The following is a 72,089-nucleotide window of genomic DNA, read 5'->3' as shown; positions in this document are numbered from 1 at the left end:
CGTCGCCTGCTTTCTTCTACGTGCTTAATGTTATGTGCAATTTTTCCTGAGTACTGCCCTTTGAAATAGTCTCAAAACATGGATAAAAAGGAGCATTTTCTCTAATTGGCTTCCACCTAATTTAAGCTTGAACTTTGAACGCGGCGTCCTTTAAACATGAATCACTGCACAATACAGTGCTGCCTCTTTTTAACACTGAGTGCTTTAAATACATCTTAATTGGTCCTCAGCATCCTTCTGCACTTTATTTGCAGCTAGGGGTCGAATATGGATAATTCTTTTTTACATCAATTTCAAAAGAACAGAGAGCTGGGTGTTGCGTTCTATTGCTCCTTTCACTCAAAACTGGGCTGCGCTCTTATGTTGAAACCAATGCAAGATAGAGCCATTGAAATGGATGATTTACATGGACTGTGCCTTATAAACTTTGCTGTGTTGTTCTCCTAAGAATGATGCTGTGACTGATCGTTAAAATAGAGGACTACCTTGCTCTGCCTCCATAACTTCTCTGCTTGGTTCCAAGCAATCGGATCACTTATACAAACATAAAAAGGAAAACGCTGACATATATACAGACACTAATATACAAATATATACACAGGGGCATTGTATCCATTAAAATGGATCTCGATATTGTTTCAACATTCGGCCATTCACAGGGCCTTCTTCAATTTCACTGCCATCTTCAGGTTTGAGAAAATAGGTGTTATTGCCTTGCATAGCACTGATAACAAATGGGCCTTTCCATAGAAAATCAATTTTTGCATGCTTTCCCTTGTCTTCTCTTCGTGAGTCCCACCTTAGAACTTTGTTGCCAATGCAGAAATCCTCAGCCTTGGTCCTTTTGTCAAATGCTTTCTTCAGCCTCTCTTGCACAATTTGAGCTCTGTCATACACTTGCTCTCTGGTTTGCTGAAGATGAATGGTCTGATTTATTCTTCGTCGAATATTATTTGGTTCTGCCTGAATCTCTTGTAACAGCTTCATAATGGAAATGCCCAAAGAAGATGGAAACCTAGCCTCCATGCCATACACCAGCTCAAAAGGGCTCATCCCAATGGATCTCTTTGTTGAAAGTTTGTCTGCCCATAGGGCATTTGTGAGATTTTTATGCCAGTTCTTCTTGTTTTCTTCTAAGATCTTCTTGATAATATTAATCAGGCTCTTGTTGGATGATTCGGCCAAGCCATTACCTTGAGGGTAATAGGCTGTGGAGTGGCCTAAGGTGATATGAAATTTATGGCAAAAATTGATCATCTTTTTGGATTTGAAGGCAGCAGCGTTGTCAGTGATGATCTTCTCACGACAGCCAAATATAGAAAGGATGTTGCATTCGAGGAATTGGATAATGGTGGTGTCATTAGCTTGCCTACATGGGATGGCCTCAATCCACTTGGTGAAATAGTCTATGGCTGTTAGAATCCATTTGTGCTGGCCTGAGGAAGAGGGATGGATTTCTCCAATGAAGTCAAGAACCCATTGTTGAAAAGGCTTTTCGGTTGAGATGGGCTTAAGGGGAAAGGGAAGCAGCTTTCTTTTGCCCTCAAAGATTTGGCATTTGTGGCATGAGGTAGAAAACTTCTTTACATCTGCAAACAAAGAGGGCCAATAGAAACCAGCCCTTAAAATTTTATCAGTAGTGGACTTCCAATATAGATGTCCTCCACAGTCCCCCGCATGGAATTATTTCATGACATTGTTAGTTTCATTCATGGTTAAACAATTAAGAAATATTCCTTCATGATTTTTCCAAAATAATGCACCATCTAAGACACAAAACTTTAAAGCCTTCATTTTAAAAAATATTTTCTTGGTTCTGGACAATCCTGGGGGAGCAAACAGGTTTAACAATACAAAAAAAATATCAGCATACCATGGGGATTGCAAGAAGGCTTCACTGATCTGTGGAGTTGCCAACTCCTGTTCATTGTCCAGTTGGTTAATGTCTAGGGTTTGAAAATTTGTTTCGGACATCAGTTTGGCTAAACCTTGTCCCTTTATGAGCTTGGTTGGCTTTATCTCAATGTCATACTCAAGGATATTAGCAATCCACTTGCCTCTTTTTCCTTTTAATCCCTCTTGGGTTAATATGTCTTTTACAACAGCATTTGGGACATAGGCAATCACATGTGAATATAAAATGTAAACTCAGAAATCTTTGATTGCTTTAACAAGGGCATAGGCCTGCTTCTCCATGATTTGGTACTTAAAAGGGGCATCCCTAAGGGCTCGGCTAAAAAATGCAATTGGCTTTTCATTTCCATGATCATCCTTTTGTAAAAGGACAACAGCTATGGTGTGATCAGATGCAAAAGAAAAGATGATAAACTCTTTGTCAAATTGTGGATTGGTGAGGACAGGGGCTTGGGTTAAGGCAACTTTGATACTCTCAAAGGCTTGCTTGGTTTCAAGAGACCATTTTACCTTGGCATCCTTCTTAAGCATGTTGTTTAGCATTCTTATTAGTTCGGCCAAGTTTGGATGAATCTCCTTAAGAAATTGATCTTTCCAAGGAATGCTTGCAATTCTTTTATGTTTCTTGGATATGGGATTTGCAAAATGGCTTGCATCCTTTCCGGATCTATTCTAATACCATCTTTTGAGATGATATGGCCAAGTAGTTTTCCTTCTTCAAGGCCAAAGATAGGCTTCTTGGGATTCAAGGAAATGCCATATTTCCTACATGTCATGAATATTTGCCTAAGGTGTTTAAGGTGCTCTTGATCATATTTCGAGAAGGGGGTTAAGTCATCAAGGTAGACAACTAGGAAATCATGGATTTCCTTGGCAAATGCAATGTCCATTGCCCTTTGAAAGGTTGCACTAGCGTTCTTTAGTCCAAAAGGCATTTTAACATACTTAAATGTTCCCACGGTGTGGTAAAGGCTATCTTGTCTTGGTCATCTGGGTGAACAAATATTTGATTAAAACCTGAAAAGCCATCAAGCAGTGAAATTCTTGATGACCCCACTACTCTTTGTAGAATGTGATCCATTTTTGGCAATGGGTAGTGGTCTTTTAGGGAGACTTGGTTTAAGTTTCTTAGGTCCACACATAGCCTAATCTCACCTGTCTTCTTTCCTATGGGAACAAGATTCGACACCCATTCAGAAAATCTAATGGGTGCTATGATACCTGCTTCAAACATCCTCTTGACTTCCTTCTCAACCAAGGGAAGGAGCATGGGATTGATTCTTCTAAGTTTTTGTTTGAAGGGCTTTTGGTTTGGTTTTAAGGGAATGGTGTGTTGGATCACTGAGGTGTCATAGGACTTCAAGTCCTCATAACTCCAAGCAAACACATCTTGAAACTCTTTGAACAAATCCACATACTTTGGTTTTTGATCAGGTGGCAGATTTTTGGACAATTTAATCATTTTGGGCTTCTCTGCTGTCCCAATGTTGTGTTCTTCTATAGCAGCGTTTAAGGGCTGCATTTTTGGCTTTTTGGGAACATCATTTGCATCAAACATATCTTCTAATGGAGTGAGGCCAGCAGGGAGAAAGTTATCCTTTAGATCAATGATCTCGGCCTCTGTTTTGGCTATTTCCTCCAAATGCATTTGTTTCAGCTCTTCTATGTTTGCATTGTCAAAAAGAGTTGGGTTTAGGATTTGTTTGGCTAATACAGCTGTTACAACCTGTTGATTTTCATTTGTTTGCTATTGGGAGTCGTTCATGGCATCCATGTCAATGTTTATATTTGAAAACTCATGCTCAAGAGTGAGGAAATTGTTAATTTGTTCATCGCTTTCAAACACTTTCCAATCTTTAATGTTATTTGGGATAGTAGGCCTATGTTTTATTTCAGCATTGAAATGGTGATTTGGCTCAAAGGGAAGGTTGCATGTGCTAGCAAAGGTGGCTAGACTGTGAGCATGAATGTTATGATTTCTTGAAATCTTGGCAAGCTTGGATTCAAAGAATGCATTGAGTATATTAGTGGCAGTTGTCCTATAGGGCCTCATTCTATTGTCATTAGTAACAAAGTTACCTTTCATTTGTTAGATTACTAGGTCGGAGTCACCTAGAATAGACACTTTGGCCGCTCCTAAAGCTTTGAGCAGCTTAAGGCCTAAGAGGAGTGCCTCATACTCGGCCATGTTGTTGGTGCATTTGAAATTTAGTCTATATGCATGACCTTGTGCATGATTGTTATGTGTGTTGTGGATCCATATTCCAGCCCCTACTCCTAACTTATTAACTAAACCATCAAACTCTAAATACCATGTGATTTCTTGCTTGTGGTTAGTATTAAGAGTTTCAGTCATTTTAGGGTTGGGCGGACCTGAATCTTGTGTTTCGGGAGGTTCTTCTTGTGTGCTGGTTGCATTGGCTGTTGTGAAAGTCTCATGGGTATGTGCAACTAATTCTTCATTGATGTGTGGTTGTTGTTCTAGAGCCAAAGGCTTGACATCAGTTAAAGGGCAGCTATCATCATTAAACAAAATAAATGAATCCATATCAGTATGGATTGAGTAGATGGGGAAGTTTTGAGGCTTATCCTCGCTACTCACCATGTATTTCATGAGTGTTTCTCTATATAGTCTTTTTGGTTGCCCAAAGACTAATATAGTGGCGTAAGAGAGGTCTAATTGGAGGGATCCTTGGAGTTTTGCTCCCCAAGATCTTGATAGGAGCATGCCATACTTTGGTGGAATGTCAGCAACCACCACATCCATGAGGATTGTCTTATTAGGATATTGGACTAAGTCTTTGATTAGGCCTAAACACTTGACTTGACTTGAGTCAAAGGAGAATAAATCTTTGTATGGCCTGGTTATGTCAAGGTTTAGTCTTTCCATTACCGATTTGGGCATAAGATTGTGTGATGCACCTGAGTCAAACATTGCATTATGTAAAATTTTATCATGGATATGCAAACTGATATAAAATGGAAAAACTGCTCCATTGACTATTTTCCCATTGACTTCTGGGCCAAAGAGCAGCTCTGGGGTATCATCTAAAATATTTACATCATCCTTAACCTTTGGCATTTGTAGCGATCTTTGTATTTGCTGCCTATAAACATCATGCTTGGCAAGTTCTGGGAGGGGGATGGATATCTTAAGTTTTCCAATCTCTGCCTCTAAATTAAATGGCTTTTCCAGTGGAGTCTTGGTGTTGATGATGGAAGATTTTTCTTTTTCATTTGAATTATCAGCAATTTGCTCTCATTTTCCAGCGTTATGGAGAGTGATCGCTTGCGTTTTTTCAGTTATGGGCAGGCTTTTTGGAACACTGTGTGCATTTTCCTTTGAGGAAAAAGGCACGATAGGCTGTTTTTTAGAAGGTTGTTCGATAGTTATATCATCTATGGTTATGTACTGTGGGTTTGGGACAGATTGTTCAACGTGTTCTGTTATAACAACCTTGCCTTTGATTTTATTGGGCGGTTGTTTTTCCTTTGGTTTGATGGGCTTGGGCACATCAATCATTCTGGTTCTTAGCTTATATTTCTTATTTAGCTCATAAACGGCTGGGTCATAGGCTTGTTCAAAGTCGAAAGACTCTTGGGTTTGGGTTTGGAATTGATGCATATTATCGTTATTTTGGTCTTCTTTAGTTAAGAAGACATGTTGCTTGTTCTTCAAACCCATTAGGTTTATGTGAGTGTCTTCTATGGGCTCATTAGCTGTTGATGTCTCCGCGTAATTTTCCTGGAAAGGAGGCCTTATTTCATGGTCTGGGCTCGCTCTTCCAGCGTTTGGGTTTTGATTCCTTCTGAAGTTCAGGTTCCTAATAGCGTTGGTTTGCTGCCTGTCCCATGATGATTTTTTCTCAACGTTGTCCACTCTGTCTACCAGCCTATGCATGCCACTGATAAGGGCATCCAGCTTTTGGTCTATGGCTGAGGGTTCTTCCTTAAAGGTTGTTCTCCTCTCTGTTCTGGGTCTATTTCTTTTGGCAATTAAATTTGCCTCCATGGTGACAGCCACATTTTGCATTTCGGCAAGGCTGTTAGGGGCTCTTTCTTTTAACTGGTAGGCCATATCTGGGTCGAAACCATCAGGGAATTTATACAAGGCAAGGTTAGCTGGAGGCCTTAAGTTCTGTGGTATTTCATTGTAGACATTATTGAATCTTGCACAATAGTCCAAAACAGTCTCTTGAGGGCCTCTTTTAATTGTATCGTATTCAGCTAGTATGTGCAAGGGGTCTTTCTTTTTCTCCCATCTGTTGATAAATGACTGGTATAAGGCTTATGGATCTGCTATGGTATTAGCTGGGAGTGCTCTAAACCAAGTCCTGACATCGCCTGTCAAACTTTGGACAAAAATCTTCATTCTCACCCCATCATCGTCAATCTCATAGCTTTCAAAGTAATCCTGCATTTTCTTTGTATGCTGAAGGGCTGTGCAGGCACCTGTGCCATCAAAATAAGTTATTTTAGTCTGGTAATCTTGAGGCATAGCCCCGAGGTTGGCAGGTAGCTGTAAGGGTGAATATCTATTAGCCATATTAACAGGTATAAGTGGAGAAACAGGGATAAACGGAACAGCTGGAACAACTGGGATAATAGGAGTAGCAGTGGTAGTATGCACAGTGAACGAAGGTGTGGAAAAGGTGCTTGGAGAGGTGGATGAAGAACAAGGGGAACTAGGGGTTGAACGAAATAAAACTCTGACAGGGGTTGGAACACAGCTTGGCTGAACTATCTCAGGACTAGAATCAACAAAATCCTCTTTTTACTCTAATTTCCTGAGGTTTCTTGGGATTAAATTCAGATTTTCAAAAACAATTGGTGGATTTGGGTCTAGTTTTGACCTGGTATTATGCGTTTTCTTCTTAGGAGCCAGCTTCTAACTTGCTTTTTGTAATTTTCTGAATAAGTCCCCAGTGGAGTCGCCAATGATGTTATCACTCATGTTGTGCCTTGGCTCCTTAAGGGATACGGCCGAGGTAACCACAAACCAATCCTTGGACTGCAGTTCCTAGCCTACCTGCAATCAGAGAGGGCTCTCTCTTTCTGATTTAACTTTGTTTTTGGGTTGATTTTAGGCTAGTTATGGACTTCTTTGGATTTTGTTTAAGTTTTGGTGGGATGATTGATGTTTTCAAGTAGGGAGGCATGCATCATGTGAGAGGTTCAAACCATTGGGCATGGAGTCGTGGAGTAGGGCTGCTGGTGCGTTTTCTTGGTCACAAGAGGAATATAGAGTAGGATAGCTACACATGAAACAATCTTTCAAGTTAAAAGGATGAAATGAAGGCTAAGGAATGAAAGGCAACTAAGAATCTTTCATTCAGCTTAACAGAGGGAAGGTGAGTGAACTATATCTAGGAGCAGTCAAGAATTCCTAAATAACATTCGTACATGAATGAAATAGAGCAAATATGAGCCATGAGGAATTCATATTTATGCCTAAATCAGAAGAAAACATATAGAAGTCACAGAAACTGAGCATAGAGTGCAGCCAAGCAAATTCTAAGCTAATCTTTCTTTCCTTAACTTGGATGGTGATATATGTATGATATAAACATATATGAATTTAAAACATAGGTAAGAAACACTTATTGGGCCATGTAGCAGTGCAAGAATTCTATATATCACTCTTTAGCCATTAGTAACACAACAGACAGTCCATCCTCCAAACTTTTCAACAGTCTTTGATTATAGAAATTCTCAAAACATACAGTGCGAGTCCAGCATGAGGATTATCAACCAACCAACCCTTTAAACAATGAATTAGGGTGGTTTATATAGGGAAAATATCTAAAAATATCCATTACAGAAGATCTTAAACAGATCTGAGGGAAGTGAGTTCTTTAATCTAATATTGTCGTGGAATTAATGCAAGAAGATATCTAAGTGCTGCGCTGGGGTAGCCGCCTCAAAAATGAGTCGAAATCTGTCCTTATGGCTCTTTACTGTTCATTTAGCCATAACTGTGCTTTGAGCTTTGATCCCCTGCTCTTGAGTGGTTTTGATGTGCATTAACTATGATCTGAGAGCCTTTAAATGGCTTTACCGCTTTCTTTGACTTTGCTTGGGGGCCTTTAATGTTCACCCGCTTCGATCTGATACTCTTTGCCGCTTGCTGATACTCTTTAATTTAATCGAGGCTTCATCTTTCCTCTGATACTCTTTACACTTGAATCGGGCCACTTTCTCTCCATTGACGTGTTTGAAACTGTCAAATCGCTCCGTTTCTGCCATTTAAAGGCAAAAATGGCTGCTGCAAATGATTTCCGTGGCCTCTGGAATGCTACCAACGCTAGTCGATTTGAATACAAACATAAATGAAGAAATCCTGTCAAAACTGTGAATTTTCGGCCTGCTGGTAGCCGAGCGATATGAAGCCTTTGTTGAGATTGCAACAAGATGATGGAGCTTAGTGAAAAGTGTCGCCTTCACTAAGTGGGCCCGCAGGCAAATTATGACGCAAGTTCTATTTTTGATCTAAGTGTGGATGATCACAGTGTGGGTGATCACAGTGTGGGTTATCACAGTGTGAGTGATCACAGTGTGAGTGATCACAATGTGGGTGACCAAAGTGTGGGTGACCAAAGTGTGGGTGATCAAAGTCTATTTTTAGACTGGCTGTCAAAAATAGAAAAGTCAAATATTATTGTCTCATAATAATATTTGGACTATAAACTTGATCTTATTCTCTTGGAGCACTTCAGTTTGAGCTACAGATGTGGCCCATACAGCTGTCAGAAGGAAGTATGCTTTTCTTATGAGTCAATTAAGTTGTTGCATGCATGACTTCAGTTAGAACTCAATCAGTTGAGTTTGGTGGAGTTGATTGTGGAGTTGTGTTCAGTTTCACTTGGTTAAACTAGTTGTAGTTAGTCTAATTGCAAATAGACTAATGATGAGTTGTTAAACTAATTATTAACTCATAATACAACTATAGAATACACTAGTTAACTCAGTTGCATGTCAGTGCATGTTCAGTTCAGCAGGGACATGTGTTAGAGAATCAGATTGCTATCAGTTGTGACTATAGTTGTGCATCAGATCTTGCACAATCAAGGGATTGAGTATGCCAATGAGTTTACTCATGTATTTGCCCAGTTTGTAGCTTCTGCTCACGTCTTACACATTGTGAGTGATTCTTTGGAGGTGAAATACGAGTTTGGTAGACCATTCTCATTCATTCTTGAGCAGGTATTTAGCAGTGGAGGTAGGCAAGCAGTGGAATAGATTTGGAGATCGGATCTTAGCTCTATTGTGTGTAACAGGTGGAGCTGGTACTGGATTGCTTGTGATAAGCATTGTACTTTGTAATGTTACATGGTCTCAATCATTAATATACAGATAGTGTGGGGTTTTTAGCGAGATGCTTTCCCCGGGTTACATACTGTGTTAATGTGTGAATGCTCTTGAAGTTTTATTGTTATTGATGCTGCTATATTGATGATCAACGTAGAGGAGCTTATGTATTGTGTATGTATTTCGCAATAGTACATGATCAGGATAATCTCTGTTGAATATGTGTTAAATTATTCAAAATTTCTACATGGTATCAGAGCTGTTGATCATTAGATCTACTATTCAGGAAGTGTTTACATTCTATTTCTTCAGGCAGAGTCTGTAATCGGGCCAGGTAGCCTCTGGATTCATCCTTCCTTTGGAAGGTGATATATCCGGTGAATGCCCATACAGTCAATGTCTGTGCGAGAAATATTGTGTTCTCACGAATCTTAGATCCGAGGCGGTTGAGTTGGTTGCTGGTGGAAATCGAATTTGCAGCAATGTTGTTGAAATGTCTTTCAACGGATTGCAAATGTTATTCCAAAGCAAGAGCGACCTGGCGCTCAAGGATAAACTCAGTAACAATAAGTATGAGAATGGATCTTCATCAAAGGTATCTGATGAAGAGAATTGCGCTTTGGCTGCCAAAGCAAAGAAGGGGAAGAACAAGAAAGCTTCTCATTCCGGTGTGAAAGGCAAGAAGCAGGACATGTCCAAGGTGAAGTGTTTTCAATATCACCAGCACGAACACTATGCTACTAATTGTCCGCAGAAGAAGAAGAACAAGCAGGCTGCTGGATCTTCAGCAGGAGAGGCTCTAGCCTCACATTTTGAGATTGATTTTTCATTGATCGCATGCTTGGTTTCAAGTGTGATGGGATCAGTGTGGTTCTTGGACATTGGTGCATCTTTTCACATGACGGGAGATAGAGATTTGTTCTCTGATCTGGAGGACAAAGATCTTGGAGTACACATCGAGATGGGCGATGATGGTAGATACAGTGTGACCAGTCTCGGTACCATTTCCTTTGAGAGGGAGTCTGGTAAACCCTTCGTATTGAAGGAAGTCATGCATGTTCCAGGATTGATGAAGAATCTCATCTCAGTGGCGATGTTAGAAGACAAGTGGTATGATGTTTTTTTCAGCGAGGGAAAGGCTTTCTTGTGTAGCAAGACAACTGGTGAGACCCAGAAGATAGGGGTTCGAGTGAGGAACCTTTATCAGTTGCATGTAGATGGATGCACAGCAATGGAAGGCAAGGCAGAAGGATTGGCGAGCCGGGATAATGGCGAGTTGTGGCACAGGAGATTGGGTCACCTTCACCATGGAGCCTTGAAGATACTTCAGCAGATCACTACAGGGCTTCTTAAAGGCACACTTGCGCAGTCAGATCAGTGCAAGGGGTGTACTTTGGGGAAGTTTGTGAAAGCCACCTTTCACGAGAAGGATAGTCGCGCCACGACGATACTTGAGAGAATTCAAACAGACGTGTGTGGACCTTTCTCAGTTGCTTCGACAACAAAACACAGGTATTATGTGATTTTTGTTGATGATTTCTCTCGTAAGTGCTGGATCTTCTTCATGCAGAAGAATAGCGAGACATATTCAAAGTTTTGTGAATTCAAAGCACAAGTCGAGAAGGAGTCGGGGAAGAAGGTGAAGGCTCTTAGGAGCGATAATGGTGGTGAACACATCTCGGACGAGTTCAAGGATTTCTGCAAGGCAGAAGGGATTCGTAGAGAGCTCATAGCTCCCCATAACCCACAGCAGAACGGGGTAGCTGAGCGGAAGAACAGAATGATTGTGGGTGCTGCACAGGCAATGTTGCATGATCAGGGCCTACCCCTTCACTTGTGGGCGGAAGCATGCAATACAACAGTTTATGTGCAGAACCGTTGTCCTCTTAGGATACTTGGCATGATTACACCTGAGGAGACTTATTCTGGTAAGAAGCCTGATCTTTCTCATTTGAGGATTTTTGGTGCTAACATTTACATGCATGTGACAAAGGATGCTAGGAAGAAGTTGGAGCTGACCGCAGAGGTTGGGATATTTGTGGGGTACACTGATACGCCCCACAACTATCATGTGTATTTTCCAGACAGTGGTAAAACTTTTGTGCGACGGGATATAAAATTTCAGGAGGAGAAAGCCATGAAGTGTTTGCTTGAGAGGGAGCTACAATTGCATGCAGATGAGGAGCTATTAGTTCCTAAGGATGAGCTTCAGAATGTGGATCAGCCACAGGACTAGGTTCATGGAGTGGAAGAGACCACTCATGCTGCGCCAACCATCAGAGGGCGAAAGCGCTTGACAGAAGCTGAGCGACTGGCTCAAGATGCAGAGAAAGTTGTAGAACCACCTACAGCCCAACGCAGGCAGAGACAGCCACCTGATCGGTACACTGGATACATGGTTCTAATGAGCAAGTGTGTTGTGACTGAGCCATCCTCTTTCGAGGAAGCTGTGGAGGATCCTGCGTGGTTAGACGCCATGGTGGAAGAGTATGATTCTATTGTCAGAAACAGTGCATGGGAGATTGTTCCTAGACCGGAAGGGAAATCAGTGGTGGGTTCGAGATGGATCTACAAGGTCAAGCAGGCAGCTGACGGGAGTGTGGAGAAGTACAAGGCAAGATTTGTTGCCTGAGGCTTTTCACAGATAGAGGGGATCGATTATGAGGAGACCTTTGCACCTGTCGCAAGGTAATCTTCCATACGGACGATTCTTGCTCTCTCAGCGCAGATGGAATGGCACATTCATCATATGGATGTGAAGACTGCGTTCCTCAATGGAGTCATTGAGGAGGAGGTGTAGATTGAGCAGCCCGAAGGCTTTGAGGTCTTCAGCAGTGAGTTGCATGTGTGCAGGCTCAAGAGAGCGCTGTATGGGTTGAAGCAAGCACCACGTGCTTGGTACACACGAATAAACAGCTATTTCATAGGACTTGGATTCTCCAAGAGCGAGGCAGATCCTAACCTATACCAGATTGTGGTGGAGGCTAAGTTGCTTATCATTTTATTGTATGTTGATGATTTGATTCTAACGGGTGATGAGCTGTTGATACTGTCATGCAAGAAGGATCTTGCTACAGAGTTTGAGATGAAGGACTTGGGCCTCCTTCACTATTTCCTAGGATTGGAAATATGGCAGTGCAGTGGTGGACTGTTTGTTTCTCAGGGCAAGTATGCTCGGGAGATACTGGAGAAGTTCAACATGCATGGCTGCAAGCCTGTTGATACTCCTCTTCCTAGAGGTTGGAGGAAGGAGGATGCCACTTCGGGAGAAGAAGTGGATGCCACTGTTTATCGACAGTTGGTGGGGTCGCTGATGTATTTGGTCAATACACGACCTGATATATGCTATGCAGTTAACCAGCTTTCACAAGGTATGGTTAAGCCTACCAAGCTCTTCTGGAAGGCTGGCAAGCATGTATTGCGCTACTTGAGAGGCACATCGGGATATGGTTTGTGGTACAGACAGGAGGATGAGGTGAAACTATGTGGCTTCACGGATGCAGATTGGGCAGGGAGCCCAATGGAAAAAAAGAGCACATCAGGAGGGGTCTTCAGTATTGGATTGACAGCTATTTCTTGGTACAACAGGAAGCAAAGGTCCATGGCACTCAGTTCAGCGGAGGCCGAGTATATGGAAGCAAGTTTGGTTGCATGCGAGGCTATATGGATGAGGAAGATCCTGGTTGGTTTGTTCGGTTCTCATTTGGATCCTACTGTGATTTACTGTGATAACCAGAGTTGCATTAAACTCTCGGCTAATCCTGTATTTCATGATAGATCTAAGCATATTGACATCAGGTACCATCATATCAGAGATTGTGTTCAGCGGAGGATCATGTTGCTTTCATACATTCCAACAGACGATCAGGATGTTGATATTCTGACGAAGGCTCTCACCAGGAGCAAATTCAAGTACCACTGAGGCAGGATAGGGGTTGCTGATAATCCATATCTTGTCGAGAGGGAGTGTTGAGATTGCAACAAGATGATGGAGCTTAGTGAAAAGAGTCGCCTTCACTAAGTGGGCCCGCAGGCAAATTATGGCGTAAGTTCTATTTTTGATCACAGTGTGGATGATCACAGTGTGGGTGATCACAGTGTGGGTTATCATAGTGTGAGTGATCACAATGTGGGTGACGAAAGTGTGGGTGACCAAAGTGTGGGTGATCAAAGTCTATTTTTAGACTGGCTGTCAAAAATAGAAAAGTCAAATATTATTGTCTCATAATAATATTTGGACTATAAACTTGATCTTATTCTCTTGGAGCACTTCAGTTTGAGCTACAGATGTGGCCCATGCAGCTGTCAAAAGGAAGTATGCTTTTCTTATGAGTCGGTTGAGTTTTTGCATGCATGACTTCAGTTAGAACTCAATCAGTTGAGTTTGGTGGAGTTGATTGTGGAGTTGATGGAGTTGTGTTCAGTTTGACTTGGTTAAACTAGTTGTAGTTAGTCTAACTGCAAATATACTAATGATGAGTTGTTAAACTAATTATTAAATCATAATACAACTATAGAATACATCAGTTAACTCAGTTGCATGTCATTGCATGTTCAGTTCAGCATGGACAGGTGTTAGAGAATCAGATTGCTATCAGTTGTGACTATAGTTGTGCATCAGATCTTGCACAATCGAGGGATTGAGTATGCCATTGAGTTTGCTCATGTATTTGCCCAGTTTGTAGCTTCCGCTCACGTCTTACACATTGTGAGTGATTCTTTGGAGGTGAAATACGAGTTTGGTAGACCATTCTCGTTCATTCTTGAGCAGGTATTGAGCAGTGGATGCAGGCAAGCAGTGGAATAGATTTGGAGATCAGATCTTAGCTGTATTGTGTGTAACAGGTGGAGCTGGTACTGGATTGCTTGTGATAAGCATTGTACTCTGTAATGTTACATGGTCTCAATCATTAATATACAGATAGTGTGGGGTTTTTAGCGAGATGCTTTCCCCGGGTTACATACTATGTTAATGTGTGAATGCTCTTGATGTTTTATTGTTATTGATGCTGCTATATTGATGATCAACGTAGAGGAGCTTATGTATTGTGTATGTATTCCGCAATAGTACATGATCAGGATAATCTCTATTGAATATGTGTTAAATTATTCAAAATTTCTACATGGTATCAGAGATGTTGATCATCAGATCTACTATTCAGGAAGTGTTTACATTCTATTTCTTCAGGCAGAGTCTGTAATCGGGCCAGGTAGCCTCTGGATTCATCCTTCCTTTGGAAGGTGAGATATCTGGTGAATTCCCATACAGTCAATCTATGTACGAGAAATATTGTGTTCTCACGAATCTTGGGTCTGAGGCGGTTGAGTTGGTTGCTGGTGGAAATCGAATTTGCAGCAGTGTTGTTGAAATGTCTTTCAACGGATTGCAAATGTTATTCCAAAGCAAGAGCGACCTGGCGCTCAAGGATAAACTCAGTAACAATAAGTATGAGAATGGATCTTCATCAAAGGTATCTGATGAAGAGAATTGCGCTTTGGCTGCCAAAGCAAAGAAGGGGAAGAACAAGAAAGCTTCTCATTCCGGTGCGAAAGGCAAGAAGCAGGACATGTCCAAGGTGAAGTGTTTTCACTGTCACCAGCACGGACACTATGCCACTAATTGTCCGCAGAAGAAGAAGAACAAGCAGGCTACTGGATCTTCAGTAGGAGAGGATCTAGCCTCACAGTTTGAGCTTGATTTTTCATTGATAGCATGCTTGGTTTCAAGTGTGATGGGATCAGTGTGGTTCTTGGACAATGGCGCATCTTTTCACATGACGGGAGATAGAGATTTGTTCTCTGATCTGGAGGACAAAGATCTTGGAGTGCACATCGAGATGGGCGATGATGGTAGATACAGTGCGACCGGTATCGGTACCATTTCCTTTGAGAGGGAGTCTGGTAAACCCTTCGTATTGAAGGAAGTCATGCATGTTCCAGGATTGATGAAGAATCTCATCTTAGTGGCGATGTTAGAAGACAATGGGTATGATGTTGTTTTCAGCGAGGGAAAGGCTTTACTGCACATCAAGACAACTGGTGAGACCCAGAAGATAGGGGTTCGAGTGAGGAACCTTTATCAGTTGCATGTAGATGGATGCGCAGCAATGGCAGGCAAGGCAGAACCATTGGTGAGCTGGGATGATGGCGAGTTGTGGCATAGGAGATTGGGTCACCTTCACCATGGAGCCTTGAAGATACTGCAGCAGATCACTACAGGGCTTCCTAAAGGCACACTTACGCAGTCAGATCAGTGCAAGGGGTGTACTTTGGGGAAGTTTGTGAAAGCCACCTTTCACGAGAAGGATAGTCGCGCCACGACGATCCTTGAGAGAATTCACACAGACGTGTGTGGACCTTTATCAGTTGCTTTGACAGCAAAACACAGGTATTATGTGATTTTTGTTGATGATTTCTCTCGTTAGTGCTGGATCTTCTTCATGCAGAAGAAGAGTGAGACATATTCAAAGTTCTGTGAATTCAAAGCACTGGTCGAGAAGGAGTCGAGGAAGAAGGTGAAGGCTCTTAGGAGCGATAATGGTGGTTAATACATCTCGGACGAGTTCAAGGATTTCTGCAAGGCAGAAGGGATTCGTAGAGAGCTCATAGCTCCCCATAACCCACAGAAGAACGAGGTAGCTGAGTGGAAGAACAGAATGATTGTGGGTGTTGCACGGGCAATGTTGCATGATCAAGGCCTACCCCTTCACTTGTGGGCGGAAGCATGCAATACAGCAGTTTATGTGCAGAACCGTTGTCCTCTTAGGATACTTGGCATGAGTACATCTGAGGAGACTTATTCTGGTAAGAAGCCTGATCTTTGTCCTTTGAGGATTTTTGGTGCTAACATTTACATGCATGTGACGAAGGATGCTAGGAAGAAGTTGGAGCCGACCGCAGAGGTTGGGATATTTGTGGGGTACACTGATATGCCCCACAACTATCGTGTGTATTTGCCAGACAGTGGTAAAACTGTTGTGCGGCGGGATATAAAATTTCAGGAGGAGAAAGCCATGAAGTGTTCACTTGAGAGGGAGCTACACTTGCATGCAGATGAGGAGCTATTAGTTCCTAAGGATGAGCTTCAGGACGTGGATCAGCCACATGACGGGGTTCATGGAGTGGAAGAGACCACTCATGCTGCGCCAACCATCAGAGGGCGAAAGCGCTTGACAGAAGCTGAGCGACTGGCTCAAGATGCAGAGAAAGTTGTAGGACCACCTACAGCCCAACGCAGGCAGAGACAGCCACCTGATCGGTACACTGGATACATGGCTCTGATGAGCAAGTGTGTTGTGACTGAGCCATCCTCTTTCGAGGAAGCTGTGGAGGATCCCGCATGGGTAGACGCCATGGTGGAAGAGTATGATTCTATTGTCAGAAACAGTGCATGGGAGATTGTTCCTAGACCGGAAGGGATATCAGTGGTGGGTTCGAGATGGATCTACAAGGTTAAGCAGGCAGCTAACGGGAGTGTGGAGAAGTACAAGGCAAGATTTGTTGCCTGAGGCTTTTCACAGATAGAGGGGATCGATTATGAGGAGACCTTTGCACCTGTCGCAAGGTATTCTTCCATACGGACGATTCTTGCTCTCTCAGCGCAGATGGGATGGCACATTCATCAGATGGATGTGAAGACTGCGTTCCTCAATGGAGTCATTAAGGAGGAGGTGTACATTGAGCAGCCCGAAGGCTTTGAGGTCTTCAGCAGTGAGTTGCATGTGCGCAGGCTCAAGAGAGCGCTGTATGGGTTGAAGCAAGCACCACGTGCTTGGTACACACGGATAGATAGCTATTTCACAGGACTTGGATTCTCCAAGAGCGAGGCGGATCCTAACCTATACCAGATTGTGGTGGAGGGTAAGTTGCTTATCATTGTACTGTATGTTGATGATTTGATTCTAACGGGTGATGAGCTGTTGATACTGTCATGCAAGAAGGATCTTGCTACAGAGTTTGAGATGAAGGACTTGGGCCTCCTTCACTATTTCCTAGGATTGGAAATATGGCAGCGCAGTGGTGGACTGTTTGTTTCTCAGGGCAAGTATGCTCGGGAGATACTGGAGAAGTTCAACATGCATGGCTGCAAGCCTGTTGATACTCCTCTTCCTAGAGGTTGGAGCAAGGAGGATGCCACTTCGGGAGAAGAAGTGGATGCCACTGTTTATCGACATTTGGTGGGGTCGCTGATGTATTTGGTCAATACATGACCTGATATGTGCTATGCAGTTAACCAGCTTTCACAAGGTATGGTTAAGCCTACCAAGCTCTTCTGGAAGGCTGGCAAGCATGTATTGTGCTACTTGAGAGGCACATCGGGATATGGTTTGTGGTACAGAAAGGAGGATGAGGTGAAGCTATGTGGCTTCACGGATGCAGATTGGGCAGGGAGCCCAACGGAAAAAAAGAGCACATCAGGAGGGGTCTTCAGTATTAGATCGACAACAGTTTCTTGGTACAGTAGGAAGCAGACATCCGTGGAACTCAGTTCAGCGGAGGCCGAGTATATGGCAGCAAGTTTGATTGCATGCGAGGCTATATGGATGAGGAAGATCCTGGTTGGTTTGTTCGGTTCTCATTTGGATCCTACTGTAATTTACTGTGATAACCAAAGTTGCATTAAAACTTTCGGCTAATCCTGTATTTCATGATAGATCTAAGCATATTGACATCAGGTACCATGATATCAGAGATTGTGTGCAGCGGAGGATCATGTTGCTTTCATACATTCCAACGGAGGATCAGGATGCTGATATTCTGACGAAGGCTCTCACCAGGAGAAAATTCGAGTACCACCGAGGCAGGATAGGGGCTGCTGATAATCCATATCTTGTCGAGAGGGAGTGTTGAGATTGCAACAAGATGATGGAGCTTAGTGAAAAGAGTCGCCTTCACTAAGCGGGCCCGCAGGCAAATTATGGCGCAAGTTCTATTTTTGATCACAGTGTGGATGATCACAGTGTGGGTGATCACAGTGTGGGTTATCACAGTATGAGTGATCACAGTGTGAGTGATCACAATGTGGGTGACCGAAGTGTGGGTGACCAAAGTGTGGGTGATCAAAGTCTATTTTTAGATTGGTTGTCAAAAATAGAAAAGTCAAATATTATTGTCTCATAATAATATTTGGACTATAAACTTGATCTTATTCTCTTGGAGCACTTCAGTTTGAGCTATAGATGTGGCCCATGCGGCTATCAGAAGGAATTATGCTTTTATTATGAGTCAGTTGAGTTGTTGCATGCATGACTTCAGTTAGAACTCAATCAGTTGAGTTTGGTGGAGTTGATTGTGGAGTTGATGGAGTTGTGTTCAGTTTTACTTGGTTAAACTAGTTGTAGTTAGTCTAACTACAAATAGACTAATGATGAGTTGTTAAACTAATTATTAACTCCTAATACAACTATAGAATACATCAGTTAACTAAGTTGCATGTTAGTGCATGTTCAGTTCAGCAGGGACAGGTGTTAGAGAATCAGATTGCTATCAGTTGTGACTATAGTTGTGCATCAGATCTTGCACAATCAAGGGATTGAGTATGCCAATGAGTTTGCTCATGTATTTGCCCAGTTTGTAGCTTCTGCTCACGTCTTACACATTGTGAGTGATTCTTTGGAGGTGAAATACGAGTTTGGTAGACCATTCTCGTTCATTCTTGAGTAGGTATTGAGTAGTGGAGGCAGACAAGAAGTGGAATAGATTTGGAGATCAGATCTTAGCTGTATTGTGTGTAACAGGTGGAGCTGGTACTGGATTGCTTGTGATAAGCATTGTACTTTGTAATGTTACATGGTCTCAATCATTAATATACAAATAGTGTGGGGTTTTTAGCGAGATGCTTTCCCCGGGTTACATACTGTGTTAATGTGTGAATGCCCTTGATTTTTTATTGTTATTGATGCTGCTATATTGATGATCAACGTAGATGAGCTTATGTATTGTGTATATATTCCAAAATAGTACATGATCAGGATAATCTCTGTTGAATATGTGTTAAATTATTCAAAATTTCTACAGCCTTCCATTTTGGTCATTTTTTCTTAGTGATGCGCGATTAGCGCTAAGTGCTAATTGCGCATCGAAAACTGCCTCTGTTTTACATTCCGGGTTCTCTTTGCTGCAATTTTTGCCCTTCGCGCCTTCTTTCTATGATGATGTCAGTGTGACGTCAGCAGTGGGTCCCAATACGGTAGTGACATGGCAGGGTGACGTGGGAGTACGGCCGGGATTAAATCGGCGATCGGCAATCGGCGAGGACAGGGGGCAATGGCTTTTACATGTGCGAGGTGATGGGAGCGATCGCTGATATCGGAAAAAGCGATAAGGCATGTGGCTGTGTGAAAATGGGAAATATTGCGGAAATGAGTGGATCGCGATGCGATATGCCTTCGGGTGTGACAACAATATCGCGTCGGCGGATGAGAGGGGGGATATATATGTAGGTACAGAACCTTGCGACTGTCGATCGCGAAATCGTATCAGCGAATTGATATCGGGGAGTTATAAAAGGGGGGCCGATGACTGAATTCTGCGACCTCCGACAGCGATATCGCGTCGGAGGGGAGGAAAACTCATCGGAGGAGGAAACACTCAATCGGAAGAGGGTTAATGCGATCGGAGGATGATTTACGTGATCGGAAAAGGCTTTTTAAAGCTTTGGAAGGATCCTTAATGCATCAGAAGGAGTCCGATAGCATTTGAAGGGGGTTTTTGTGTTTTGGAAGGAGTCCAAACACCTTAGGAAGATGGTTTTTGAGCGAAATGAGGGTTCTTACTAAGTTTCAAGTAAACTTAGTAATTCCCAAGCGATATTTATGGTTATATTTCAACCAGAGGAGGGGATATGTAAATAATGGGGATTTTTACCATATATTTTTAGTATGGGAAGGGGAAAAATAAGGAGGGATTTACGTAATAGAGTTAGGAGTTAATATGAATTTTGTGAAGAAAGCGCTAAGGATAGAAATCTTAGGCTTTAAAGGGGAAACAGGACCTGTATAAGAAATATAAGAATCTTTAAGCAAGCCAGATCTTTACTTAGGCAATGATATGACAAATGATGAAACTTAAGAGATATCAAGCAGATCTTGACCTCTTTGGGGAGGTTAGTGAATGATTTGGGGAACAAGAAGAAGGGGGAGTTAGTCATGCCTCGCTTGAGCTGCTCCAAGGGAAAATTCCCTTGCACTTGTGATCTGAAGTGAAATAAGACTTTGAGATACAAAATTGATCACACTTATTCATTCTGCAACCTCAAAAACTACTTACACAACCTACTTACCTAACATTTTTTCTTCTTTTTGGTTTGGGTGCACTTAGACTTGCAGACCCTGTTCATCTTCTTTTCTTTTGACTGCCCTCCTATCTACATCTACACTTATTTCATCCAGGGGCTCAGATTAAGCTTTTGAGCACCCTTGTTTCACTACCTATCTACAAATCTGCCAAGATTAAGCTGTTTGGACAGATAATGATTCTCTATATTCTACAACAAGAAATTGAAACCTAGGGAAGCCAGGATTAAACTGTTTGGCCTTCCCTTAACTGGAAATTCATAAAAAATGGATCAACTCATAAAAAATGGAACATAGCAGTGGCACTTAGACTAGCACACTTTCATGGCCTCTTCTTTGGCCTTCTAAGGAAATGTGGAACATTGCAGCATGCAAAGTATGACATATTTGGCATGTAAAAATGTCGATCATGAAAGATGAATACCTGTTGCAACAAAAGGCTAACACAGCGGATGAGGTGTTAGCTAGTTTGGTGAATTCTTTCAGTGACTTCCTCTTGAAAATATCGGAGACACTGGAATGGATTGGTAGTGTTAACCCCCAAAAAATGGATGGTACGAAGGACCAATGGTGATATGACCAGTGAAAAAAATAACCCAACTCGACTCAGTCAGAGTGATGGAGTGAAAGTTTCATGTTCAAGAGCGACCTGATACCAATGAAGTTCTTCAAGTTTTCTTCCCTTTTTCCCCAGTCATTACTGACCAGTACCTCTTTATTTTTGTCAAGCTTGAGGAGGAAAACATATGCTTGTTCTATAATTTGCCCTTCGGGCAAACCTGTCGCTATGTTTTAGTGAGCCTAGTGACAGTGAAACTCGTTTTTGTCCGTAGTGACAAGTTTGTCACTATTGTTTTAATGAGTTTAACGACAAAGATAACTCGGTCCTTTTTAGTTTTAGAGAGTCTGAAAAGAGATGGAAAGGAAACTCCAATAGTCCTTTTTGTAGTATAATCCCTTAAGTCCGAAAAAGTATAAAATAATACGAAAGGGATGACTTTTCCGATCACTTTAGCGAGCCGAAAACGAAAAGCGCTTGATCTTTTTGTGTAATGATCCCCCAAGTCCAAAAAGATTAAAATATAGAGGAGGGATGGCACTTCCAATAACTTTAACGAGATGGAGAGGCCAATTGCTCGACAATCTTTTCATATTTTACGAGTCTAAAAAGAGCTTAAAGGAGACTCGTTTTTTAGGAACAAGTGATTTTTTCGGATAGCAACTGGTTCCAGGTAAGTTTGGAACTTTTCAATCATGGCAGTGTAAAGAAGGTGGCTAATAGAATCACTTATCACAACTATTCCTCAAAAGGGTAAACAATCAAGTGGAGGCGTATTATCGGTTAAAAAGTGGAGGTGACAGTAAGAACATGACTAAGGCTCAAAAGCTGATAGCAATGCGATCACAAAGGTTATTTACTGAAGGTGGGTTCATTTTTTAATGAGCTTGAACTCTGGGGAACATATGCTCATTGCTAGGTTTATTTTTTAACGAGCTTGAACTTCGCGTAAACCTGCTCATGATAATAGTTAGAGATGTTCAATTCACCATTAACACTATGTTCTCTTGACAATCGTATTGCCTGTTCAGTTGCTCCATCAAATTGATTAGAAATGAAAATACATGCTTGAAAAATGAGTGAAACACCAACATGCTACTCGAATTAAGTGAATAGTAACATAAAAGTAGTTTTTACCTCTCATTTTTACCATTTCATTCAAATTTGGTATTATTGGAGCTCTGGAGGTGTTTTCCCCCTCGATTTTCATCAGCTAATTCTAGGAGATTCGGTGGACTATTTTCGGCATCGTTTGGACCAGGTAGGAGCTAACCCTGAGCTCTTCAATTTAATTCTTTCCTTTTCTGATTCTGAGCATTTTTTCCTATTTTACTAGGCCTCAGGGGTTTGAACAATTCGTTCTCTCCCCATCGCACCTAGTATACATCGAAAGGTGCGATGCATACTGAGATGGCTATTGGCAAGGCAATATGCATCCCTCCCAGTACACAGCTAGGGTGAGATGGGCGCAAGGAGGAAAGTTTATGCACTATTTTTTCATGGAAATTTTGCCTATTTTTGCCCAAATCAGGATCATAATTCTTCTCTTGTTTTTTTTTTCAGAGATTCATCGGATCAATATGGTCATTACATGGCGTGAACGTGAGCATGAAGAAGAGGATATGATTTCCTTACATGATCTGGGTACGGTGACTTCATTGCTGAACTGTGGCTTGCTCAAATTCTTCCGCGTATCCAGTATGAGGCAATAAATCAATTTGTTGCAATATTTTCTCGATGCACGGGATCCTTCCTGTTAGTGTCAGTCTTTCCAGCCTTCCTCCAGTGATCAAACATGCTCTTACAAAGTGATTTTAAGGTGTCAAGGTCAAATTTTGTCATTTCAGTGAGTCTTCAAGTAAAATTTGATCGCTAGGCATTAGGTCTAGGGTTTGCTTTCACTCCTTGCAAAGTCGTCCAAATGTCGGTCTATGTCACTATTTAGATGAGTCTACCATCATTCAGAGGGTTTTCATCGTCATGTCAGGTTCCAATGGGTCATTTTACACCTTGTTCATGCTTTAGTAGCACCTAGCTACGGTCATTTCCCTCTCCTAGGGCTTTGAGGGAAATTTCTCTTGGACGGTCAAATCATCGGAAAAACTTCTATCTTGATGTTCATACACCTTCCCTTTCCCTTAAATTACCTTATCAAATACTTCCCATCACTGAGATCCCCCAACTTCCTCATTTTCGCACAAACCCTAGTTTCTTGCTACAACCTGGCAATTTTCTAGGTTGGACCTGTGTTTTGCCTTTTTGGAACCCTTCCCCTCACTCAATTTCTAAGATTACACTTTCCCCTACTTCCTAACATCCCTTCCTACTTCCCAAAATTTCCTCAAGAATTTAGAAGCTCCCTATCCCCTTCATTTCGCTTCATTTCGACAAATCTCTTGTTCCACACATCGGGGTAAGTTTCACTCAAATGATGTTTCTAAGAAAGGAAAGATGAATTTGGAAAAGTTGAGAGATTTTTTTGTCCAAAACAGGCTAAGGAAGAAAAACCTCCTTCACGTTTTACACAGGTGTCATGGTTTTAGAGAAATGTCAAAAAATATAGTTGCCTCGGGAGAATTGATGCACCTCTAAAGTGACCTTGGAAAAATCAAGTTTTTTCCTATCTTGGCTTGTCAAATGACTTGATTGATGAGTCAAAGGATAAAGAGATACAAAGAGCTTTCCAATGAGCTATCATGAGCTCAATTTGGAGTTGAGGAAGGCATTCAAAAGTTGACTGCAACAGCACTCTGCCTTGAGGCAGCCTCATTTGGCACATTTTGACCAGTCTTAGGATATTTGATTTTTGACTGCGAAAATGAACCCCAAATTTAAAAATTCTAGTTGGGTTGGAAGTTAGAATCAAAGACCTTTCGAACGAGCTATCCTGCACCTGATTTGGACACCAGGAAGGCCTCCAAAAGTCACTTTTAAAAGAGCATGATGCACAGAGGGACCGCGGCACACTGGGAGAAACTTTCCAGCGTAAATTTACACTCGTGCGGCGCACAGGGCTAAAAGGCCTGAAATTGTGCCAAATTGCCTCAATTTTCCTATGAGGCCCATCAAATTGCAAGGTAGGCTCTATTTAACTCACTTGTTCATCAAATTGGATAAAGATATGGTGGTTTCTATGCCCATGATTGGAATGAAACAAAACTCTTAAAGCAACCATAAAAGGACACCAAGAAACCATCTTGCTAGGGTTGTGTAATAGTGTTATTGCTGCCAAGGCTTATTTTTCCTACCCTACCCCTATTCCTTATTCCCCTATGCCATTTTTCCTACTATCACTACCCTAACACTACCAAACTCATATTCCCTTACCCCTCCTCCTATTACTCAATACAAACCCTAAAACCCTACCTTACCAAAAAACCCAAACCATACCCTATCAAAATAACCAAGACCCCCTGCATATCCCCAAACAAGATTCTCCTATAACCCCTATTCGCATTTCGTTACTCCCATCCTAATACCCCGTTGTTTCATTGTCCCCCTTGGTGGCAGATATCAAAACAACACCCAGCTTCACCATCATCAAAGGGGCAGCCTAAATACAGTTTATAAACAACAGTCATGGCATCTGAGGTTTCATCAGAGTATGAGGTGGAGACCCACAATGATACAGCTTTAGGAGAACAGGCCCCCAGGAGACATCGCCGAAGTAGCAAACATGTTAGATATGAGCCAAACACCCTCACTGAGTTGCAGGCATGTCCTCTTGCTATGTCATGTTTCCAACACCTAGCATGTTTTGAATTTTGTCAAAGGGTGGCAAATGCAAAATTTCATCATGATTTGGCCCGTCTTTTTGCGCTTCACCTACATGAAGGTCAGTCTGTCTTGGTCGGGGTCACCTTCACATTGACACCCAAAACTATCTCAGTGGCAACAGGCATACCAAATGTTAGAGAACAATGGCATAAGAAGAAGAACTTGTCACTCAATGTGGAGAGGGCCAAATGGATCATCAAGTATTTGGAGCAAAGAAACAAGCAGCTTGAGGACCAGCATGAGATCATGGAGCTGCAAAACATCCGTGAGAATCGACAAGCTGCCCAACAAAGGAGGATTGAGCTCACTACCTTGGAGCAAGAGATCAACAATGACCGTGAGTCCTGGCTAGAGCGGATCAACATCCACCTAGAGAGACTGCTAGAGAAGGCTAACGAAGACAAAATCATACTGAGGAGAATGGTTTATCATTACAGGGCACAAATATGAGTGCAAAGGCCTGGATAAAGAGCTTGAAGGCAAAATTGAGCAAAGCAACAAGAAAAGAAAAAGAGGAAAAAGAGCAAGATCAGCTTTGAATCTTGGTCGAGGCTTCCTTGGCTTAGCATATCACCCCATAGGGAACCTCCAGCCCAAATTTCAAAAAAATTGGGGAATTTTTTGTCACATAGTAATTTTTTGGGCAAAAACAGGGATTTTCTCCCTGTGCGCCGCGCCACTGGCGCGACGCTAAAATTCTAGAGCTCCAAATGAGGAATGGCTTGTATTTTTGGATTCATCATGGAAAATCATGGCTACTAGTGTCCGGGAAAGAAATTTTGACAAAATCTGAGTCTCCTAAAGGTCAAAAAACACCCAAAAATGGCCTCTCTGCCACTTTTTTGACACAGAGAAAGCAGTCTTGGGAGAATCAAGATTTGGAGGGGTAAATGAGCACCAAATTTAAAATTTCTAGTTGGGTTAGAAATTATGTAGGACAGGCTTTCCAGCAAGCTCACGTGGGCACATTTTGGACACCGGAAAGTGCCCCAAAACAGGCACCAAAGTAGCGCAATGCACAGAGAAAATGGCGCGGCGCACAGAGGAAAAATTGCCAATTTGCTTCCGTTTCGTGAAATTTTGGTTCGCAACTTCTCCAAGTTGGCCCGCTCATCTACAATTCGGTTTTTTGGCACCAAAGGTGGCATTTAAAGTGTTTTTTTCTCTAGATTGGCTTCTATCCAAGTGGCGAAGGAAGGCAAACGGTCACCCCAAGCCAAATGTCATGTTTGTAGTGCTGCACCTGTAGCTGATGGTTGGCTCTCCATCTCCATTTTGTAATGATTCGAGTAACTCCCCAACCCTTGGGAGTTCTATCTCTTCCTTACACATTCTATATATTGTATGCAAGCTATTTGCAAAGGGTTGGCTTGTAACTTCTGGGAGACTGTGGGAAAGAAACTTTGTTTCTTCACTGTGTATTTTTGACAGAGAATTAATGAAAGGCAGCGGCTCTGTTTCATGAGATTCTTGTGGTTGTGAGTGTAGAAAATGTGTTTCTTATGTTTTCATACGTATTTCATTATGTTTCATAATTCAATTCATGTTCATTTCCAGTGAAATTTTCTGAGTCCGATTAGGTAGAATTCAATTTTATTGCTCTGCCTGTGGGAAAATTTCACGTTCAGTGTTATTCTTTTGTTGAAAAGGATTCATGTCACTATGCCCTTTTCACTTTCTTTAGCAATCTATTCATGTCGTGGTACCTCAAACTAAATAGTTACATTTCCCACCTACCTTGCCTCACGGAATAATCTGTGCCTTTATATTAAATTCTCTGTTCTTTGCTGAGCGCTGGTCCCATAACATCCCAGAAGCTCGGTCATTCATGAAAATTTGTTTTCTGAATCCCTATTCACTTACTAGCCTAAGGTAAATATTTCGTTGTAAGTCATCTCAGACCGTCTTCAATTACCTATTCACTAAGAGTGACTCGGAGAGAGCCCTCTCCTGCTCTGTTATGGCTAGCTACCAGACTGAGCGTGGTTTGTGGTTACCCTAATTTTTGCCTTCCTTCAGCCTAAGGAAGATTTAGGTGCTAACATAGTGGCGACCATACTGGGGACCAAAATGGTTTGCTTGAAGATTGTCTTGCCCCAATACATATCTCAAGTTCAGAGATGATTGTTGATGGTGAACAGCGATCAAACATAAGAAGGCTGAAATCATTCACCTGGTGACTCCATTCGCTGAAGAATCCAACAATCAATCCTTCATGGTGACTCCACTGCAGAGAGAACAGTAGCTTTGAGATTTTCAAGATGGATCGGATTGCAAGAAGATACGCTCCCATGAGCCGAGATCACATCCCAGGTTTTCCAAATAAAATGCCCAAGGTAGATTGGTCAAAGAATTTACTTGTGTTCAAAAATGTGGAAGGTAATGACGCTGCTCTTCATCTGGTGAAATTTCACATTCATGTGCATAGATTAAAGATCAATTTTCCTAAGGATTGTTTGACGGAAATGTTTATGGCTACCCTGGAAGATGAAGCCCGATCTTGGTATGAAAGTTTGCCGCCTCCTTGTATTTACTGTTTAAAGGATTTTCATGCCCTGTTCATTGAAAGATATCAAGAATCTTATCCATCATTAAATCTAGTTCATGACTGTTGCAAACATGCTTCTACTTTTATTGAAAGCCTTGAAAAATACTATGAGGATGATAATTTTATGGATGATGAGATCATGGAAGTCTTGTACAAGAATCCATTTCAGCAGCATGAAGAGAAACTACAGGAATCCCATCAAGATGCTCAGGAAACGTTGCAGCAGAATCAAGATCTTTATACGGTGAAAAATGAAGGAATTTTGCATCTTGACAGTCAACATGAATTACATGAAATATATCAGTAGGTTGAAGAGTTCCATATGGCCGAAAATGAGGAAAGAAGAAGTTTTATTTCAGATTTGGTTGAAATAAAAGATGATATGCAAGAAAATGATGTTCCAATCTTAGATAATGGGGATGATAAATTAGATCAAGAGATAGATGATGAGGAGTAAAAAGAGAGTTGCATGGTTGAGGCTGCCTCAAATGGAGGAAAAGAGGTACAAACCTAACTGACCTTATCTCACCAGAACTAGACCTTCATGAGGAGGTAGCTCATTCCCTCTATGAACAACGAGATGAGATCTTTGTTCAAGTAAGTGAAAAAGCTCTGGATGAATTTGTGGTATATGATATAAATGATATTGTTGGGTTTCACAAATCATTTGAAGTTTCTTTTCTCATGATTGATGAATGTAAAGACAATCTGGCTGTCATATCATATGAAGATGATCTACAATATATTCAGGCTACCAAAGAGCAGAACATTCAAGATTGTCTTTCAGACTCTTCCTCATATGTTTCATGTTTTGAAGTGTTCTTTGAAGAGGAAATCCGCTCATCTGCTTGTTCAAAATTTTTTGAGGACCAGGAACATACTGTTACTGAAGTACATTATGAAGAAATATCTGAAGCAAGAGAGAAAGATATCTCGTTTTTATAGGAGGAGGTCAATTTTCATGTTTTTCAGGATCCAATGGCAAATCTGTAGCAGTCAGTAGTGAAGGTGTTTATTGCAGTATTCAGTGATGAAGGATATCATGGTCGACTGTGTTTTTGGAGGCCCAATTACCAGTATCTGTTGTTGACCAGAAGATCTGATCCGGAGAATCAATCAAGGAGGCATCTACTTGATTGGTTACATTGGATGACACATTACACATGATTGTACATATTGCATTAGTACGCAGGTGGCTGTCATCATGATTTGAAACCCTCGAATCTTAATGGACTGCTACCATTGAATAAGTTTTGTCAGTTCTTGTTTTAGTTAAGTCAGTCATGAGTCATTTCATTTTACATTGAGTCGGTTTTTCAGTCATTGTAAGTACAAATTTGAGTCAGTCCGAGTCAATTTTCAGTCAATAAATGAGTCAAGAGTTACGTGTCGTTTGTCAAAATGATGACTCCATATACCAATGGACAAAGGCAATGTCTAGCTCTTCCAGAGATCTGTTGTTCTTGGCACCTCCAAGGAGTTACCATCCCCCACTGGAGCCAACGTTAGTGTCAGTCTTTCCAGCCTTCCTCCAGAGATCAAACATGCTCTTACAAAATGATTTTAAGGTGTCAAGGTCAAATTTTGTCATTTCAGTGAGTCTTCAAGTAAAATTTGATCGCTAGGCATTAGGTCTAGGGTTTGCTTTCACTCCTTCCAAAGTCATCCAAATCTCGGTCTATGTCACTATTCAGCTGAGTCTACCATCATTCAGAGGGTTTTCATCGTCATGTCAAGTTCCAATGGGTCATTTTACACCTTGTTCATGCTTCAGTAGCGCCTAGCTACGGTCATTTCCCTCTCCTAGGGTTTTGAGGGAAATTTCTCTTGGACGGTCAAATCATCAGCAAAACTTGTATCCTGATGTTCATACACCTTCCCTTACCCTTAAAGTACCTTATCAAACACATTCCATCACTAATATCCCCCAAATTCCTCATTTTTGCACAAACCCTAGTTTCTTGCTACAACCTCGCAATTTTCTAGGTTGGACCTGTGTTTTTCCTTTTTGGACCCCTTCCCCTAACTCAATTTCTGAGATTACACTTTCCCCTACTTCCTAACATCCCTCCCTACTTCCAAAAATTTCCTCAAGAATTTATAAGCTCCCTATCCCCTTCATTTCTCTTCATTTAGACAAATCTCGTGTTCCACACATCAGGGTAAGTTTCACTCAAATGATGTTTCTAAGCAAGGAAAGATGAATTTGGAAAATATGAGAGAGGGTTTTTTCCAAAACAGGCCAAGGAAGAAAAAAATCCTTCACTTTTTACACAGGTGTCATGGTTTTAGAGAAATGTCAAAAAATATAGTTGCCTCGGGAGAATTGATGCACCTCTGAAGTGACCTTGGGAAAATCAAGTTTTCTCCTATCTTGGCTGGCAAAATGACTTGATTGATGAGTCAAAGGATAACGAGATATAAAGATCTTTCCAATGAGCTATCATGAGCTAAATTTGGAGTTGAGGAAGGCATTCAAAAGTTGACTGCAACAGCACTCTGCATTGAGGCAGCCTCATTTGGCACATTTTGACCAGTCTTGGGATATTTGATTTTTGACAAAGAAAATGAACTCCAAATTTAAAAATTCTAGTTGGGTTGGAACTTAGAATCAAATACCTTTCCAACAAGCTATCTTGCACCTAATTTGGACACCGGTAAGGCCTCCAAAAGTCACCTTGAAAAGAGCTTGATGCACAAAGGGAGCGCGGCACACTGGGAGAAACTTTCCAGTGTAAATTTACACTGGCGTGGCGCACATGGGAGGCGCGGCGCATAGGGCTAAAAGGCCTGACATTGTGCCAAATTGCCTCAAGTTTCCGATGAAGCCCATAAAATTGCAAGGTAGGCTCTATTTAACTCACTCTTTCATCAAATTGGATAAATATATGGTGGTTTTTATGCCCATGATTGAAATGAAACAAAACTCTTAAATTAACCATAAAAAGACACCAAGAAACCATCTTGCTAGGGTTTTGTAACAATGTTATTGCTGCCAAGGCTTATTTTTCCTACCCTACCCCTGTTCCTTATTCCCCTATGCCATTTTTCCTACTATCACTATCCTAACACTACCAAACTCATATTCCCTTACCCCTCTTCCTATTACTCAATACAAACCCTAAAACCCTACCTTACCAAAAAACCCAAACCCTACCCTATCAAAATAACCAAAACCCCATACATATCTCCAAACAAAATTCTCCTATAACCCCTATTCCCATTTCATTACTCCCCTCCTAATACTCCCTTGTTTCATTGTCCCCCTTGGTGGCAGATATCAAAAAAACACCCAGCTTCACCATCATCAAAGGGGCAGCCTAAATACAGTTTATAAACAGCAATCATGGCATCCAAGGTTTCATCAGAGTATGAGGTGGAGACCCACAGTGATATAGATTCAGGGGAACAGGCCCCCAAGAGACATCACCGAAGTGGCAAACATGTTAGAGATGAGCCAAACACCCTCACTGAGTTGCAGGCATGCCCTCTTGCTATGTCATGTTTCCAGCACCTAGCTTGTTTTGAATTTTGTCAAAGGGTGGAAAATGTCAGAGTTTATCATGATTTGGCCCGTATTTTTGCACTTCACCTACATGGAGGTCAGTCTATCTTGGCCGGGGTCACCTTCACATTGACACCCGAAACTATCTTAGTGGCAACAGGCATACCAAATGTTGGAGAACAGTGGCATAAGAAGAAGAACTTGTCACTCAATGTGGAGAGGGCCAAATGGATCATCAAGTACTTGGAGTAGAGAAACAAGCAACTTGAGGACCAACATGTGATCATGGAGCTGCAAAACATCCATGAGAATCGACAAGCTGCCCAATAAAGGAGGATCGAGCTCACTACCTTGGAGCAAGAGATCAACAATGGCCATGAGTCCTCGCTAGAGCGGATCAACATCCACCTGGAGAAACTGTTGGAGAAGGCCAACAGAGACAAAACCATACTGAGGAGAATGGTTTATCATTACAGGGCACAAATATGAGTGCAAAGGCCCAGATAAAGAGCTTGAAGGCAAAATTGAGCAAAGCAACAAGAAAGGAAAAAGAGGAAAAAGAGCAATATCGGCTTTGAATCTTGGTAGAGGCTTCCTTGGCTTAGCATAGCACCTCATAGGGAACCTCTAGCCCAAATTTCAAAAAATTTGGGGAATTTTTGGTCACATGGTAATTTTTTGGGCAAAAAACAGGGATTTTCTCCCTGTGCGCGCGGCGCTAAAATTATAGAGCTCCAAATGAGGAATGGCTTGCATTTTTGGATTCAGCATGGAAAATCACAACTACTGGTGTCCGGGGAAGAAATTTTGACAAGATCTGAGTCTCCTAAAGGTCAAAAACACCCAAAAATGGCCTCTTTGCCACTTTTTTGACACATAGAAAGCAGTCTTGGGAGAATCAAGATTTGGAGGGGCAAATGAACACCAAATTTAAAAATTCTAGTTGGGTTAGAAAGTAGACAAGACAGGATTTCCAGCAAGCCCACTTGGGTACATTTTGAACACTTGAAAGTGCCCCAAAATAGGCACCAAAATAGTGCGACACACAGAGAAAATGGTGCGACGCACAGAGGAAAAATTGCCAATTTGCTTCCGTTTCGCGAAATTTCAGTTCGCAAATTCTTGAAGTGGGCCCGCTCATCTACAATTCGGTTTTTCAGCACCAAAGGCGGAATTTAAAGTGTTTTTTCTCTAGATTGGCTTCTATCCAAGTGGCGAGGGAAGGCAAACGGTCACCCCAAGCCAAATGTCATGTTTGTAGCACTGCACCTGTAGCTAATGGTTGGCTCTCCATCTCCATTTTGTAATGATTCGAGTAACTCCCCAACCCTTTGGTATTCTATCTCTTCCTTACACATTCTATATATTGTATGCAAGCTATTTGCAAAGGGTCTGCTTGTAACTTCTGGGAGGCTGTGGGAAAGAAACTTTGTTTCTTCACTGTGTATTTTTGACAAAGAATTAATGAAAGGCAGCGGCTCTGTTTCATGAGATTCTTGTGGTTGTGGGTGTAGCAAATGTGTTTCTTATGTTTTCATACGTATTTCATTATGTTTCATAATTCAATTCATGTTTATTTCCAGTGAAATTTTCTGAGTGAGATTAGGTAGAATTCAATTTTATTGCTCTGCCTGTGGGGAAATTTCATGTTCATTGTTATTCTTCTGTTGAAAAGGATTCATGTCACTATGCCCTTTTCACTTTCATCAGCAATCTATTCATGCCGCGGTACCTCAAACTAAATAGTTACATTTCCTGCCTACCTTGCCTCACGGAATAATCTGTGCCTTTGTATTAAATTCTCTGTTCTTTGCTGAGCGTCGGTCCCATAACATCCCAGAAGCTCAGTCATTCATGAAAATTTGTTTCCCGAATCCCTATTCAGTTACTAGCCTAAGGTAAATATTTCGTTGTAAGTCATCTCAGACCATTTTCGATTACCTATTCGCTGAACGTGACTTGGAGAGAGCCCTATCGTGCTCTGGTAGGGCTAGCTACCAGACTGAGCGTGGTTTGTGGTTACCCTAATTTTTTCCTTCCTTCAGCCTAAGGCAGATTTAGGTGCTAACACTACCAACCAAGTGTTCCAGATTCAAGGTAAATCCATCCCTTTGATAGTTGAGGATATCTAGTTCTTGAACAGTTTATCGAGGCATGGTGCCCCTCTCTCACTATCCGGATCTGCCAGTGGGAGTGAATTTGTGAGGGATTATATTCACCGGTTCTGTAGAGATGGATCTTAGCCGAGAAGGGACGGAAATATCAGTATTTGAGATGTCACTAACTGGTCCTTGAGGACTATCTTATTCACCTTCGCTAGATTGGCTGGTAGTGTGGCTCTTCATTTGGCCAATAGGTCCTATATTCAGTATGCTTTGGAATGCCTTGAACCAAAGGTATTCAATTGTTATGATGCAGTACTTCCGGTTATAAAAGAATAGCTTTCCAAGGTGAAGAATGAAAGATCCAAGAACTTTGGTTATGGTTCTATTCCGACCGCTTTCGCCTTGGAGAGGATCCCACTGATGCAGCCACAATACATTTCACTTGGGCTGCTAGCACTGACAAAACCATGGATGCAGGGATGGGTTGATCTCATGGCCAGACATGCTGGTTAGTCACAGATTTCATTCTTTGATGCCTTCTTTGAGTGGTTCGACCGTTAGGAGATGGTCTTTGCCGAGTACCCATATGTTGGGATGGATTTATCGGGTGACCCAGATTTTGCGCTTTTGACTGGCGAGTAGTGGGGTGTTATAGGTAAAAAGATCTGACCATATCTCTGTTTATTTCTTTTATAATGTTCTTGTGTTTTTTAAATGTTATCAAGACTAATCAAACTCATATGTTTGTGCAGATATTGGACCAGTGCGACCAGTAGCATGCTCGAGGGTAGCAGCTACCATTCCAGTAGGAGAGGCTATAGGGAGGACTGTCCTTCATGATCTGGATGTAGTCAAGACCCTTGCAATATTGTAGGTTCAGATCGAGGGTCTCACCCTTGGTATTCAGGATGTGAGGACTGACGAGTTACCTCTGAGATTACAGCGTCATACTACTGGTGTGCCCAGTCGATGGACTAGGCTCTTATGTATGATTGCACAGGTGGTGACTTGTTATCACCAGCACCATTAGTCTACGGTGCTTCCGTGCATTTTTGAGTTTTTGGGTCATATGATCGATCTTGTCCTGGAAACAGAACATTTTGTAAAAGACTATAAACAGATATATATATTTTTGATTTTCGGAGCTTTATTTTGGTTAAGTTATATGATCCTGATGAAAATGTTGATTGACATGTTTTTTTTATAAATGCTACAAATGTCTATCTAATACATAATTTTCTAATGAATTAGTTAATGTGTTTAAGTTTCTGGAAATGTGTTGATATTGAATAGAATCAAACTGCCTTTCCAAAATCCTGACCCTTAGGAACATACGATAGATAGCTGGATTCCAAACAGAATAGATGCCAGTAAGCTGTAGGATGATGAGTTGTGAGTCTAGCCTGACAACAAGTCAGCGTATGCCATGTGCGATGGCATTAGAGATAAGCTCTATCAACGCGTTGTATTCAGCGATGTTGTTCGTTGACCGACCAATACATACCCCTCTGAAACTCATTAACTCACCACTTGGATAAAAAATGGCCTAGGCTGTAGAAGATAGGTTCCGCGTACTACGAATAGCTCCGTCGGCATATCCAACAAATGATTCCAATAGGTTCGACATCTGCAACAAATGCAAAAGTGGATTACCTAACCAAAACGATCACTCTTTGTTATGCTCATATACCAATAGGTGTCATATATCATGATTGACTTGATGAGCTATGTAATATGTTCATACCTTTACTTGTTGCAAAGGTTTTCCATATTTGCCAAAAAAAAAAAAAATTTAAATGTAAGGAGGGTATACCCTAAAAGAAAAATCAAAGGGTAAAAAGAATGAAAAAGGTCAAAAAATGAAAGAAAATGAACCCCAAGAAAAAACAAAAAGTCCATGAAAGTGTGCAAGTCCAAATGCCACTACTTTACTTTTGTATAATAACAACTGTGTGCAGCTTGTCACCTATGACACAATTTATGAATAATCAAACAGTTCAAACTTGGCTAGTTCATATTTCAATTTCATGTTGTAGAAATAGAAAATAAAGATCTGACCAAACAGTTTAATCTTGGCAGATAAGTAGATAGGTAGAGTAAATAAAAGGAGCTCAACAGTTTAATCTAAGCCCTTTGATTTAATAAGGCTAGACTTAGATAGATATCTACATGTAAAAGAAAAGAGAGTGTGATAAGGGTTTGCCAGTCTAAGTGCACCCTAATAAAGAAGTAAAAATGTTAGGTCAAAGTAGGTAGGGTAGGTAGATGATGGTTGCAGAATTACATGTGGTGAATGATGATTCTAAATGTGTTATTTTTTTACTTTCATCACAAGGCAAAGGCATAAATCACATGTAAGGCACATCAAGCAATCAAAGTCAAGTAATTAACTCCCCTATTAATTTCCCTAAATTTTCACTAATTTCCCCTAAGTACCAAGGTGTCTATTAAATTAGAGGGGCTCAGAGCATTTCTCTGACTACTGGAAGGACTGGATCCTCGGTCCAATAATTTATAAAGCCTAAGTACTTAAGACCATTCATCAATCATCATAGCCCTTCATACAAATCATTCATACCCTGGATAAGTTTTTCCTAAGTAAAATCCTATTTTACTTAAGAAAATTATAATATTTCCACAAAACCCTTTTTTCACCTTAGCCTAATTTTAAATACATACATCAAATGTTTTTATACTTAGCGCTTTTTCATTCATTATGACATATTAACTATTAACTTGTATTAATTTATAAATCCCTTATAAATTTTACCTTGTCCCATATTATTTAAACTATTAAAATCCTGAATTTCTATATTTCCCGCCCCTTTGGTTAAAATATAACCCTAACACATCATTAATTGGGATTAATTAGTTAATATGTAACTAATTAAGAGCCCTGACCCCCGCTACATTGAAAAAGGATTAATTAACCCTCAAGGTTGATTAATAACTCTCCCAACCAATCTCGTTGCTCTCTATATGATTAAAAAATCTTTAATTGTGTTGGGCCTGCCCTCATTAAACTCTCATCACCTCGCGTTCCTGATAGCCGTCCGATCAAGCCTCCGAGATCCAACGATTGTTGTGCATATCGCACGGCCCTCAGTGACCGAACATTAGCGTGCGATTGTAGAGTGGTTTTGTGAACAGTACTCGTGCCACGCGTCACCCATCCTATGGAATTGCTTCCTCAAGCCCGAATACTGCCCCCCTTCCATGAGCAGTGCGTTAAAAACCACTTACCACCTCCACTAAACAACAAAATGTCTCGTCATTCAGTTTCCACCAATTATCATTTTCATTCACCCGCCAATATCAACCATTTACCCGTTTAAACACAGAAACCCTACTTTTGCTCGTTTTAAGATGATTGTGCAGTAAAACCCTATGTAACCTATCTACGCCACCTAAAGCCTCTGTTAACCGATTCAAGCATGTTTTACCTCCCAAAAAGCATTCTGGACTCACTCAACAGACCTCTCAAGTTCAAATGAAACCTTTTCGACCTCCCCTGCAAACCAATGCTTTCTTAACAATTTGTTTTGTTGTACAGGTGATCAAAAGACCACAACCTTGGATAAACAGTCTTAATACTAGTCATAAGACCTATTTACTCCAAGATTGTTATCAAATCTATTCAAACAGAGATGGAAAATAAAACATACAGTTAAAAGACAAGTAGAGGAAACATGGAATTAAAAGGATTTACTGTTGAAACATACAATAAAAACCTAAACTACACATTGAAGGTAAAAGGACACATTAAAGAACAATCAAATTGTATCAGGATAAAAGAGTATCAGAGTGAAGACCAAGACTAGTAAATTAGCTACCATGAAGATAAACAACAGGGAAGATAGTTACAAAACAGAGTATACAAATTCATGTCAAAGTGAAGATAGATGAAAAAACAGAGCGGTAAAAGTAAAAAGTAAATAGTAAAAAGTAAAAGTAGACATGAAGACATTAAGGGTTAAACAAAGATGAAAACAATTTTACCAGCTACCATGAATTTTATCCAAAGTAAAAGCGAAAAATAGTCAAAAGAACTTTAAGGTTAAAAGATAAAATTAGAGCAAAAATGGTACATTCTTCAGAAATTTCCTGTTTAAGTCATAGTTTTGCAAAAACTATTGTGGCCAATTCAAGAAATATTTCAAGAAATTGGAGGAGTTTTTTGTTCCTAACAGGACAATTTACAAAAAAATATCTCACTTTTTACACAGGTATTACCAAGAGGGAGATAAGTGCATGTCTTCACAGCCTATTTTTTAGTTTGTGCAAAATCCTGTTTTTGACATGTTTTTGCAGAGAATATTGTGAACAATTGGAGCTGAATTTTCGGAAAATGAGAGACATTATCTCATAAGAATTCTTATCTACAAAAACCTCTTTCACTTTTTACATATCTAGCGCGGATTGAGATATACAAGTGTATCATTGGACCCTAAGTTTGCAGAATTTCTGGGGCAGAATGCATAAAGGAAGGATGCAATTAGTGACTGGGATGCCTCATAATCAACTAAGAGTTGCTATCAAATTCGACTTTCTCTTCTTTGTAACCATTAATCCATATAAATAGTGCCAAATAGATTCATTAGTTTTGAGTGTCCTTTATTTAAGTTCTATTAATGTAAACAGTTGGAGATATTTGTGAAACTAATCTTGATACTTTTTCAAGATATTTCAGTTTAAAGTTAGTATAAATACTTCTTCATTTGAAGTATTTTGGGTGGATTCTTAGAAATTGATTTAATATTGATTATTTTGGAATAAAGTGTTGTTGGACCAACTTTTGTATGGCTTGCTGGATAAAGAATTGATGCAAAGGACTTTCCACAGATTTCTCGAATCAAACATCAGATCAATAAGTCCTCTATACCTTATGTTTTAAAGTTTTCTTTGTTTATTATATCATCTATGTTTCATATCTGAATGATAAACAAAAAGGAGTAATTCGGAATATGCTTGATTGCACTCTGTTTTCAATCATTATTATTCTCTATGTTTTCTTCTGAATTAGGATAAACAGTGAAATCTTAATTGCTCATGTTTTCTAGTTCATCCATTTTGATTATTTAGTAAAGAATAATTAACTACTCTTTATTAGTAATCATTCAAGTTCCCTCTTTTCAGATAGGTTGAAGAATTATTAACTGCTTTTCATCCAATTTGAGCTCATTCCATCTATCCCAAGTCTTTATTTATTTCCCTGTTAGACCATCTTGTCCTGTGAAACCATCTTTTGTTAAGAAACCAAGTCCAATTAAGCCATCTTCTTTGACTCCATCAGCCCAACAGCCTAAGCTACTCAGTTTTACCCCTATGTTATTGAATCTCACCACCCAAACTCAAACAAAACCCCTAAATTTCATAACTAGCCTAATATATTTCAAAACCAAGCTAGATCATAAAGAGATAGCCCTCTCTAGATACAGATTGGCTATATTTTGTACCTAAAAGTTGGTTTGTGGTTACCTCGAACCCCTTTCCTCTTCCCAACAACTTCAAGGAAACTCTGAGTGATAACATAGTGGCAACTCCGCTGGGGATTTGAATAATTTGTTTGTTACTATTGTTTACTTTATAAACTATAGATGGAACCTGAAGTTAGCCAGGTAGCCTTTGAACTGCTCTTGCTTTGCAATTGCATAAGTAAATGAATGTTGCTTCAGCCTATCTCTGGTTTAGTTTATGAACTGAACATATGGTTTCCAAACATTCGACCAGTTCCTCATGTCAAATAAATCTTTAAGAAAGTTTAAATCTCATATCTAAAGCCTCTTAAAGAAATCGTAGAAGTTGTTTTGAAAATTCATAAAAAAGCAAAAATAATCATAAAATACTCAAAATTTGGCTTCCTGGAGAACTAACTTTTTCTTCAGAATTGTTTTACAGGTTTAGATCTGATCTATGATGGTGGACAGGGATCAAACATAGAAAGGTTAAAATCATCCACCTGGCGACTCCATAATCAATTCTACAATTAAGACTCCGCTGGAGAAATGAACTTGAAAGAACTATGTGAAAATATTAGGCTTTTAGCTTGGATTGTTATCCAAGACATTATGTTCTTTCTCATTGATAAAGTTTTTCAATGTATATTGTATTTTAGAGATGATTTTAGATTAAATTTTTATTATTTTCCTTTGAAAAATGTAGATATAAAATCTCCTTACACATTTTAGCAGCATTCTTCTAATTCTTATGAAGATCATTTTCTGATTAAGGAGAATAAAAAAATTAAGACTGATCCTACAATACCTGTACATATTTCAGTACCTCATAAGGTTCCTGATAGATATAAACCACTCATTTTACCTCCTACACTTCCATGCTTTCCCTAATGATTATCCCAAGTATCTCCCTAGGTTTTATGGAGAGAATGGTATTACTGCCCAAAAACATATTCAAACTTTTGAGGATTATCTTAACTTATTTGAAGTAGATGAAGAAGATGTCAGTATTAGGCCTTTTTCTCTTTCTTTGCAAGACAAAGTCAAGAGTTGATTCAAAACCCTGCCTGAGGCAAGCATCTCAAATCTCGAGCAGTTTCTCAAACTCTTCCTTGATAGATGGATAATTAAAGTCAATATTCTTGTGATCATAGAAGAATATAATTAGATAAAAAGACATCCTGATGAAACAATACAACAATTTTCAGACAGATTTAATCAAGCCTATTATTCAATACCATTAAATATAAGACCTCTCCCTGATTTAGTTCTTTTGCATTACCCAAGAGCATTTGATTCAGAGATAGAATTTCATCTAAGAGAAAGAAACCCCTCAACTATGGAACAAATGCAGAACATGGTGGTAGATGTACAATTTAATCTGCAAATTAGAAGAGAAAATTTGAAAGCAGAGAAAGAGGAAAAACTTGACATTTTTATAAAGAAAATAGAGGGAATGATGCATCAAATCACAATGAAAGTTGAATTTTTTGTTCAAAATAACCATGTCATATTTGTTTCACAAAAAGAAGATGTTGATATTCATGAAAAAATTCCTACCAACTCAATCTACCATAGATCAGAAGATAGATTCATAGAGAAATATGTGGAGGAGCAATCTCCTGATCTAATGTGTATTTTAGACGACATTACTTCTTTTAATGATTTTCCCAAATATGATCAGTATGATGATAATTATGTTCTTCAAATACAAACTAACTTTACAGAGCAATCAGAAGCTAATTTTAGGAATAAGGAAGTTGAGGTTCAGCAGCTTGAAAATTGTGATCAGCTTGTTCATTTCAGCTATGAGAATGAGGAGGAAAGTGCAGAAAATTTTGAAATTAGTGAAGGAACTTTACCATTTTGTTTTGCTTCGTTTCAATTTATCAGAGATAACTATCATGAAATTAGAAATCAAATGTCAACAAGTATTGATATTAACTATCTAGAGGGCAATAAAATCTTTGTTCAAGACTTCTCATATCTATATTTGCAGCCCCAAAATGCCATTGAATGTCAGGTTGCAGAAGAAGACTTGGAGGCTGGAACATATGATGAAATGATCCAAGATGGTTCCCTACCTCTTTGTTTTGAATCATTTCAATTTTTAAAGGAAATGTGGTATAAAAATTTTAAAGAAAAGGAGGAGCAGCTTATAGAAATCTATGAAGTTCCATTTGAACCTATATGTAATAAGTTGCAGCGATCCTTCCAAGTTCTTTATGATCCAATAGCTGATAGGTTGGATGATGAATGCAATCAGAATTTTTCTCCATTAACAAACTATGAGAGTCAAAATCAAGATGGTAAGAGTTTCACCATATAGACACTACAATCAGTATAAACATCATCACAAAGATCAGTTGAAAACATGCAGGGTGATAAAGAAAAAAATGATATTTCAGTTTCAAGGCATGTATGCCATGCACAACAGATGTACAGTTGTTTGAATCAGTTCAAGAATAGTATATATATTTTACAAGATCCTTTTTTACAGTTTCTAGACTCAACAAAGGAAATCAAGGATTTCCTTATCTTCTCAAAGGTTAACAAAGCTATATTTGATTTTAAGATCTTAATTTTAACCACCAACAAGCACAAGCAACAAAAGTCACCAATGTATATGATTCTTGAGTGGTTGCATTGGTTGTTTCATTTTACCTAACTAGCAGCCAAATAGCTGATTAGAGTAAGTAGGTAGGATTTTAGTTTGATTTAATTCAGTTTTTTGTAGATTATGAAATAAATTCTTAAAGATTTGAATCCAATCAAAAGGCCCTAAGATCTTGATAATTTACTAATTTGGTTTGAAGGTTGCAGCCCCTTTTAATTTCAGGTTAGATCTCAAGTTGTGCAAGAAAAGCTTAAAAATAATTTTGATAAAAGGAGCAAGGCTAAAAATTCCTACCTATGCGACAAGGTGCTCAAGTGAGATTCAAGAAGGAAGAATAAATGTTTAAGTGTTGATTGGATGGTAAAATTGTGAAGCTCAAGCCTGAAGAGAAGGCCCTAAGCTTTAGAAGCATTACTGTCATACATACAATAAAGCAACAAGCAGAAAAAGCATTTCATAGTGCAGTCAAAATCATTCAGAGGCCATCTGATCTATTATTCTTGACTTTCCACTAGGAAAAGCCATCCCCAAGTGGAGCCAGTGTTATGATCCTATACCAATAGGTGTCATATATAATGACTGACTTGATGAGCTATGTAATATGTTCATACCTTTACTTGTTGCAAAGGTTTTCCATATTTGACAAAAAAATAAAAAAATTTAGAAAATGTAAAGAGGGTATACCCTAAAAGAAAAATCAAAGGGTAAAAAGAATGAAAAAGGTCAAAAAATGAAAGAAAATGAACCCCAAGAAAAAACAAAAAGACCATGAAAGTGTGCAAGTCCAAATGCCACTACTTTACTTTTGTATAATAACAATTGTGTGCAGCTTTTCACCTATCCCACAATTTATTAATAGTCAAACAGTTTAAACTTGGCTAGTTCATATTTCAATTTCATGTTGTAGAAATAGAAAATAAAGATCTCACCAAACAGTTTAATCTTAGCAGATAAGTAGATAGGTAGAGTGAATAAAAGGAGCTCAATAGTTTAATCTGAGCCCTTGGATTTAATAAGGCTAGACTTAGATAGATATCTACATGTAAAAGAAAAGAGAGTGTGATAAGGGTTTGCCAGTCTAAGTGCACCCTAATAAAGAAGTAAAAATGTTAGGTCAAAGTAGGTAGTGTAGGTAGATGATGGTTGTAGAATTACATGTGGTGAATGATGATTCTAAATGTGTTAATTTTTTACTTCCATCACAAGGCAAAGGCATAAATCACATGCAAGGCACATCAAGCAAGCAAAGTCAAGTAATTAACTCCTCTATTCATTTTCCGTAAATTTTCACTAATTTCCCCTAAGTACCAAGGTGTCTATTAAATTAGAGGGGCTCAGAGCATTTCTCTGACTACTGGACGGACCAGACCCTCGGCCAAATAATTTATAAAGCCTAAGTACTTAAGACCTTTCATCAATCATCATAGCCCTTCATACAAATCATTCATACCCTGGATAAGTTTTTCCTAAGTAAAATCCTATTTTACATAAGAAAATCATAATATTTCCACAAAACCCTTTTTTCACCTTAGGCTAAGTTTAAATACACACATCAAATGTTTTTATACTTAACGCTTTTTCATTCATTATGACATATTAACTATTAACATGTATTAATTTATAAATCCCTTATAAAGTTTACCTTGTCCCATATTATTTAAACTATTAAAATCCCAAATTTCTATATATCTCACCCCTTTGGTTAAAATATAACCTTAGCACATCATTAATTGGGATTAATTAGTTAATCTGTAACTAATTAAGAGCCCTGACCCCCGCTACAAAAAAGGATTAATTAACCCTCAAGGTTGATTAATAACTCTCCCAACCAATCTCGTTGCTCCCGAAATGATTAAAAAATATTTAATTGTGTTGGGCCCGCCCTCATTAAACTCATGTCACTCTCGTCATTTAGTTGCCGCCAATTGTCATTTTCATTCACCCGCCAATATCAACCATTTACCTGTTTAAACACAAAAACCATAGTTTTGCTCATTTTCACCTGATTGTGCAGTAAAACTCTATGTAACCCATCTGTGCCACATAAAGCCTTTGTTAACTAATTCAAGCATGGTTTACCTCCAAAAAAGCATTTTTTACTCACTCCACAAACCTCCCAAGCTCAATTGAAACCTTTTCGACCTCCCCTGCAAACCAATGTTTTCTTAACAATTTGTTTTGTTGTACAGGTGATCAAAAGACCACAGCCTTGGATAAACAGTCTTAATACTAGTCATATGACCTGTTTACTCCAAGATTGTTATCAAATCTATTCAAACAGAGATGGAAAATAAAACATACAGTTAAAAGACAAGCAGAGGAAACACAGAATTAAAAGGATTTACTGTTGAAACAGACAGTAAAAACCTAAACTACACATTGAAGGTAAAAGGACACAATAAATAACAGTCAAAGTGTATCAGGATTAAAGAGTATCAGAGTGAAGAGAAAGACTAGTAAATTAGCTACCATGAAGATAAACAGTAGGGAAGACAGTTAAAAAACAGAATATACAAATTCATGTCAAAGTGAAGACAGATGAAAAAGCAAAGCGGTAAAAGTAAAAAGTAAAAAGTAAAAGTAAACATGAAGACATTAAGGGTTAAACAAAGATGAAAACAGTTTTACCAGCTACAATGAAGTCTATCCAAAGTAAAAGTGAAAAAAAGTGAAAAGAAGTTTAACGTCAAAAGATGAAATTAGAGCAAAAATGGTACATTCTTCAGAAATTTCCTGTTTAAGTCATAGTTTTGCAGAAATTATTGTGGCCAATTCAAGAAGTATTTCAAGAAACTGGAGGAGTTTTTTGTTCCTAACAGGACAATTTACAAAAACCTATCTTTCGGTTTACATAGGTATTACCAAGAGGGAGATAAGTGCATGTCTTCACAGCCTATTTTTTAGTTTGTGCAAAATCCTGTTTTTGACATGTTTTTGCAGAGAATATTGTGAACAGTTGGAGATGAATTTTGGGAAACAAAGAGAGGTTTATCTCAAAAGTATTCTTATCTACAAAAACGTCTTTCACTTTTTATATATATGTCATGGATTGAGATATACAAGCGTATCATTGGACCCTAAGTTTGCAGAATTTCTAGGGCAGAATGCACAAAGGAAGGATGTAGTTAGTGACTGGGATGCCTCATCATCAACTAAGAGTTGCTATCAAATTCGACTTTCTCTTCTTTATCACCACTAATCCATAGAAATAGTGCCAAATAGATTCATTAGTTTTGAGTGTCGTTTATTTAAGTTCTATTAATGTAAATAGTGGGAGATATTTGTGAAATTAATCTTGATATTTTTTCAAGATATTTTAGTTTACAATTACTATAAAAACTTCTTCATTTGAATTATTTTGGGTGGATTCTTAGACATTGCTGTAATATTGATTATTTTGGAATAAAGTGTTGTTGGACCAACTTTTGTATGGCTTGCTGGATAAAGAATTAATGCAAAGGACTTTCCACAGATTTATCGAATCAAACATCGGATCAATAAGTCCTCTATACCTTATGTTTTAAAGTTTTCTTTGTTTATTATATCATCTATGTTTCATATCTAAATGATAAATGAAAAAGAGTAATTCAGAATATTCTTCATTTCACTCTGTTGTCAATTATTATTATTCTCTATGTTTTCTTCTGAATTAGGATAAACAGTGAAATCTTAATTGCTCCTATTTTCTAGTTCATCCATTTTGATTATTTAGTAAAGAATACTTAACTGTTGTTTATTAGTAATCATTGAAGTTCCCTCTTTTTAGAGAGGTTGAAGAATTCTTAACTGCTCTTCATCCAATTTGAGCTCATTCCATCTATCCCAAGTCTTTATTTGTTTCCTTGTTAGACCATCTTGCCCTGTGAAACCATCTTTTGTTAAGAAACCAAGTCCAGTTAAGCCATCTTCTTTGACGCCATCAGCCCAATGGCCTAAGCTACTTAGTTTTACCCCTCTTCTATTGAATCTCACTACCAAAACTCAAACAAAACCCCTAAACTCCATAACTAGCCTAATATCTTTCAAAACCAAGCTAAATCATAAAGAGACAGCCCTCTCTACATACAGATTGGCTAGATTTTGTACCTAAAAGTTGGTTTGTGGTTACCTTGGACCCCTTTCCTCTTCCCAACAACTTCAAAGAAAATCTGAGTGATAACACTCTTGACGAAAACAAAAACGTAACAAAAGCATATAAAGAGATTACTATACTTAGTCAAGCATAGTAACACTTAAGATACAACTCATATTGAGGTTGCGACAGTGGAATCCCATCGTAATCTACTAGCTCGTAGGCTCCTTTTGCTAATACTCGCTTAACAATGTAGGGAACCATCCACAATGATTGGAACTTACTTGCGCCCAATTTATCGGGTTCCAGATCGTAAAGTAAGACCAGGTCACCTTCTAAGAAGACACGGGGTTTGAAATTTTTGTCAAATTGTGCCTTGACTCATTTCTTATGAGCTTCATTAGCCAAGGTAGCGTCATGATGGGTTTCATCCAGTTGGATTAGTTCCAAGAAACGAGCCTCTTCCTCTGAAGTTCTAGGGATAAGGTCGACTGCGAGCTTGAGAGATGAAATTTCACACTGAACCGGTAAGACCGCTTCCAGGCCATACACTAGCTAGAAGGGTATAAGCTCGGTTGCATTTCTTACCGAGGTTCTATATGCCCATAGATCTGAGTACAGGATTAAATGCCAATCCCGTTTGTGGGCTCCAATCATTCTCTGTCTTTGTTGATCTCTTCAACTTGTCCATTAGCCTGCAGATAATATGGAGTAGAACTATCGTGGGATAGTCCTAATTTGGCAGTCAATTCAACCATCATGTGATTGCGAAAATGTGATCCATGATCTGTGACAATAGCCTGCAGAACACCGAACCTAGAGACTACATGATTGAAAAAGAAAGGAGCAGTCATTTCACCGCTGTTGTTTAATGTAGGCATCGCCTCGACCCATTTTGTAAAATCGTCGACAACAACTATGATATACCCATGCCCCCCGACCGAGGTGGGGTTACATGTCATGAAATCTATGCCCCATTTGGCAAATGGCCCAACATCGACTACTGGATGCAGTGGTGTTGGTGGTAGTTTGGTTTTGCGGTCGAAGATTTGACAAGCATGGCAACATTTGACCGTGATTATACAATCTTTAAATATAGTGGACCAGAAGTAACCTACTCGTAAGATCTTTTGTGCCGTAGCGTAACCATATTGATGCTTCCCACACGCACTTGAATGACAATCATTCAGGACTTTTTCGGCCTCCTCATGGGTGAGGCACCTTCACAGAACTGTATCGACACTGTTATCACTTAATAAATGATTTCTAAATTCAGAGCATCAGTTATATTCCAAAGGATTGGTGTTAGTCTTAGTCTATTCTTTCCATGGTTGCTTTAGTGTTTAAGATCTAGAAAAGAGTCTTGTTGGTATGGTCAAATAGGGTCAACACTCTGTTCTTGCCCATCATTGGTTCCACATCACACATTATTGCCATGTGTCTAGCTTGTGTCAAGGTTTCCATTTTACATTTGTTCCTAAGTCATAATGTTAGATGGTGGTTAAGTTGCTTTTATGGTTTTTAGAGTCTAAGTCATAGGGTTAGAGTCTCATTTCCATCATCAAATAAAGCTCAACAACCTTGTTTTACACTTTATGGATCTCATATAATGTTTTTAAAGTCATGTGTTTAGCCATTTTGAAATTTTTTAAAAACTTGCTACGAATCCACGTTTTCATAGTGCAGATAGTGTAAAAACCAGCTTTGCGCTACGAAATCACTGAAGCAGCCTTTTTTCGGCAGAAAAATTATTTTAAGTAGTCAATTTCCAAAATGTCTCTTGAGCAACTGAAAGCCGATTTTGGAAAACTGAAAGAGGTTTTTCTTCATAACATATTAAAATACAAAAACCACTTTGAGTTTCTTCAAATTCATTTTGAGGTGGGAGGAATTTATGGTTTAACTTTCTCTACGAAACTGCTGTAGGTGCAGTTTTTCACAAACAGACTTTTCTTGTTTAAAACCTGTTTTTAAAAGACATATTATAGGCAGTAGGAAAGGTATTTCAAAAAACCAAGAGAGGTTTTTGTTCAGCGTGGATTGGTTCACAAAAAATCCTCCTTTTTTTCAAAATACATTTTGTATGAGAAGATACAAGCTCTGTCCCAACACCTATTTTTAAGCCAGAACAGAGCAATGAACAATCTCCTAGTTTCTAGGAACAGTAAAAGGATGAGGCATCAAGGGCCAGCTAGAGGGTTATGAGCACCATAAAATTAAAATTCATGGAGTTATAGGTGTCAAAATGAATGTTTAATTCCTAGATAAGGTTCTTGTAATCATAATGAGGAGTTACACTCCTAATTGTATTAGGACTCTAAGACTGCTAGTTAGCTGTCATTTGTATTTAATAATTTGTTTTATGGTTAGAATAGGTGTCACTCATAGCAAGTTCGAATTCTCTTGATGAGGGATGAGGGAATCCATATTGTAAATGCTATATATGAAGCAAGAGGTTGAATGAGAGGGGGTTGAAGACTTTTTGTCCCAGCTGCTACTTTATGCTATGAACTATAATCAGTAATGCAGAGAGGTTTTCCTGAACAGATTTGAGTTCTCATGGGGTTAATCCCTTCTTGATATATATTTTATTTTAATTAATTGCAGTAGATCTTATTTTTAATACTTAGAATTCATGATCTAATGCTCTAATTTCCTTTAACAATAAGATGACTATGTTTTATATTTGAACCACCAGCACTAGATTACATTGCTATTATTCAGAATTCACAACCATGTGCTCTATTTTCTTTTAGTAATGGAATGATTGTGTTGAGTAGTAGATCTCATTACTATTACTCAAAATTCATAATCTTATGCTCTGAATTCCTTTAGTAATGATATGAATGTGTTTTTTCAGAATCTTGTGAGTAAACCACCTTTGAACCATCAACAGTAGATTTCATTACTATTACTCAGAATTAATAACCCTATGCTATGACTTCCTTTAGTAATGGAATGAATCTTTTGACCTATGTTATTGAGTGAATTATCTTTGTTTTAAAACCCCATTTTCCTCAGCTTTCATGTCAAGAAACCTTGCCATTGAATTTATTGACTTGTTGACTCCATAGCCCAATGGTAGCAAGCCTTCATCTTTTCAACCTACAAACACACAAAACCAAGATAGAGTTAGCCATATATATTATCATTAATGAATATCATTAACCTTTGAGAGAGCCCTCTTAGGTTGAGGAGGCTAAGCCTCAGCTAAAAGTTGGTTTGAAATAGTTAAACCGAGGTAGTCTGATCAGCAGCCTATCAGGGTCCTATTTTGGTGATAACAGACACCACAACGGTAAAGGGTGTCACTGATGATCATGTAGTCTTTTGCTTGGTATCGAGTACGTCGTTGTTCGAAGCGAGAGGTATTAAGCCTAAATGTTTGGGTTTGGAGATAGATCAATATATCTCCATACCACAGATCGCTTGATGATATCAGAAACAAAGATTCATCCATGATTGATGCTTTAGATGTTGAATCATTGGATGATGATGGTAAGTTGCATAGTAACTCCGCGAATACTATAGATTTCTTTGATTTGGATTTTACAAAATCCAGATCAAACTCTTGCGAAATGGCTATCCATTTCAAATATTTTCCCCTAAGTAACAGATGCGATAGAATTTAAGTCATAGGGTTGCAATCTGAAAAAATGGTAGTTTTGTGAAAGAGGATATAGTGTCGAAATCTCTGTACTGCTTGAACAACTGCAAGAGACAACTTTTCAACATAGGAGTACTTGCTTTCTATATCATTTAAGTTTCGACTGAAATAATAGACAGGATGTTTGATTCCATTTTCTTCTTGAACTAAAACCATTGCGATGGTCATATCTACTGCAGCTAGATACAGGTTAAAGTCTCTTTGATAGTCAGGAGCATACATTAATGATGCTTTTATCAAGGATTCCTTTAGAGCATCAAAGGAACCTTGCGCAACCTGATCCCAGTTAAAGGTCACTTCTTTTTTTAAAAGACACGTATAACCTTTAGCAAGTTTGGCATAATTTGGAATGAACCTCCTCAAAAAGTTTGCTTTCCCTTGGATTTTCTGAATCTGAAGCAAATTTGAAGGTGGAGGCATGCCGATGATTGCTTGAACCTTACATTGGTCGAGTCAAATCCTATCCTTAGAAACCATGAAACGAAGTAAATGACAAGAACTGACACAAAACACACACTTGTGCAGATTGAGTCGTATCTTGTAGTGTCAGCAACGTAGAAATGTAGCTCTCAAATGCTGCGGATGGTCAGTCCACTTTCGCGAATGAGCCAGTAGATCGTCAAGATATGGTTGAAAAATGTTCTTGATGTCATGGAAGGCGTAGTTCATAGCCCTATGAAAAGTTTCCCCTACATTCTTTAAACTGAAAGGTAGTTTGCGGTACACGAATGTGACCCACAGACATATAAATGCAGTCTTCGACTGGTCCTATGGGCAGATATTTATTTGATTATACCCAGAAAATCCATCCATGAATGAAAAGATTTTGCATCAGGCACATTCTTCAACTATCTGGTTGATGAAGGGTGTAGGGTAGTTGTCCTTTGAACAAGCTTGATTTACATCCCTGTAATCAACACAAACTCTAATCATTCCTTGCTTCTTCATCACAGGAATAATATTTGATACCTAATCAGTTAGAGGAACCGGGTAAATGAAACCAGCATGTAAAAGTTTTTCAACTTCTATCTTGATGGTAGTGGCTTTCTTCGGGTGTACCTACCAAAGCCGTTGTCGTACCAGTTTGACATCTAGATACATCTTGATTTCGTGTTCAACTATACTCGAGTTTATGCCTGGCATTTCTTCATATGATCATGCAAAGACATCTTTGAATTCGCGAAAGAGAGCACAATATATTTCAAGTTCTGCAGAAGAACAAGATTTGCCGACATGAATATTCTCTACAACATTAGGTTTGGCTGAGATATTTATGGTGATATTTTCTTCAATATTGGACAAATTTCACTCGGAATCCACCGTATTTACAGTATTTGATAGAAAATAAAAAAACTGAAGGATGATTAAGGTCATTGGAAAAATCTTCATTGTAATCCTAAAGATGGGAACGATGGTGGTAATCTTCCCATGGTGCCTCTCCTATCATCATGGACTGAATGTTTCCTTTGTCTGTATAATGTACATGCAACCAAGGATCTGAAGAGGTGCCATATTCCTTAGACCTATCTATCTGAACACTCGATGAGCATTGATTTGGGTTTGCCGCCAAGGCCAAGAAAATTGATTGCTAAAAAATTTCTCTTAGGCTTAGAGGCAATACCTGTTGATGATCCATGCTAACAAAATGTTCAGAAATCTTCTGAATCCATGTAGATATGGAAGATATCATATTGCAGGTTTCCATCGTGGCCACTTCCGCTAGATTACTCGGAGGCTGTAGGGAAAAAGTACCCATTAAGGCAGGGTCTTTTAGGAGGCATACTCTGACATTTTGAAGTGAATGATAGCTTCCATGGATCATTGGAATGCTTCCCGTAACTTTTGAAATATTGGGGAGGAAGGTTTTTTTATCAACGATTGTAATTCCTCCTTGAAAGGGAAATAAAATCTTTCTAAAGTATGTTAACACAATAGCAGTCATAGCATAAATCCAGTGCCTTCCCAATAGGATATTGTAATCGAGGTTTCCATTGATAACTTTGATGTCAATTTCTACTCTTTTGCCACCTAGTTCAACTTGCAAGTTACTTAAAATCTCGTATGAGGTGTATGTTTGTCCATCGAATGCTTTTAATGTCGTTGATGATCTTAACAAGGGTGGTGAGCCTAAAGTTTTCCAGCAACTCATTGACATAATGCAGGTAGATGCCCCCACATCAATAATTGTTCGATGAACAGTTTTTTTGAGGGCTTTCACTTGTATTAGGAAAGCGAGTTGAGCTAATAACTAAGGTTTGCATCCTTTATGATTAAAGGCCACAAGATTGGAATCCGTTGGGTCAATCCCACCTATTGATGATAATAGAGCCTGCTTTTGGGAGGGGAAATTTTGTAGTACTTGAAGCGTCAACATAGCAAATGGTGATTGGGCCAGGTCCTCTACTATATTATAATTCTGTGCTGCTCGAGCACGAGGATTAAATGTTGATTTGTGTACTACTCCCTTGGGCAGCTTTATTGTTAGCTCAGGAATGATGGGTGGCACAACTTCTGTCGAAGTTGTTGTTGAACTACTAGGTTGATCTGTAGCCTTGCTGTTTGACATCTGTGGATTCCCATAATATTTATTCCTTGTCGATATCAAAGCATCATCTTGTTGTTTCGAAATGGAAAACATAAGCACCTCGGAAGGGGAAGCATTGTCGCTAGCAACCAGATTGTTTTCTGGGTTTGCAAATGGATCAATCAACACCGCTGAGGTATTTGAACTCTTAAAGAACTTCTTAATCTCAGCTTTATGCAGAAAATCTCTCATCCAGTGGTCTTTGTTGCATATGTGACATGGATGACTAGGTTTCTTTTGCCCAAAAGGGTTTCCTGAAGATTTTTCAAGAGTCAAATCGTCCTGTTTCTTATTTTTGTTTTTCCCTTTCTTCCTGCCCCCTGGTTTCTTTGGTTCTTTGCCTTTGTTGGTTGACATGGCATTAACCTCCGAGGTAGGAAGTTTGTCATTTTCCTTTTTACTGGAAACTACAAGGGCTTTACTAGATGGGGCCTTTGTGGTTTGCATACTTGAGGTTCCAATCAGGCCGTTGCCAACATGAGAGTCCCTGTTCGATTTAGGAGGAGGAGGAATGGAAAATTCTGGTCTAGGAGCATCAGGAATTTTGTCATAGAGTGTGCCAGACTGAGTATAGATCAAGTCTAGATATTGCGCATGAACAATGACTTGCTCTTCAGTGATGACTCCTCCCTTGGCCACATCATCTGTAATAGAAGGTAGCAATGCCTTAATAAACCATTCAGCTAGAAGCTGATCAGGAACATATGTCCTTACCATTCGATGATGATGTCGCCACTCATGAATATGATTAGATATGTGAGTGGCAGTTGTCTGTTTAAAATTGGTAAGGAGTTCTGTTACTATTTCGTACCTTACAGGTAACTGAAAATGGGTTAAAAAGGTGGTGGCAAGGGTGCTGAAGTTATCAAATGAAGCTCTAGGCAATTCGATGTACCATTTCACTACTGGACCAGTTAGCATTTGCTAAAAAAGGTGAAGCCTAATCGAATCATCATTGAGAGTGTTGGACGAACACCACAGATGAAATGTCATCACATGATTCGATGGATCTTCACCCGGATTTCCATTGAATTTAGGAATATCTGACGGAAGTTTATGAGGAATCGCTGGCCACCAAGGGGCATAAGCAATTGGATCATTTGTTAGCCGATTCAGATCTGGTAATCCTAAAGTTGCTACGAAGGGCAACTATTGATTTAGGTTTGGCGAAGCATACCCAAGATATGATGGGATCGCCTGAGCAGTCGGTCTTTGCATACCAGCACAATATATTTGATGCTGATAACTTTGATAAGTTTTATGGGCATAACCATTATAATATGATTGTTGGTAACCATTTTGGACATACGGCTACCCATTACCTATTGGAATTATGAAAAAGTATTGTCCTTGATGGCAACTCACATAGATGGCAGATCATAGTGCAGCAGGGCAGTAGCAAAAAGTTGATGATCAGACTAAAAAGAATGTAGAAAATGAAAGGCCCGCAGGTTCCTATTCACAAAGATGCAGCCTTAGGCTGGGTCCATAGGTGTGCCATTCAAAAGGTTCAGACATGGTCGCAGGTTTTCCGAACAAAAGGTGCGGACCTAAAGTTCACAGACTTTCATGCAGAGAAAAGCGCGCATGTGGGAAATCTTATGGTTTGGTCCATGGTATTTAGTCCGACAATTTTTGATCCTATGGTTTTGGTCTGTGGTTTTGCATCTAAAATATTGATCCAAGGTTTTGGGTCCCTTGTATTGGATTTATATGGTTTTGGTCCATGGTTTGAGTAAGGCCTTGTATATAAAAAGGAAAGGAGATCATTTGGCTAGATATGAATGGGTTGAATATCTTAAGAAGAGTAGATCTGAAATTCTGGTTAGTTGGTGAGTGATAGCTAGATATGAATCAAGGAGAAACCTTAGTATTATAGACAAATCGATTGATGGGTCGAGATCTCCTTGGCGCATGATCAGATCAGTAGATCTGATAGTCTGGGGTATTCTTGAAGACTGATAAATTATCTATACCTGGAGGTACGCAGTCCAAACACGGTGCAGGTGCGGAGGTGCGCAGGCGACCCATAACAGCAGGTGCAGAGGTGCACAGGCAAGCCACATCAGCAGGTGCGGATACTCATAGATCAGAAGACTGTGCAGGTGCAGAAGTGCGCAGGCAAGCCGCAGCAGCAGGTGCGGATACTCGCAGATCAGAAGACTGTGCAAGTGCGGGGGTGCGTAGGAAAACCACAGCAGATGATGCGAAGGTGCGCAGTCGAGCCAGAGGCGTAGGTGCGGTGATATGCAGGCTCGACACAGAGAAAGTGCGGATACCCGCATGCTTCCTATTGGTGAAGTTGCGGACTTCTCAGAAGATATGTTTTAGCTGATTTTGTCTATTACTATTGTGTTCAGGGTTCTGAATTAATGTCTGGTTATTGGTACTATGTTCTGATAACAACATTCTGAGAAGTGATTGATTGATTGATTGTGTTTAGCTTCAGTATTGATGGATGAGATCTATAATGGATCAGGTTCATAATGACTTATCTTTATGTGATCTGATGGACTAGATCCGGTTGCTAACACACATATTATCCTTGTATATGTAATGATCTGGTGATTGGGTGATTCAGAAGATTGATTGATTTTGTGCTTCAATAATATTGATGGGTCCAGTATGAAAATTTGATGAAACGTGGCCTTCAGACTATGTGTTGTGCTTCAGGAGTATCCAGTCTGAAAATGTATGAAATGTGGTACCTGGAGGAAGAAAGGGAAGCTCATAGCCTTCTGTAGGTCGGCACCTACGTACTAGTATATCAGCAAGTACAAGAGCTAAGAGAACAAGTAAAGGTTGGAGCATTTTAGTAGGCCTGCACCTATGTACTAGTAAATGGATCAGCTAGTACAAGAGCTAAGAGAACAAGTAAAGGTTGGAGCATTTCAGTAGGCCTGCACCTACATACTAGTACAAGAGCTAAGGGGGTTGTAGCTCCCTTCCATGAGAGTATGGAGAATGAGAGAAGGTTGAAGTCTTCTGCAAGTAGAAGCTTTTGTACTAGTATAAGACTGCACCAGTACAAAATATTGTAAAAAGAAGTTCTTATTAAAAGAAGATAGAGACGACTTGTAGCAGGTGGTTTTCACCCACATTGGGTTTCCACCTTATATCATGGTGTTCATGTGTGCTTCTTGTGTGTTTACTATTCATATGATTAATAATGTTCTAATGCACCCATTAAGGATCAACTAACTGAATCATAAGTTTACTGGATATACACTGGTTGCATTAATCATAGTTGTGGAAGTAGCGTATATGAATCTGAATATGGAAATGAAAAGGTTATATTGATTTAATAATACTGATTCACCCCCCCTTCTCAGTATTATTTCCAACAATTGGTTTCAGAGCAGGTCCTTTGGTTGAAGCTTGATCGCTTGAAGGAGACCCGTAGAACAATGGGAAAGAAGCTCAAGAAGAAAGCACCTAAGAAGAAGAAGACATCTCAGAAAGATTATGACAGTGGGAGAATTGATTGGGGAATATATGGAAGAAGCACTTCAGATTCAGAATCATTTCAGAATGAATATGAATAAGACCTATCAGGTATGAATTTGTTATCCTCTGATGATACAGTTATCTATCCATTTGAAGATGATGAAAGTGGTAACAAAACAACTAAATTTTCGCTTATGGGTGAGCAAGAAAGGTATCAAATAGAGGCAGAATTTAAAAGGCTTACAGACACAATTAGAGATCAGCAAGATCTATTGAACAAAAGGGAAAGTTCCTTCAAAGACAAAGCTACCAAACTAAAAGATCAGCTAGAGGAAGGAAACAAGGTAAGGAAGGTATTCAAGGATAAGGTAGTTCAATGTCAGAAGTTGCAGGATGAAGTGACATCATTAAGAAGTGAAGTCAATGAAAGGAGCACAACAATCAAGAAACTCAGAGATAGATCCAGTTATTATGAAAAGCTTGAAGCTACGATCCTCTCGCTAAAGGAAGATCTTGAAGAATCAAGGAAGCAGAATAAAGAGCTACTACAATCTCTTGAAAAACAAGAAAACGAAGTTCTTCAACTAAGACATTGGTTGGAAGAAGGAAGGAAAGCTGAAGAAGACATGAAGAAGCACTATCATGAAAAGGAAGAGCAACATCAGACTGAGGTAAATATTCTAAAAGACAACTTAGAAGAAAAGGATAAGCTCTTACGATTTCAAGATAGTACTAAGATCTTGGATGATATTCTTAGTTGACAAAGGTCTCTTGCTATCAAAACGGGTCTTGGTTTTCATGAATTTGTTGAAGGAGAATCTAGTTCACAAAGTAAGACAAGGAACTCTAATGCAAAATCTGAAATTCTCAACAAGGAAATGAGAGGTCAACCTCATCAACAGCCAAGGAAAGAAATTCTTCAAGGAAAATATTTTACTCCTCCAATGAATAAGTTTGAATGTTATGTATGTCATAATCTTGGACAAGTTGCAGCCAGATGCAGAAGAAGAATGGTTCAAGACCATCATGCAGAAAGATCATCGCATTCCAGGTACTTTAATGGTTAGTGATTTTCTTGCAATATGTTTGGTCACAAAGCTACTGATTGATACAGGAGGAATATGAAACATGTAAGATGTTATGCATGTAACAAGCTTGGACATATAGCAAAGGAATGGAGGAGTAAAGTACGGGCATCACACCAAAAGGAGAAAACATCATCACACTTGAAGATATGGAAGAAGAAGGAAGTACAGTCAGAGAGATGTGGCACAACACAACATACAGACATAACAAACTCAGAGGGAGCTGGAAGTGTAAAACTTCAGTGTCCTAAATCTCATACGCAAGTTTCATAAAAGGAAGTCATGTATATACGCGAGTTAGTTACTGCACAGTCGTGTATATGATAGTTTGAGGAAAAGTAGTGGAGACAGGCTCAAGAATAATGGTCTAATTCAGTCCATTATTTTCTCTGTTTGATGATGGTTACATTCTGCTGATGATGTGTGGAAATTTCTGGATATTTGTAAGAAGATTAAAAGTGTTTTTGATGATGATGCATTGATACCTCTTGCTGATATATGCATGATCAAATCTGACAGTGAATAGATGACACAGGTTCAGGGGGAGCATATGCTTTTAATAATGCATTGTTGGCATTATGTTTAGTAGTTCTTGGTGATGAGACTTATATATTGTTGTCATATGGTTCTTGGGGTTACATAGATGTTCAAATCATATTTGTGGTTGATTCTCTTATAATGCATATATGGTGATCTACATAAGGATAAGGAGAAGTACGAAGCTTGAATACACATCTTCATTACTTGATGATGAGTCACTCATATGTCGCTGTCGTCATATGCATAAAGATCATATAATATAGTTATGATGCAGGATTCCTATAATTCTTGGGACTCATGTGGATGAGGATTGTTGTTGTTGATGATATCAAGAAGTCTTGACAAATGATCTTGTGCTCAAGATACATAGTGTTGGATTCATGGATGATTACTGAAAGTTGCATTGTTAGAGACATGATGATATAATGATAGATTGATACTTACATATGTTGATTGATGCAGATGTTCCCAAGTCATGATACTTGGATCATGCAGATCTTGATGTTGATGAGATGGTTGTGGTATTTCTCACATATAATATGAATGATTTTGGATGAAGTTGATATAGGATGATGTCATCTACACTAATGGACATATACAGGTTGCTGGTGTGGATGCCATTGACAAATGCTTATAGAGAAAATCATACACTATGTATGATAGTTGCTGATGACTATCATGGTCTTATTTAGATGTTTGGTCTCTATCATTCAATGTAAAGGTCATATCAAGACTCATGATGTAATAGTGTGTCTCTATCTATTGTAGTCATTTTGTTATAGACATTTTTGGGCACTACAACCCCAGGCATAAATGTCCATAAACCAAGGGCTCCTAAGTCCTTAAAGGTGTTGTTCCAACCCCTAAAAGAACAAGTTCAACTGATTACAACATCTCCTAGGAGTTCTCCATGAAAAACTACTCAGAATTGGTCAAAACTAGACCATTTCACCTGCCCCATAGTCAAGGTGCATTGCATCCCACCTGAATACACATAGTAGGTGCGATGCATGTCAAAAAACCCTTCTATGGGGTGCAATGGGTGACTAGAGTCATCTTTTGTTTTTTCTCGACTCTTAAAAATTGAAAAAACAAGTTGTGTCAAAGCGTCTAAAATTTATTTTAAACGGAATAATCATCACCTTTCCTACATTGATCTTAAATTGAGAAAAATGCAGTCCACCAACCAAGGAGTTCCCCTTGGAGGAAATCCTAGTCCCTTCTCCTTTTGGGGAGATGTTGGTGCACCCCATATGGCCACATTGTCTCTTCCAGGATTGACAATTGACTTGCCCGTATGGCTCTTCTCAACTTCTGTCTTTCATAACACCGTGATTCCTGAACAATCAAGTCAGCAACTAAACGATATTAGAGTTACCCCCCAACCCTCTGCTTCTTCCAATTATTCCTCTCCTCCTTCCTCTTTGCTTGATGAAGCTGGTAAAGCCCAAAATCAAGTAACTGAGAAGAAGAAAGAGAAGAAGAAGAAGAAGCTAAAGGCGAAAAGGGGCAACCAAGCATCGTCTAGCAAAAACCCACACACCGCATCGACCAAGCCTAAATTGCCATGTGTCATTTGCAAAGGAGACCACTATCATCGAGATTGTCCTTGCATCCCTCGGATCATAAGGGACTGGTCTCCTCATTTGCACAATCCAGTGTCATCAACCTCTGACGATCTTGTTAAGCATACACCATCAACTAGTGAAAGTGAAGCCCCTGGACAAAAAGAAAAATATAAATTTCCTTGTAAATTGTGTGAAGGCGATCACGTCGTCCACCGTTGTCCCTTCTTAGATGAAGCTAAAAGCGTTTTGGACGACCTTCCGGTTTCACCGTTACGGCTTCCTTCTGGATACAAGAAACTCTTGCCGAGTCCGTCACTAGTTGAAAATCCGGCTAACACGCCCTTGTGGTACGCCGAAGCATCTATCATTGAAGATAAACCATCTGAATCCATACCAGACGAAAGTCAAAAGGTCGAGGCGTTAGTTGACCTGGCCGTGCCTTCAGAGGATCAATCTTTAGATGATACAGTCACCGAAGAGAAAAAGAACGACATCGTTCAAATTCTCTTCGTAAGCACAGACTCCGATGAACATGGGGGCAGTCTACCCGTTCCTTTACTACAGGAAGGAAGTTCGTCAGAGTCGTATCCGGCCGTCTATTCAGTCCCACCTCCAAGCAACCTGGTTGTTTCCTTTGACTGGAATCTACTAGGCAGACCTCATTTACCGACTAGTGTACTGTTCCGAATCATTGCTCAAACATATAGAATGGTCATGGCTGGTACCATCATAGATGAAGGGGCTTTTGTGAGTATCCTTTCCTCAACTGCTTGGAAAGCACTTGGTTCGCCATCGCTTTTGCCTGAGATGAGAAATCTAACAGGCTTTGACAAAGGAACCAATCAACCGTTAGGGATTCTTCCCGATGTGTCGATAACATTGAGAAGGAAAACCATTCACATGAACATAATGGTAGTCCAAGGACCCCTAGATTATAATCTACTCCTTGGACGAGACTATATTTATTTCATCGGAGCCGTCGTCTCCTCACTCTTTAAAGTAATGTGTTTTTCGCACGAAGGAAGAGTGGTCAAGCTCGTAGACCAGCTTTCATTTCCCAGTTCACACATAGAAAATAGTCATATACCAACCCTGAATGGTCTTTTCACACAAGGAATGTCTCATCAATCCCCATTCCGTCCTCCTGATGAGCGCGAGTGATTCGAAGGATATGACTGAAACCCAGGGGGCATGCACCCTGGCCTATTTCGATAGGAGAACCTTGGGTATAGGGTAGGTTTTCGCAGAGGATATATGATTGGCTGACACACCCGTCCATTTTGGAAAATGGGATTAGACCAGAATAAGATACTTCTGTTAAGGTAGGCCTTTCTCGATAGAACAAATGTTTTTTCTGCAAATTGAGGGGTAACCTGGAAAAGGTAGGCCTTTCCTGATAAAACAAGTGTTTTGTCTACAAATTGAGGGGTAACCTGGAAACTATACTTCGCTATACCTGGGGGCATGCAAACCTTTTGGCGTGTGAGCAAAGAGTGACCATTTATTTTTTAAATTTGTAGGTCCTCTAACCCTTTAAACTCGTAGGATTGGTCGTTTCCTAACTTGCATAAAGAAAGGATGCGAAGCAAAGCTTTGTAAGGTGAAAGCTTCTTAAAAATGGCATCTTAGATGAGACATCCTTATTATACAATTGGATCGAGCAGTTTTAATGCGGAATTCAAGCTCATTAAAAAATAAACATAAGCTATGAGCAAGTGTTTCCCCCAGCATTTAAGCTCATTAAATAATGAACCAAATTCTGGTAAATAACCATCGTGAATGTATTACTTCAGCCTTTGAAGCCTTGGTTGTGTTCTCATCATCACCTCCACTCTGTATTGGCCGATCATTCACCTCCACTTGATTTTTTACCCCTTTTGAGGAACAGCTATGAAGAGTGATCTTGTTAGCCATCCTTGTAACACTGTCGTGATTGGAAAATTCCAAACCTTACCTGGAATCAGCTACTACCTGAATCTATCACTCGTTCTGCAAAAATGAGTCTCCTTTAAGCTCTTTTCAACTGACTCGTAAAATATGAAAATATTGTCGAGCCATTGGCCTCTCCAGCTCATTAAAGTGACCAGAAGTGCTATCCCTCCTTTAGATTTTAATCTTTTGGACCTGACGGATTATTACACAAAAAGATCGAGCGCTTGTTTTGTTCGGCTCGTTAAAATTACCAAAAATTCATCCCTTTTGTATTATTTTATACTTTTTTGGACTTAAGGGATTAGATGACGAAAAAGGATTTTTGCATTTTCCTTTACGACCCTTTTCAGACTTTCTAAAATTGAAAAGGACCGAGTTATCTTTGTCGTTAAACTCGTTAAAACCTAATAGCGACAAACTTGTCCATAATAGACAAGAACGAGTTTCACTATCGCTAGGCTCGTTAAAACATAGCGATGGGTTTGCCCGAATGGAAAATTATAGAACAAGCATATGTTATCCTCCTCAAGCTTGACAAAAATAAAGAGGTACTGGTCAGCAACGACTATGGAAAAATTGGGAAGAAAACTTGAAGAAACTTTGTTGGTAGCAAGTCGCTCTTGAACATGACACTTTCACTCTGCATCCAAGTTGGGTTGGGTTGTTCCATTCACTGGTCACATCACCATGGTTCCATCACACCATCCACATTTGGGGTTAATGCTACCAATCCATCATGTCAGTGTCGCCGATATGTTCAAGAGAAGTCGCTCAGAGAATTCACCTGTGTCTCACTCACTATAATACATTTTCGCTCCATTCTTTCATGACCGCCACCCTCAACCTTATATCACCATATCATTTTCACCTCCATTAAAATCATTTGCTCTATTCCATGTCATTATTATGGGATTCACTAAGGCCCTCCTATGACAGATCACTTCTTCTCGACATCAGCTCATTATCCAAGAAGTCGATCTAGGAACAACCCTTTCAGTACTTTGAAGCTTGCATGCCTCAATGGCAAGTTTCTCACTTCCGGTGACAGGTTTACATCAATGGCCTGCGACCGAAAGATTTTGCGTGGTGTTCGACGCCAAGTCCCTTATTCACACCACGTGAATTGTACTGCAGTACCTTGAGGGTCATTATCATTATCAATGATTCCTCTCGCGCCTGTTAACAGCTTACATCAATGGCTGGTAATCAGGCGATGTCTTTCCATGTTTGACTCCATAACATCTCTCACATGGATTGACTTGTACTTTGAATGAAGATCGAATGAGATTGAAGACCCCGGATCTAGTTTCATCCATCCGGGCTGCGATATATATTCAAGAAAATAAAGACATCAAATGTACATCATTGTTGCACAGATAATCATCCAATCTAAGGGATGATGGCTCTACCATAATCATCAGTCTACACTCAGACGATTGTCTGTCCTATGTACATGAAAATGAATTTATAAAGCTAAGCATGGGAATTCTCGTCTCAACTTGATCATGAAAATATTATGAAGATAATGTATTGTATTGTATCTTATTACAGGTCACCTTCCAGCTTGAAAAAACTTTGGATCCTCATGATAAAGCATTTCACTCGACATCAAAAGATTAATGACCTCATGCTTTAGGGGGCAACTGTTATAGAAATTTTTGGGCACTACAACCCCAGGCATAAATGTCCATAAACCAAGGTCTCCTAAGTCCCTAAAGGTGTTGTTCCAACCCCTAAAAGAACAAGGTCAACTGATTATAGCATCTCCTAGGAGTTCTCCATGAAAAACTACTCAGAACTGGTCAAAACTGGACCATTTCACCTGCCCTATAGTCAAGGTGCGTTGCATCCCACCTGAGTACACACAGTAGGTGCGATGCATGTCAAAAAACCCTTATATGGGGTGCGATGGGTGAGAGTCGACAAATGGCAGGGTCAATCCGCAAGGTGGAGAAGCATGGAATCTTCCAGAAACTTCTCCTGTGATACTTGCCTCTCTGCATTCGACCAGGGATGAGTAAGAGATCATCAATCTCCAAGTGGAATCAAGAACTATCAGACAGAAGACACTAATCAAATCTCAAAAGCTGACTCACCTCCCTTGCAGACATCTATATATGGATCCCTCATCCCAGAGATCCAGGGGCTAGAATTTTGTATCTTGTAAGGAAGTGCTGCTGGTTACTTGGTGCAATATCATAGTGTTGGGTGATCTAAGCTTTTCATGAGGTGAAGAAGGGCTTTCTTGCTGAGAGGATGATGCTGGGTCAGAACAATTGGTTGTAATCCTCTTTGCTCTTTCTTGTTTATCAATAAATCTATTCAAGTTTTCCTCCACATTCTTGTATGATTGATGAATTATGCATTTGTGTGGTCAATGTACATCTGGTCCTATATTGTTTATGATAATATATCTATGTTCTTGGATAGTGTTATGCTGCTTTGATTCTACAGGTACTCTTTGAAGCTGGGTAGACAAGGAAGCGAGTGGCAAAGACCTATCAGAAGAGAGAGGAAACGAGCAAGGAACCAAGCGCAAGACAGAGGTTGGTCTCCTTATTCTTCTCTCATCTATTTCTCATAAAGGAAAATGAAAGTAGTTTTTAGTGTGCTTGTTTCTAAGGTATCTACCAGCCTTAGTGGGACTAGTAGCTCTACATAGACACTAGTTTTCCCGATAACACATTTTATGAAATCTCATCTATTCATATGATGTAATTTGTACCCCCATGCATAGGAAGGATGATGAAATATTTCAGTCATGTATTTCTTTTATTATCAAGGTCATGTAAAGGCCTATGTTGGTTTCCCCACTATGCCTAGGATGGATGATGTGTTATCATGTGTAAACCTTGACGTATCCCCACTTGGTTGGGTGGATGAGTCAAGTTTGGTATATCCCCATTTTGGTGGGAGATGCATGTATGTATAAGTCTTTGGTGATAGGAAGGTCATATATGATGTATAGAGTCATGTTCTTCTTGTAGAACATCCTTTTTGTAGACATTGCTTACAGTCAGGGGGAGCATGAACATCACACTTTAGCAAAGCAGAGATTTCAGCATGTACTTAGAGGGAGCATGGAAAGATTAGTACACCTTGGCATATACAAAGGGGGATCTCATTCCGAGATTTGAACAGGCACTAAGGGGGAGTATGGACAGCAGAATGTTTATCAAGGATAGAGAATATCTTGGTCTACCCTTTGCCCTTAATGTCAAAGGGGGGGAGTGATTTGGTGTTGTTCCCATCAAGTCCAAAGAGGGAGATTATTGGCATTATGATGCATGTGTTGTACTTGATGGCAACCCACTCGTAGGAGAACAACTCACTTATATATAACTTATATGAATCTACAGAAGTGAGATCATATGTGACAGAATACATATAAGTAGAAAAGTTAACTTTGCCATCAAGTCCAAAGGGGGAGATTGTTGGCATTATGAACAAGTATTGTCCTTGATGGCAACTCACACAGATGGCAAATCATAGTGTAGTAGGGCAGTAGCAAAAAGTTGATGATCAGACTACAAAGAATGTAGAAACTGAAAGGCCCGCAAGTTCCTATTCACAAAGATACGGCCTTAGGGTGGGTCCGTAGGTGCACCGTTCAAAAGGTGCGGACATGGTCGCAGGTTTTCTGAACAAAAGGTGCGAACCTAAAGTTCACAGACTTTCATGCAGAGAAAAGCGCGCGTGTGGGAAATCTTATGGTTTGGTCCATGGTATTTAGTCCGACAGTTTTTGATCCTATGGTTTTGGTCCGTGTTTTTGCATCTAAAATCTTGATCCAAGGTTTTGGGTCCCTTGTATTGGATTTCTATGGTTTTGGTCCATGGTTTGAGTAAGGCCTTGTATATAAAAAGGAAAGGAGATCATTTGGCTAGATATGAATGGGTTGAATATCTTAAGAAGAGATGGATCTGAAATTCTGGTTGTTGGTGAGTGATAGCTAGATCTGAATCAAGGAGAAACCTAAGTATTATAGACAAATCAACTGATGGGTTGAGATCTCCTTGGCGCATGATCAGATCTTTAGATCTGATAGTCTAGGGTATGCTTGAAGATTGATTGATTATCTATTCCTGGAGGTACGCAGTCCAGACATGGTGCAGGTGCGGAGGTGTGCAGGCAAGCCGCAACAGTAGGTGCAGAGGTGCGCAGGCAAGCCACAGCAGTAGGTGCAGATACTCGTAGATCAGAAGACTGTGCAGGTGCGGAAGTGCACAGGCAAGCCGCCTCAGCAGGTGCGGATACTCACAAATCAGAAGACTGTGCAGGTGCGGGGGTGCACAGGAAAACCATAGTAGCTGACTTGAAGGTGCGCAGTCGAGCCGGAGGTGTAGGTGAAGTGATACACAGGCTCGAGACGGAGAAAGTGTGGATCCCTGCATGCTTCCTATTGGTGAAGTTGCGGACTTCTCAGAAGATATGTTTTAGCTGATTTTGTCTATTACTGCTATGTTCAGGGTTCTGAATTAATGTCTGGTTACTGGTACTATGTTCTGATAGCAACATTCTGAGAAGTGATTGATTGATTGATTGTGTTTAGCTTCAGTATTGATGAATGAGATCTGTAATGGATCAGGTTCATAATGACTTATGTTTATGTGATCTGATGGACTAGATCTGGTTGCTAACACACATATTATCCTTGTATATGCAATGATCTGGTGATTGGGTGATTCAGAAGATTGATTGATTTTGTGCTTCAATAATATTGACGGGTCCAGTATGAAAATTGGATGAAACGTGGCCTTCAGATTATGTGTTGTGCTTAAGGAGTATCCAGTCTGAAAATGTATGAAATGTGGTACCTGGAGGAAGAAAGGGAAGGTCATAGCCTTCTGTAGGTCTGCACCTACGTACTAGTATATCAGCTAGTACAAGAGCTAAGAGAACAAGTAAAGGTTGGAGCATTTCAGTAGGCCTGCACCTATGTACTAGTAAATGGATCGGCTAGTACAAGAGCTAAGAGAACAAGTAAAGTTTGGAGCATTTCAGTAGGCTTGCACCTACGTACTAGTAAATGGATCGGCTAGTACAAGAGCTAAGGGGGTTGTAGCTCCCTTCCAGGAGAGTCTAGAGAACGAGAGAAGGTTGAAGCCTTCTGCAGGTAGAAGCCTGTGTACTGGTATAAGACTACACCAGTGCAAAATATTGTAAAAGGAAGTTCTTATTAAAACAAGATAGAGACGACTTGCAGCAGGTGGTTTTCACCCACATTGGGTTTCCACCTTATATCATGGTGTTCATGTGGGTTTACTATTCATATGGTTAATAATGTTCTAATGCACTCATTAAGGATCAACTAACTAAATCATAAGTTTATTGGATATACACTGGTTGCATTAATCATATTTGTGGAAGTAGCGTATATGAATCTGAATATGGAAATGAAAAATTTATTTTGATTTGATAATACTGATTCACCCCCCACTCTCAGTATTATTTCCAACATTACCTGCAAAGCTTTGTTGCTCAGGTCCTCGGTAAACTTGTTGGAATTACGATTGTTGATATTGCACCAGCCATGGTTGTGAGACCATTTTCTATTGTCCAATACTGGATGTTTGACCAAGATGAGGGGTGAGAGTACTTGCTTGAGCCTGAGTCGCTTCAGTTAAGGAGCCACTAATCGACGGTTGTGGTTGACTTGTGGGGACAAGAGGCTATTGTATTACGACCTGAGAGACTTGAGGTTGACATACAACAGGCAGCACTTGTACTTGCGACACCGTCATCATAGCCGGTGTAGTGGTGATGTTCGACACAGGTTGATTTTGTTGCATTGAATATACAACTCTTGGTTGTTGAGGTAGTATTGGCACCCAACCACTGGATGTAATCCTAGCTTGACCCGAACTTTGTTGTAAACTCTCATATGGTTGCTCCCCTAGAGGGAACAATGAAAAGGCATACTGCCCCCCATATGGCGGAAATCCAGTGTTCAAAGAGTAAATTGGTCTTTGAAGACTGGACTGCCCAAATTGATACTGATGTTAAGGATCAATTTGATGAGTCTCAACATAAGAAACTCCAGATAAGATTCCAGATGAACAAATAGGAACAGACCATGCTGTCAAAATAGTACCTGGGTGGACCCCATCTAGTGGTTGAGAACTAGTTGGGATAGATGGTATACCAGTGAACATTGTCGGAGTAGCGGTAGGAAGTTTTTCTACTGCTGTATCTGAGGACACAGTCCTAGATGTCGATGGTTGTTCAAACATATTGAGTCTATCCAAAATATTTCCTAGAGATTCAACAGGAACTTACGATGAAGGGTGATCAAAAGAACTAACTTCTATGGTAGAAGGATATAGGTGGATCCCAGTTCCAAAATGCAATGGGGTACTAGATGGAAGATCCTCCACAATTTCTTCTATAGCAATCAGTGCCGGTGGAAGAGGTAGACTGTCAGGTCCGTAAAATATTTTTGGTGACGAAGAAGGTATAGAATATGTAGCGACAAATGTTGGAGGGGTGACGTCTTGAATCAGCCCTAGATGGAGCTAGTTCAGGAATAGAAGTGTTTACCATTACACTAGGATTAGTTCTAATGTCCTCTTGTAACTGTGGAGCTTCTTCTATAGAGGCAAGGGTACTAGAAATAATTGAAGTAACCAGAGTCTCTAAGGATGTTGAAACAAAAGTTTCAAGTAAACCAGGAGACTTCGACCTAGTTAAACGAGATCACTTGGCCCAGAATGGTTTTGTTTCCGGAGTCAAAGACAGTTGACTCATTAGTATTTGTGAACGACAGGGCTTTGATTGACTTTCTTCCATGATTTTGGATTACTCGATCAAATAAAAATAAAAAGTGGAAAATGTTATTCCGAATTAAATGAAATTTATGACACTTTGACACAACTTGCTTTTTCAATTTTTAAGAGTAGAGAAAAAGCTAAAGATGACTCTAGTCACCTTTTATTTTTAATGAGCCTGAAGTGACAAGTGCTCAGATGGACCTTTTCTTTTATGGAGTCTGAAAAGGAATGAAAGTGACTACTCTGGAAATATAGACAGAGGGATTACCAAACCAATCGTAAAACTACAATATACACCTTGGTGGTAAATTATAGAGAAATTACGGAGGACTTTACGTATGACAGTCATTCTTCCCGACTGTTGTGTTCAGTGCATTGCGATCGATAGGGCGACAGACACGGCTTCCTAAGGATAAAGGATATCAGCTATTGTGGTCTCCCAATATATACTCGACGGTACGTGGGAGCACAAGTCTGTACTCGCACTTGTCGTATCAAAGAGGAGGAATCACCCAACCTACGATGAAACTGATAGTTACTAGGCTTTACGATGCCGGAATACGTCTATAGCCTAGACTTCTAGATGTTGTGCATTAGGTTCCAAAGAGTTTTTATGTTCATTGAGGTTTATTTTATAGTTGATCTTTCTTAAGAAGTTTTCCTTTCAAGGTTCACCACATGATGTAGATGTATAACTCCTAAATATGAAATCTAAAATGATAAACAACGGTTTATTTTCTTTTAGCAATGAAAATCCTAGCTACTAAGGAAAGGAAAATATGATTCTTTCAACATAGAGCAGAGAGCACACACTAAATGCACTTTTCCTAAATCAATTTTTGCATGCAGTCTAAATGCAAATTCACATGCATGTATTTGCTTTTTAGTTCCCTTAATGTGAGAATGACAAAAAAGAAAACTAAGTACAAATTTGAATTATTTTTCCTCAAAGCGACACTTTAACAATTTCTTTTCAAAACGAAAGGAAGACTAGACAATGCTTTCAATTTCGAATGGAAAATTGTCTTCGACACTTCAAAGAATTGATAATTCAACTCAAATACAATGGAAAAAGTGTAATCAACTATCTAAAAGAGGAATACTTTACGACACTCTTTTTCTTGACTGAAAACGACAGTTGTGACACTTTCGAATCAAAATACGACAGTTCGATTAAGCTACTCTTTGCAAAGGAGGACTGTAAATGATGAAAAATACATAAAAAACATTCACAATTCCTTATCAATGGAGGCTGAATAAGGTGAAGGAAGAAGGTTTCAACAGTGATATATTGATCATAGACAACAAAACAACTAAATAGAGCTGAAAAAAATGAAGAAAAAACCAAAATCTGGAGGCAGAAACAGTCTCATTCAATCATCGCACCTGTCCTTAAGGAAAACAAGGATGCATCTCACCTACAACAAATGGGAAGTGTGATGCATCTAGACTGCCAATAAGAGATAGTGCGATGGTCCAGGATGAGACTGAGCTTGGTTTTCACCCACAGTTTGCAGCTAAGTTCAAGGATTTAGGCTGAGCTTATGATAGACAGTAAACACAAAGTATAGGGGCTGATCTAATGAGGCTATTAAGCTACCACCAGGGCACTTAGGATGTTTGCAAGTCACATGTTCAGTTCATAAACCAACCTGGAGATTGACTGAAGCAGCTTTGATCTACTTTGTAGTTGCATAGAAAAAGTAGTTCGAAGGCTAGCTGGCTTAACTTCAGGCTCTGTTTGTAGTTTATAAAGCAAACAACAGTAACAAATAAATAAACTATTCGCTCCCCAGTGGAGTCGCCATTTTTTTCTAGGAAAACTAGTGTCCATTTAGAGCTGCTAGTCCCACTAAGACGGGTAGCTATCTTAGAAACAAACAATTTAAAGTAACTTGTGTTTTCCTTTATGAGAGATAGATGAGAGAGAAGTAGAGAGTACCAACCTCAGTCTTTCGCTTGGATCCTTACTTGTTTCCTCTCTTCTTTGATGGAGCTTCGCCACTCCTTTCTCACTTGTCCTGCCTCAAAGAATGCCTGTAGAGTCAAAGTAGCAAAATACCATCAAAGCAAAGAGATCTATAACCATAAACAATGTAGAATCAGATGTACATTAACCATACAAATGCATACAAAAATAGAAGATTCAGAAATATACGAGTATATGGAGGAAAACTCAAATAGCTTTATTGATAGAAGTAGTAGAAGAGAGTATTACAACCCAGCTATCTGATCCAGCATCATCCTCCCAGCATGAAAGCCCTCTTCACCTCATGAAAATCTAGATCACCCAACAATACAATGTCCCAAAGAGAAACCAACAACACTTCCTTACAAATTACAAAATTCCAGCCTTTGGATCTCTAGGATGAGGGATCCATATATAGATGTTTGCAGGGGGGGTGAGTCAGCTTCTGGGATTTTGATCAGTGTCATTTCACTGATAGTTCTTGGTTCCACTTGGAGATTTCATGATCTCTTACTCATCCCTGGGCGAATTCAGAGAGGCAAGTGTCATATGAGCAGTTTCTAGAAGATTCTCTAGGTTTCCACCTAGCAAACTGCCTCTTCCATTTGTCTGCTCTCACTCATCGCACCCTACAAAAGGGATTTTCAGTATGCATCGCACCCTTTGTGTGTAGCAGGTGAGATGCATCGCACCCTTAGCATGGAGCAGTCTCTATAGTCCAGTTTTGACTAGTTTTGAGTAGTTTTTTAGGGAGAACATCTAGGAAATGATGTAATCAGTTGACCTTGACCCTTTAGGGTATGAAACAACACTTTTATGGGTTTTAGAGCCCTTGTTTTATCGACATATGTGATTGGGGTTGTAGTGCCCAAATATGTCTATAACAGACCCACTATCATCATTTAAGCTCAATATCAAATAATAAGACTGAAACCAATAATCATATCAAATCACTTAATCACTGCACCAACTGATACCCAAATCTATCTCAAACAACCAAAGTAGTTAGATCACTATAAATCCATTCACCAGAATACCAATCCACGTCACAGAAACTAGATTTTGTCACTTCAAACCCTGATCAATCATATATGAAAAAATTTATGCTACTGTTATCTTATGATGTGCAACAACCCCCCATTTATTTTACATAAAAAACTCTGGAGATTATTTTACAAATAAATAGGGACCCTTAAAAAATTAAAAAACATAGGAATATAGTTTAATTTAGGGATTTTCTTAAGAATAAATTTGATTTGTTAATAAATAAACCCTCATTAAGGCTTGAATGAATTGAATAATGATTACCTTAAAAGAAAACCTGACAATATCTCATGTCACAAAAGTTTCAAGGAAATAAAGTTTCATTTACTCGTTGAGACTTGGTATTGTGATAAAAGTTAGCCTCTGAGAATTGAAACTTATTTATCCTTTAAAAATATTAAGTATTAATGGAAATCCTTCATGGGGGAAACTCTTCGCATCACAATATTATAATAAAAACAATATATCATAAAGACCAATGAAAATTCTTATTGCAAAATGCGATAAGCTACTAGAACTGACGAAAGAACAAAATTTACTCTTTAAACACATTTCATCCAAAGAAATCACAAGAGTACCAATATGCTCCCTACCTGTATGATTCCAAATGCTCTGATTGCAATAAATCTATTCTTTAAAGACCGCACGAAGGAAAATCATAAATCTAAAACAAAAGTTTCACTTAATAATAAACCTATAGGCCCGCTACAATGCCACATCACTTCTCGCAATCACAATCACTCAAAGCTTTTGGCCATATCCTTTCTCCGCTACTCCCAAAAAATCTGATTGTGATATTGCGGTAATGTGATTATCGCAGTCTCACATTTCTTATACTTAATAAATTGATACAGTGATATCACTATCACATATCAATGAGGTACTTGAAGAAAGAATTCTATTTACCATTTGAGTAGGTTTTGTGATGCAATATATTAATGAATAATGAATAACCACACGAAACCATGATTTCAGTTATTAAAGGATTCTAACAATATTTATGATTTCAAAGCCCAAGGATATTTGATGGCTCATTTGGATTGATTCACATTTAAACTTCCCTTTCCGTCATTTCAATGCCTTATGTGTTTCAATTCTTCCACATTTAACTCTTGTTGTTCTTCATTCCTCTATATTCTCAATTTGCAGGTTTTTCCCAAGAAAGAATTATGTAGCAATATGACTAAGTATAAGAAAGGAAAGAAACCCAACAAAGCCACACAAACTTCTACATCTGATGTAACAGAAATGCCTCCATTATTCTCAGATACAACATGCACTATCGACAACGATACCTCCTCATGGGAAACCATGTCCCAGTTTCTAGGAAGTGAGGGTCCAAGAATAATTGAAAGTAAAGCAACAATAGATGCCACTACCTCTTCAGAAGCCTCTCACTTTGAAGCTGCATGTTCTTTCCTGCACAAAATTGCTGCTAGACCTAATATTTTACCACACACTGATATGGTAAAATGGATAATAGACAATGTTAACGTTGTCGACCGAACATTTGAGACTTCAAGGCAAACGATTATTGGGTCCTTTACAACAGAAGACTTGAAGAACATGTATCATATACCAGACCCACAAAATGTGTATGATAAATACTTAAGCATTTCACAGCTAAGAATGAGGAACCATCAGACCTAATTAGGAAATAGAGGTCCAATTCAAACAAGCACAAACATGAGAAATCAGGTATGTATCCTATAGCACCTCTCGCTGCTCCCTACTTTTATATCGCATCTATGATGTGTAGATTGTTTGGGTATGTTGATACAACCAAGTTTTATGTTGAGTAGGTTCCCCTAATAGATGCAGTAGTAAAATATTTTATAATGGATTGGGGCACCATCTTGTCTAAAAACCCTGCCTTACAAATTTGGAAATATAGACAAAAATGACATGTCACCTGTAGAAAAGTCCCACCATTTTTTATGAGTGCCTACATTATGGATGTAGTTTGTTTCACTTCTAGTTTTCCAACTATGGGGTGGCAATGGACTATTCAAGATCCTACCCCAATTCACATATATCACAAAATCTTGTGGGAATCCAATTTCCAAACCCATTTCTACAAAATCTGCCAATAAATTATGCTACCCATCCACCAACCTGTTTTGGACAAAAGGGCCCCAAGGTTATCTGATGAGGCCAAGATTAATATTTGACCAATATGTAGGTGGTTTGGGGAAGAATTGTTTACTTATTTTTGAGTCTTTGGAAGCATAGCACCTCCCCATGTTCTCCTATGGTATGTGCCAGAAAAACTGCTTGCTAGAGAAATTTCTTACCAAACTATAGGGGATGGGCTAACCAAGACCCTAA

The sequence above is a fragment of the Pinus tabuliformis genome, chromosome 4_2 (genome assembly GCF_031772625.1).
Source record: "Pinus tabuliformis cultivar Carrire ecotype Pingquan chromosome 4_2, CPIR1, whole genome shotgun sequence".
NCBI lineage: Eukaryota > Viridiplantae > Streptophyta > Pinopsida > Pinales > Pinaceae > Pinus > Pinus tabuliformis.
The sequence above is the reverse complement of the archived record's forward strand: the minus strand, read 5'-3'. Positions refer to the sequence as shown.